At 41.0% G+C, this 72,089-nt stretch overlaps 2 protein-coding genes and 1 long non-coding RNA gene across 6 annotated transcripts; 1 reads left to right on the forward strand and 2 right to left on the reverse strand.

Annotated features, from left to right (window-relative positions):
• Window positions 1–2,593: 2,593 nt before the first annotated feature.
• Window positions 2,594–28,974, reverse strand: LOC146680836 (desmoglein-2.1-like). The gene is made up of 12 exons (XM_085447459.1): window positions 28,841–28,974; window positions 27,288–27,413; window positions 26,674–26,820; window positions 25,152–25,293; window positions 16,844–17,007; window positions 16,353–16,487; window positions 14,789–14,974; window positions 14,335–14,612; window positions 14,103–14,245; window positions 13,776–13,997; window positions 10,740–10,976; window positions 2,594–4,247 (listed from the first exon to the last, which is right to left on the reverse strand). The coding sequence occupies exons 1-12, from the start codon at window positions 28,883–28,885 to the stop codon at window positions 4,063–4,065; spliced, it is 2,010 nt and encodes a 669-aa protein (XP_085303585.1). The 5' UTR covers window positions 28,886–28,974; the 3' UTR covers window positions 2,594–4,062.
• A 4,592-nt stretch (window positions 28,975–33,566) lies between these two features.
• Window positions 33,567–34,348, forward strand: LOC146680837 (uncharacterized). The gene is made up of 3 exons (XR_014918058.1): window positions 33,567–33,830; window positions 33,906–33,976; window positions 34,148–34,348. It is a non-coding gene; the product is annotated as an uncharacterized LOC146680837 (long non-coding RNA).
• A 15,315-nt stretch (window positions 34,349–49,663) lies between these two features.
• Window positions 49,664–66,680, reverse strand: rpgrb (retinitis pigmentosa GTPase regulator b). 4 transcript variants are annotated; one of them, XM_085447787.1, is made up of 15 exons: window positions 66,561–66,680; window positions 64,456–64,581; window positions 63,728–63,820; window positions 62,965–63,027; window positions 62,726–62,884; window positions 61,767–61,916; window positions 61,158–61,316; window positions 60,811–60,966; window positions 60,573–60,697; window positions 59,779–59,970; window positions 59,478–59,664; window positions 58,878–58,972; window positions 58,724–58,783; window positions 56,622–58,608; window positions 49,664–49,749 (listed from the first exon to the last, which is right to left on the reverse strand). In XM_085447787.1, exons 1-15 carry the CDS (start codon window positions 66,589–66,591, stop codon window positions 49,727–49,729), a joined length of 3,606 nt encoding a protein of 1,201 aa, XP_085303913.1. In that variant the 5' UTR covers window positions 66,592–66,680; the 3' UTR covers window positions 49,664–49,726. The 4 variants fall into 4 exon arrangements, with proteins under 4 accessions (XP_085303913.1, XP_085303912.1, XP_085303911.1 ...); XM_085447786.1 differs by lacking the exon at window positions 49,664–49,749 and adding an exon at window positions 53,087–55,649; XM_085447785.1 differs by lacking the exon at window positions 49,664–49,749 and having other exon boundaries at window positions 55,656–58,608; window positions 60,573–60,694.
• Between the last annotated feature and the right edge of the window lie 5,409 nt (window positions 66,681–72,089).

The following is a 72,089-nucleotide window of genomic DNA, read 5'->3' on the forward strand; positions in this document are numbered from 1 at the left end:
GGTAAGAAGAGTAAGAAATAGAATTACTGATGACATCAGAGCTACAATAGTGGACCATGTAATCAACCGTGGAATGACCCTGAGGGTAGCTGGCCAACGGGTCCAGCCTAACTTGAGCCGCTACACTGTAGCAGGAATCATAAGGACATTTCGAAATGAGAATCGGTTAGTACAGTCACTTTGCACTAAGATTTGTAGCACTGCCATATGCTGATGACAAACACAACAATACCATAGATGTAAAAATACTGAAATTGTTACTTTACAGAATTGCTAGGCGACCAAATGCTGGGGGCAGAGGAAGAATGTTCACTGCAGACCAAGAAACCCATATAGTCAATATGGTGATTGCAAATAATTCCATTAGACTACGCGAAATTCAGCAGAACATAATTGAGGATGACACCACCTTCCAAAACATACAAAATGTGAGCATTTCTGTATTAGGTCGTGTACTTGCCCGCAACAGAATCTGAATGAAACAAATCTACAGAGTACCTTTTGAAAGAAACAGTGAACGTGTAAAACAGCTGCGATATCACAATGTGCAGGTAAGCTATAGTATCATTGGTACTGAATTTGGAAGTGCATACTGTAGTGCTGTGCATGTGCCTGCTGTGCTGAATTTGTTTTGTCTTGTCTAGAGAGTGATGGAGCTAGAGGCAGATGCCATGGGTCATGAGCAGATTTTTGTGGATGAGGCTGGTTTCCACCTCACAAAGACAAGGAGACGTGGCAGGAACATTATTGGACACCGTGCCATAATGAATGTCCCAGGACAATGTGGTGGTAACATAACTATGTGTGTTGTTCACCATCATGCAACCCTGGGCCCATATAACACTGCACACATTATTACATTCCTGGACACCTTACATGACATGCTCACCAATGTTCAGAGACCAGAGCAGACCAGATACGTCATCATATGGGACAATGTTAGTTTCCATAGGGCTGCTTCGGTCCGCAACTGGTTTACAGATCACCCACTCTTCACTGTACTCAACCTCCCCCATACTCTCCATTCTTGAACCCAATTGAAGAGTTCTTCTCTGCCTGGCGCTGGAAGGTCTATGACCGTCATCCCCATCAATGCATAGCCCTTTTACAGGCAATGGAGGAGGCATGTGGGGATATTGACCAGGCATCATGTCAGGCCTGGATACGCCATTCCAGGAGATATTTTCCCCGGTGCCTTGGACTCGAGGACATTGCATGTGATGTTGACGAAATTTTGTGGCCGGACCCAGAGAGACGACACAATGTCGACTGATTTCGTTTTTTTCCTCAGTGAAATTACTGTTTTGTTTGGACTTGGAAATAAACACTTGTGTTTGTTTTGATGTGTGTAAATAAACACCAGTACTTGAAGTTTGGATCCCTCCATGTTTACAGACCTATGACAAAAGTATGAGCTCAAACTGACATAGCCTATCTTGTGCACAGAGAAAGCAAAAGCCAGATGTGTTTTTTATTCATACCATCAGTGTTTAGTTGGTGCATTGTGTGCTTATTAATATGATGGCTTGTGTTAACTGTTGGATACGAAAATACCATTTTTACAAAGGTGTGGAGAGTTAAGCAAGGGTTATTCGCTTTTGCAAGAAAACTACAATGTTTTGCTGATTGGGTGACAGGTTTTCTTATTTGTGTGTAGAGTTTTGCAAAAATAGCCAATAGTTACAAAAAATGTGCTTAAGCCATCAGAAAAAATTGTAAATGAAAAATCACACCAACCTCTGTGGTGTGGGTTCTGTTACCGTGGAGGGACTAGTTTCATTGGTTTTGTTCCACTGGTTTCGCTCCTTAGAGTGAAGGATGCAAATCAGTAAGTTGATCTGAATGACTGCTTTAATCCTGTAATGAATGATTTCTATCCTGAAGAAAGTGGCCATCCATACGAAATTGGGAGAGACTAAATAGTTTCTGAGTACTCAAACAAAAGGTTCTCAGCTCACTTGAACACTTGAGACCTCTTGTTTTCAAGCTGTTGTGGCAGCATGTGTCCAAACCCCTACAGACTTACTATATTTAATGTCAAATTTATTAGTCATTATAATTTTAGACCTGTAGAGCGTAATCAGGCCTCGATCCCAAAAGCCTTATGGATTGTACCTCTCTGAACAAGGCATACTGACTATCCTTTAGTATTTTCAGTGAAACTGCAGGGATACCGATGGCTGGTGCTTTAACCAACTGTTGAGTGTTCTATACCTCCAGCTGGACAAAGCAGTGCATTTGCTGCATGGCAGTGCTGTAGATGACAGGCTTCTACTCCTTTACCAGGAGCATGTGGCCTAATTTGCCTATCTTGAATTCACAGTGGTCATCCCTTCCCTCATGGTTATGGGGAAGGGATGACCTTAGCTGCTTTACTGCAGCTAAGGTCTGATCATTGATAGAGGCATTACTATACTGTTTTGTGCACAGGAAAATGGAAGGCAGAGGATTAAATGGAAAAGCAAGCTTTAACTGTGTGGTCGCGAATTTTGAAGCCATCCTGATAACCTTCTCCTACCAACGATGTGGAGATCCAACCTCTTTAGATCCAATTAAAATCAAGACACTGAAAAAGATGCTCTGGACAAGAGTAGAATTCTTGGAACAGAGTTTAATACACTGAATCATATGAACAGCAGGAAAAATACATACAGACATTTAGCAAGAGAATTACATAGCAGAAAGCAAGCAAAGCAAAACCCTGGGGTATACAGCCTTAAGCACAGACAACAGAGCAACACAGAGACGGACAGAGAGTAACAGCAGAGGGGAAAAAAGTGCTGGGGGTGTCCTCTGGTCCTCTAATATACAGGGACCAGTATCCCCGCCCCCTGCTGCTGAGTAACTTTTCCACCCGTCCAAACACAGCTGCAGGGGTCAGATAGCTGCCAAGGTCTTGGCCAAAGGCCAGTCAGGACTCTAACTACCCCTTGCTCTGGCTTATCACAATAAGTCATGACACGGTCAAACATCGCACATTAATCCTAATTATTAAATCTTACACAGCAAGTGGCACAATCTTATAATATATAATCTTATAACTACATAGGTTACATGCTTAAGACACTTCAGTGTAGTTCAAAGTGTGTGTGTGTGTGTGTGTGATTATATCGTATGATATTTTATCATGTGTTCAGGATCTCTGTTACAATGTTACTGTTTTGGTTGTGATGCATGAACGACGTTGAGGGTGTATTAGGGAAGGTTAGTTACGGGAGAGTAAATTAATCAGGAGAACTCTCCCCTTACATTAACTGCCCTGTAACTGTACCACCTTAATAAACCTTGGTGAAGTACAATGTCTTGTGTTTAAGACTGTACATGAAAGTTAAAATATATATGTTCAGTGCACATAGATATATAGTGTATATAGTTACATAGTTATACATATCATACAAAAATCCACCACAACTGTCAATAATAAGTTCCAAAAAGTAAATAAGGTAACAGAAGTGCAAAATTATGAAAGGTTTACAGTACTGAAAAGGGAAACACAAGGAGCCAGACAGGTGGAAAGAATCAGGACAATCAGGGTGACACTAAATTAAAAGTTATAATTGGAACTCACCAAGTAAAATAATAAGCAACTGAATATTACCAAAACTAAGACTCATAATCTATAAGAATAATGAAACCATAAAATCAAGGATCCCAAAACACAATGGATAAAAACCAAAACTTTAACAGCATTAAACTTTAAAAATAACTTTTTAAACTGTAAAACAGCAAACCAGAAAAGTTTGTGAACAGGAATCTAGGCTAAAAATATTAAGGAAGAATTCATAACAGGAATCAAACACCAAAACAAGGGGTCATGACAGAATGTACCATTAATTTGCTATTAGAAGGGTTATTTATTTATTTATTTAATGTATTTGTAATTTTATTTATTTATTTATTTGCTTCTGTACAACCCTGCAAGAACCTTGAACTTTGGTCTGAGGTCTTTGAGAAACTAAAGGTAACGGTCTGACTCCAAAAGGCAAAGAGTCAGCAGAGTAACCTGAGTCCTCAATACAATAACTAACAAATTGTCCTTCGCGTATTTCTTTCCATTGGACATCAGTTGAGCCTTTGCCACTCACCTGAGTGTAATACTGTCCCAGAATTCAGACTTTCCGTAGCCACAGCAAGGGTGGTGTATTCTGGGGCTGTTGCTGAAGGATCTTTAAACCTGACCATATTTGCAGGGGACAAATCTCTCAGTGCCTTTTTATAGTGGCAGAAGATCAGAAACAGAAAAAAACCTGGAAAACAAATAAGTTTTAGACAGAGTTTAAGTTTCAAAATGTGGTTTATTGGAGATGCATTATTTCACAGTTTTTAAGACACCCCCCCCCCCCCAATCTTCCTGCAGGTCCACCACCCGCATGAGACATCATAGGGGTCAGGTGCATTGTGTGTCGAGCCAGGAGAGCAAGCCCTGGCGGACCAATTGCCGGCTACCAAGACTGGCATTTGGGGCATGCAATGGCACCTCTATGGCAGGGAAGGAGCCTGAGTTAGTGAGTTTGAGAGGTACCAGCGAGATATAGTCGGGCCCACCTCAACGCACGGCGTGGGCTCTGGAACCAGTCTCCTGGAGAGGGGCTGGACTCTGTCTCAGTCTAGAGTTGTCCCTGGTAAGAGGTGGCAGGCTGGGGTGGGTATTCTAACATCTACTCAGCTTGCTGCCTGCCTGTTAGGGTTTCTCCCAGTGGATAAAAGGGTTTGTTCCCTGAGCCTTTGGGTCGAGGAACAGGTCCTGTGCTTATGCGCCGAGTGGCAGTTCAGAGTACTCAGCCTTCTTGGATTCCCTGGGTGGGGTGCTGGAGGGTGCTCCGCCTGGGGACTATGTTGTCATATTGGGAGACTTCAATGCTCATGTGGGCAACGGCAGTGAGACCTGGAGGGGCGTGACTGGGAGGAACAGCCTCCCGGATCTGAACCCAAGCAGTGTTTTGTTCTTGAATTTCTGTACAAACCACTGTTTGGCTATAACGAACACCATGTTCGAAAATAAGAGTGTCCATAAGTGCAAATGGCACCAGGATGCTCTAGGCTGCAGGCCGATTTTGTAATCACATCACCAGACCTGCAGGGCTGAGCCGTCAAATGATCACCACCCGGCGGTGAGTTGGATCAGATGGCGGGGGAGAACACTGGACAGATGTGGCGCACCTAAAAGTATAGTGAGGGTGTGCTGGGAACACCTAGCAGAGGCCCCAGTCTGCGAGATCTTCAACGCACACCTCTGGCAGAGCTTCAACAGCATTCTGAGGGAGACTTGGGACATTGAATGCAAATGAACCATGTTCAGCACCTCCATTGCCGAAGCCGCTGCGCTGAGCTACGGCCACAGTGTGGTTGGTGCCTGTCATGGTAGTAACCCCCGAAAGTGATGGTGGACACCAGAGGTGAAGGGATCTACCAAGCTGAAGAAGGAGTCCTGTTGGGCTTGGTTAGCCTGTGGGACTTCTGAGATAGCCGATAAGTACCGACAGGCCAAGCAGAACGCGGCTCGAGCAGTGGCTGAAAAACTTGGGTTTGGAAAGAGTTTGGAGAGGCCAAAGAATTTCAGACTGCCTGGAAATTCTGGCAAACCATCAGGCGACTCAGGAAGGGAAAGCGGTGCTCTACCTGCACTGTGTATAAGGCGGGTGGAGCGCTGCTGACTTCGACTGAAAAAATTGTGGGGCAGGAAGGAATACTTTGAGGACGTCTGGCACTTCTTCCGTGAAGGAAGCAGAGTCTGGGGACAAAGGGGATGACCCGCCTATCTCTGGGGGCGAGGTCACAGAGGCAGTTAAACAACTCCTTGGTGGCAGAGCCCCTGGGGTAGATGAGGTCTGCACTGAGTTGATGAAGGCTCTGGATGTTGTAGGGGTGTCCTGTTTGACATGCCTCTACAATGTTGCATGGAAATCAGGGGTGGTATCTCGGGATTGGCAGACCGGGGTGGTGGTTCTCACCTTTAAGAAAGGGAACCGGAGGGTGTGTTCCAATTATAGGGAGATCACACTCCTCAGCCTCCCTGGGAAAGTCTATGCCAGGGTGCTGGAAAGGAGAGTCCGTCCGTTAATCGAACCTCGGATACAGGAGGAACAATGCAGTTTTCGTCCTGGTCGTGGAACACTGGACCAGCTCTTTACCCTCTCAAGGATACTTGAGGGTGCATGGGAGTTTGCCTTGAAGGTGCATGGGGTCTACATGTGTTTTGTGGACTTGGAGAAGTCATTCGACCGTGTCCCTCGGGGTGGGGGGTGCTCCAGGAGTATGGGGTGTGTGGCCCATTGCTACGGGCCATTTAATCCTTATACAACCGTTGCAAGAGCTTGGTCCGCATAGCAGACAATAAGTCGGACTAGTTCCTGGTGGGTGACGGGCTCTGCCAGGGCTGCTGTTTGTCACCAATTATGTTCATAATTTTTATGGATAGAATTTATAGGCACAGCCAAGTGACGGAAGGCTTTGACTTCGGTGGTTTCAGAATCTCATCTCTGCGTTTTCGCGAATGATGTGGTTCTTTTGGCTTCACCTGGTGATGGCCTCCAGCTCGCACTGGAACGGTTCGCAGCCGAGTGTGAAGCAGTGGGAATGAGAGTTAGCACCTTTAAATCTGAGGCCCTGGTCCTCAGCAGGAAAAGTGCCCACTCTGAGTCGGGGACAAGTTCCTGCCCCAAGTGGAGGAGTTCAAGTATCTTGGGCTACGTTCACACTTAGGGATGGGTACCGTTTATGTCAGAACCGGTGCCATCATGGCACCGGTTCTGTCATAAACGGTAGTAACCAGACCGAAAAGCAGCGCACATTTCGGTGCTTTATTTCGGTGCTTTTTTTTCCTGAGCTGTGATACACTTCTAGCCAATCATTTTACGTTTCCCAGGATAGTAGGCGGGGCCAGGTACGTACGTTCAGTTAGAGCAGAGCTACAGATTAAAAATGTCCAAGGCGAAGCGGTCAAAAGTCTGGCTGTACTTCACAGCAAAATATGCAAACTCAGCAGCCTGCAACAAGTGCTTTAAGCTGATACTGTGATACTGTCAAAGGAAGTAACACCTCAAATCCGATGAAACACCTGGCGACGCATAGCGTTTTTTTAAAAGCCGAGAAATGCGCCGTATTTGATAGCTTGCTGCGAGACCTCACACTGTGCACGTTGGGTGGGTTGCCAGTTATCGGACCCGGAGCAACATCCCCCAAAAACCCGAAGAATAGAGTCCTGGCCCCTAGCCCTGCCAGTGTAGCAGAAATGATGATGATGATGATGATGATGATGGCAGCAGCAGCCGTTCTTTTCTGCGTGAGTAGCTAAATGTTGTTCGAGTGTAATTTACGTTGAGTAGGCTAACCACGTTATTACATTAATGCATGTAAGGTGAACTAGCAAACATGATCATAGCTACATGCGGCTGTCCTCTTGTTTGATGGCAGATACTCCCTTCACCCTGGCCAAAAAGGCTAAAATGACCAAAGAAAAAGTGGGAAACAGCTGAACATGAGAGGTTTTTGGACAAAGTTTGTGGTTTTTTTCCATTGTTTAAGCACTGCTTCCAGCCAAGAGTGATACCATATATGCCCCATAGCTGCAGAAAAGGCTAACATTGTTATCTTTTTACAAAAAAAAAACAAAACAGCTGAACATGAGAGGTTTTTGGACAAAGTTTGTCTTCTCCATTCTTTAAGCACCGGTTCGAGCACCGTTTAAGCACCGGCACCGTTTCAAAAGTACCGATTTGGCACCGGTATCGGATAAAACCTAAACGATACCCATCCCTATTCACACTGCAGGCGTAAGTGCAGCAAATCCAACTTTTTTGACCCTGTGCGACCCATATCCGATCATGGTATGACAGTGTGAACGGCACAAATCCGATATTTTCAAATCATCCGATCTGGGTCACTTTCGTATGTGGTACTGAATCCGATACATACCTGATGTTTTAGAAAGCGACTGCTGTTTGAATGGTCATGTCGCATTAAATCTGTCTTTTATGTCACTGACATAAAACAGACGCCAATTATCAGTGCCGGAGAAGCGCCCGAGAAGACATCGCAAATGCTTCCTGGCCATCCCGTGTAGATGTTAGTGAAACAGTTGGGAAGACAGCGTTGGAGAAACGTGAAAATTTTATTTGTACTGTATAATCTGCAGATTCTGACAGAAATCAGCAACTATCATTTGAAGCACCGCTCCTCTCTAAAACAGCAATAAGAATAATTATTGGGCCATATGTAAATAACAAAATAACTTTATAACTTAAAGCAAAACTGGGAAACGTAAAGTCCGAAACCAGTCTTTATATTAAGGGCCAACAGTCAAACAATATTTTTTGGTCTGGATCTAAACAGAGCGCGTTGTGTGTGACATCTTCTTTTGCGCATGCGGGCCGCTTTGAGGGTTCACACTAGAGCGCGTTTGCGGTCACATTTTATTTGTAGTGTGAACAAGCAGACAAAAAAATCGGATTTGATCAAAAAAATCGGAATTGAGCATTAAGACCTGCAGTGTGAACGTAGCCTTGGAGTCTTATTCATGAGTGACGGGAGAAGGGACGAATTGGTGCTCCAACTCCAGTGATGCGGACCTGTTTGTTGTTTGTTGTGGTTCTTGTTGAGAACCGGTTCCCACTGTTTCAATTCCTTGGAATTGTTTGCCATTTTTGCAAACGATTCCCTTATCAATTCCAGTCGCCCCGAATGACATCACCACGTTGCGGAGCATCATTTACCTGGCAGGAAACATGGCGCCTTTAAGCGGCTCAAACGCTAAAAAGTTTGGTTATACTTTATGAGAATGGATGACAACAGGGCAACTTGCAATACTTGCAAAGTAGATATTTCATTTAAAGGAGGAAACACTACAAATATGCAAAAGCATTTGCTCACAAAACACACGATAACCTTAAATGAATGTCGTGTTTTTAATTCCGCTCCAGACTCGTGAATCTCAACCCAGCAGCAGCGGTAACGTTTGCACGTCCTCTCCTGTTAATGCGGCAGGTAAATAATCAACTAACAGTGCATATTATGTCTGCCTTACTACAAAACCTGCCATTACTGTGCGCTGCATTTAGGTGACCATGATGAGAAAGACAGAGTCTGGCTGGCGCTCGCTGGCAGTTCTCACTGCAGTCTACTGGTAGCATCTCCTTTCAGGCCAGGATAGACTAATGTCACAGAGCAGTGGCAAACATCTATTTGCCACAGCAGATGCCCTGATTTTCGGTAAGTGAATGTGTTTAATTGTAGGCAGGGACATTACTGCATATTCTTGTGTAATTGCTACAGAATAATTTATGTTATACTTTGTTATTGCTACAGAAGAATATTTATTTTATTATTTTACATTTACAATTTTTTTCCCCGTGGACCCTGTGACACCACATTGCAGAGCCATAGGCTGCATCTCTTAAGATCTCACTGTTGGGTTTGTAAGGCCATGCTACTCCTAAATTTCTATCTTGTTCAAAGAGAAGATATAAAACAAAATTCTAAGCTAATCGACCTTAGTGTTCTCCTTTTTAAAAAAAAGAATCGATAAGAGAATCAATAAAGAACCGAATTGTTAAACAGAATCGAAAATGGAATTGGAATCGTGAAAATCTTATCAATACCCATCCCTACTCAGAATACAGCCGCTTCTCCTCCACATCGAAAGGAGCCAGTTGAGGTGGTTCAGGCATCTGACAGAAGGAATCGATGGATGGATCAATGGGCTTCTTACAACAAGGAAAGGGTGGAACCTAAAAATTTCTTTACCAGTAATTAAGATGTTGTAGAATAAGGAGGGGATGTTTTTCTCATTATCATTTAATATTTTAATATGGCATTATTAGTTCATTAGAAGTATATAACCAGCTTTGCATTAAGCATAAATTGAAGTTTTTGACCTTACATTATTCTTTGCATTACAGTGATGGTGATAACTTTAGTTTGATCTTTTCTTACAGGTACCAGAATAATAACATGATTTTCCATTGCAGATGTAACCATGATCATTCCATACACATTGCAGTTTGTTGCTTATTCTAGAGTTGTGCTCAAGGTAATTAAAGGTTAAAAGCTACAGCCAGCGCGAGTCTGGCTGATCTATGGAGGGCAAAGGCTTTGAGCTTGGAAGGCCGCACGCGCTTACACAGCACTTATAAGATGTTATTCTTGGTGATTTTGTGCTTAGTCATGTTTTAATATGTTTTAAGTAGAAGTAGCTGATCCAGCAATATTCATTTAATATTATATACTTGATTTAGAGCAATACACACTGATGGTCTTAACAAATGAAAGAGTCCTTGTAGCTGCCATGTTGTGTCTTAGCAGGGTACAGACGGTTCCAGGAGACGGGGGCAGTCAGCGTCTGCCCTCGGGAAGGAGACAATGTTATTCTTTGTGTTAAATAAAATTGTCAACATTGATTGTATTACACCTGTCACTACGCATGAGGGGGCGTTCTAATACCCTGATTTCATAAAACTATGGTGATGTGTTTTTTGAGATGAGATCTGAGACTGTCTGCATACAGTGTCCATCTCCCACGTGTGTGATCATTAAATCATCGTTTGACTCAACCCGACCGGACCAGTGTTGTTATTGTGGGTTTTTCCTCTGGTGTCCATCCCCAATATTTTGAACCTTAACAATGTGCTAACACATTTGGTATTTACTATCAAAAGTGTAGCATCACATTGGTCAGTGGATCTGAGGTTTAACAAAAACTCAATTGTTTCTTTTGTGAAATAGAATAATCATGTAACACTTACACAGCAGTGGCAGCACCACCATTATCCCAATACTTGCAGGTCCTAATTGCACTCTTTTGACTGGCTGATTATTGCCATCCCATTTTCCACACACAACTCCATCCTCACACGTGCATACTCGAACCCAGACTCTCTGTGGTTCTGGGCAGGCCTTTCCCTGCTGATCTTTAATCACCAGTTCCACCTCATAGATACCCGGCCACATGAAGTTTTGAGCCCGCAAGATAGCCGCAGTATCTGTCAGAAACCACACAGAGATGTTACACATGTACAGAATGAATACATATTATTCCTGAAATGACAATCTAACAGATTAAATTAAATAGAATTAAATTCATTTGAAATCAGTTTTATTTACATAACACAGCGTGTTTGAAATTCTACAGCAAAGAGCCTACAGTATTAGAGAGAACGCCAGCAATCGGATGATCGCCTATGAGCAGCACATGGTGATGGTGGGGTGGAAGAAAACACAAAAGTTATCATCCCGCTCGTTGGGGGCACATGGGAAGTGAAAAGAGAGTGTAAGGAAGAAATGCTCATCATGGGAAGACCCCCACCCTTTAACAGCACAACATTAGCAATGGTTCAGGGGGACATGATGTAGTCCTAACTATAAACTTTATCAAAAAGAAAAGTTTGAAGGCTAAAAAGTCTAGAAGATCTCTGCTTCCCCAAGCCAAACAGTTAGGTGGTTAGACAACAGAAAGCTGAAAGTTGTCTCACCATTCTACTTTAAGAAATTCTAGTAACAACAAGTAAACTTGCAGTCTGAGAGTAAAGTCATCTGTTAGGTTAATATGATGCTGTTAGGTGATAGGGTCTAAATAGACCCTATCACCTAATAGCGAAATATTCAAGACCTATGTGAGAAAGATTTGAAAAAAAAATCTGGATTTAACAGGGAGCTGATGAAAAGAAGCTAATACAGGAGAAACATTATCTCTCTTTCCAATATTGCTAGTGTTCTTACTGCAGTTTTTCACTGACTGAAGGCTTTTCAGCAAGCTTTTAGACCAACCTGATAATAAGGAATTATTATCTGAGCAAGCAAGGTAAACAGTGCTTACCAAGTGAAATCTAAAAACAGACACCAACTAACACCAGCCAAAGTAAAGATAATCTCTCCTTATATATCAATAGGCATTCTTTGTGATAAAGCTTCTATCATCATTCTATCATCAGCAGGAGGATAGCTAATCAGGGCTAAGTTACTCTGGCCCACATCAGCTACATGGATTTCTTCTTTTTTTTGCAACTATTTTCAACAGGACTCTAAGGTAGAGAATGCTACGCATACAATTTGCAGGTCATTGAGCAAAATGGGGATTTGAGAAGGCACATGTACTGTAGTTCATGATAGGAAATATGTCACTCTGTAAAATAGTGTACGCTTAACAAGACCAACTAGTGGGACACCATTGTGCATTAAATCAGAACAGGACAAAACACAAAGAGGAAGTGCAGAATACCACAACTTTTTGGTAGTCCACTGGAGATCGACAAGTTTACTGGTAGTATAACCTCTTATTTGTAAAATAAAAAAAACTGAAGTAAATTTGCTTTACAAAATGTGGAAAACAGAAATATAAGTTGATAAACTAAATTCCAACATATCATGCATTTATACTGAACAAAAATATAAACGCAACACTTTTGTTTTTGCTCCCATTCCCCATGGGATGGACGTAGAGACCTAAAATTCATTCCAGATACACAATATAACCATCCCTCCCAAACAGTGGTCACAAATCAGTCCAAATGTGTGGTAGTGGGCACATCTGCTATATTGAGATAATCCATCCCACCTCACAGGTGTGCCACATCAGGATGCTGATCTGACATCATGAGTAGTGCACAGGTGTACCTCAGACTGCCCACAACAAAAGGCCACCCTGGAATGTGCAGTTTTTTGCACTATTGGGGGTCTGGGGACCCAGAACCGGTCAGTATCTGGTGTGACCACCATTTGCCTCATGCAGTGCAACACATCGTCGCATGGAGTCTATCAGATTGTCAATTGTGGCCTGTGGAATGTTGGTCCACTCCACTTCAATGGCTGTGCGAGGTTGTTGGATATTCGTGGGAACTGGTAACATGCTCAATGGGTGACATGTCCGGTGAGTATGCTGGCCATGCAAGAACTGGGACATTCTCAGCTGCCATCTGCCCTGAACAATGTGAACCATGATTCATCCGTGAAGCGCACACCTCTCCAACGTGCCAGACGCCATCGAATGTGAGCATTTGCCCACACAAGTCTGTTACGGCGACGAGCTGGAGTCAGGTCAAGACCCCGATGAGGACGACGGGCATGCAGTTGAGTGTCCCTGAGACTGTTTCTGACAGTTTGTGCAGAAATTGTTTGGTTGTGCAAACCAATTGTTCCAGCAGCTGTCTGGGTGGCTGGTCTCAGACGATCTTGGAGGTGAACTTGCTGGATGTGGAGGTCCTGGGCTGGTGTGGTTACACGAGGTCTGCGGTTGTGAGGCCGGTTGGATGTGCTGCCATATTCTCTGAAACGCCTGTGGAGACGGCTTATGGTTGAGAAATGAACATTCAATGCACGGGCGACAGATCTGGTTGACATTCCTGCTGTCAGCATGCCAATTGCACGCTCCCTCATTGCTTGTGGCATCTGTGGCATTTTGCTGTGAGACAAAACTGCACATTCCAGGGTGGCCTTTTGTTGTGGGCAGTCTGAGGTACACCTGTGCACTACTCATGATGTCAGATCAGCATCCTGATGTGGCACACCTGTGAGGTGGGATGGATTATCTCAATATAGCAGATGTGCCCACTACCACACATTTGGACTGATTTGTGACCACTGTTTGGGAGGGATGGTTATATTGTGTATCTGGAATGAATTTTAGGTCTCTACGTCCATCCCATGGGGAATGGGAGCAAAAACAAAAGTGTTGCGTTTATATTTTTGTTCAGTGTATGTATATATTTATTATATTTTTCTATTGTATTTATTCTATTGTATATTTAACTAGATACATTTGAAATGATTGGAAGTAATTTCCTCACCATTTAGATTCTCCATGTGCCATTTCCCTTTAGTATTTTCTGGGATAATCTCAAACTTAAAAGGAGGTCCATTAGGATATGCATCCTCATTGTTAGCATTCACAATAACAGAATTCTCAGTGGTGCACATAGTCTTGATGTCACTGGTCACGATAGGGCAGTGGTCATTAAAATTTTCCAACTGGATGGCTATGGTACCAGTAGCTGTTTTAGCAGGTGTTTCTGTGATGTAAAAACAGAAATAATAATATATAATTCATCACTTTTTTTTTCTTTTTTTTGGTTTTTCCTTTCTTCAGAGGGAGGCTAATGGCATTCATTCTGTACCTTTTGTAATGCAGAGTACTTTGGCAAAATATGTCCCATTGACCAGGTATGGAGACTCCCTGTCAGGTATCCTGTTGAGTTTGATCTCAGCTGTCTCTGGGTCAATAGTCAACCAGTTATCTGGGTCTGAGCCTTTGGCATACCTACATCAGAGATAGGCCACAAACCAGTTATTATTGTACTTAGGAAGAGAAGATAACATGTAATTCTTGTTTCATGTGTATGCACTGACCTGACATTCTCAGCCAGTTCTCCAGTATCTTGATCTATTGCAGGATTGCTAGCAACAACATCTGTAATGTTGAAGGAGGTGTCTTTCTTGGAGATGGCTATAGCTTTGACTTTGGGATCAAAATGTGGCCCCTCAGGCTGGTTCTTTACATTGATTTTGATGGGATAGATTTTATATTCTCCCCCCCATTGCCAAAATGATCCTCCAGAAAAAGGTGGGGCCTTGTTCCTTACAGTTAACCCCAATACAAAGTTCTTCACATTCTCATAATCCACAGGCTGTGAAATGGCAGACATAAAGAATAAAACTGAAATAGTGGATCGTGTAAATAAAAGTATGTCATGTATTATGAGTGTATATGTCCTCATGTAAGGGGCATCCTGCCAGCATTTAATAAATGCATCTCACAATAGACTGCATAACATAAATTTCTTTGAAATTTTGTCTGCTGTACCTTATCAAGCATTAAGATGCCCTTGTTGGTGTTGGGGTCTGTTTTAATGCTGAAATACCCGCCTTCATTGCCTCTGACAATATTAAAGACAGCTTTCCAGTTGTCTGTGGCCTTCAGATCTAGGTCCTCTGCTTGGATCCTCATCACCTCCACACCTTGTATGTTCCCCTCAATGCTTCCTTCATACTGCAGTGGAACACTTAAAAGTTATTTCAACATTTTTTATGACACTTAATGTGTTATTTCCTGAAATCATCTAAAAAGGCCTTTGGAAGCATATTCTAACACATTGAACACAAAGTATTCAATTCAATTCAATTTTATTTATATAGCGCCAAATCACAACATAAGTCGCCTCAAGGCGCTTCATAGATACAGAGAAAAACCCAACAATCATATGACCCCCTATGAGCAAGCACTTTGGCAACAGTGGGAAGGAAAAACTCCCTTTTAACAGGAAGAAGCTTCCGGCAGAACCAGGCTCAGGGAGGGGCGGCCATCTGCTGCGACCGGTTGGGGTGAGAGAAGGAAGACAGGATAAAAGACATGCTGTGGAAGAGAGACAGAGGTTAATAACAGATATGATTCAATGCAGAGAGGTCTGTTAATACATAGTGAGTGAGAAAGGTGACTAGAAAGGAAAAACTCAGTGCATCATGGGAATCCCCCGGCAGCCTATGTCTATTGCAGCATAACTAAGGGAGGATTCAGGGTCACCTGGTCCAGCCCTAACTATATGCTTTAGCAAAAAGGAAAGTTTCAAGCCTAATCTTAAAAGTAGAGATAGTGTCTGTCTCCCGAATCCAAACTGGAAGCTGGTTCCACAGAAGAGGGGCCTGAAAACTGAAGGCTCTGCCTCCCATTCTACTTTTAAATACTCTAGGAACAACAAGTAGGCCTGCAGAGCGAGAGCGAAGTGCTCTAATAGGGTGATATGGTACTACAAGGTCATTAAGATAAGATGGGGCCTGATTATTTAAGACCTTGTATGTGAGGAGCAGGATTTTGAATTCAATTCTGGATTTAACAGGAAGCCAATGAAGGGAAGCCAAAACAGGAGAAAGATGCTCTCTCTTTCTAGTCCCTGTCAGGACTCTTGCTGCAGCATCTTGGATTAGCTGAAGGCTTTTCAGGGAGTTTTTCGGACATCCTGATAATAATGAATTACAGTAGTCCAGCCTGGAAATAATAAATGCATGAACTAGTTTTTCAGCGTCACTCTGAGACAGGATATTTTTAACTTTAGAGATGTTGTGCCAATGGAAGAAAGCAGTCTTACATATTTGTTTAATATGTGCGTTGAAGGACATGTCCTGGTCAAAAATGACTCCAAGGTTCCTCACAGCATTACTGGATGCCAAGGTAATGCCAGCCAGAGTAAGAATCTGGTTAGATACCATATTTCTAAGCTTTTCAGGGCAGAGTACAATAACCTCAGTTTTATCTGAATTAAGAAGCAGAAAGTTAGCGGCCATCCAGGTCTTTATGTCTTTAAGACATTCCTGCAGTTTAACTCATTGGTGTATATCATGTTAATATAGAGGACTGTGAGGAAGAGAAGTACCTGCTCTTTTTCAAGAGTGGGAAGGTTGTTGTTCACATCACGGATGTTTATAGTAACATTGCCTGTTCCAGTGTTTCCTTCTGGTAAACCTTTTAGGTCTTGGCCTCTTACAGTCAGAATGTACTGACCACATTTCTGAAATCAGAAGATTGTATGCTGTATATTACAAGACCATAAGAGCAACTGAAGAAATGTGTGGGCTGTCCAAAGTTAGACTCTCAGACAAATTTGTAAAAGGGACACATTGGGGTGAATTCACTGTTATGGTTGTGGTTTGCTGATCAAAAGGTTAAGCATTAACGTTACAGTCCCATATACTGCTGCAGTTAAGCTCATTGTCTATCATCAACAGAGTTGCATATTATTGCTGACCCTGCACATTAACTTGAGTGGCTTGTGATACTTAATTTAGTTTTAGTTAGCTAGTTACTTTTGCTCTAACACCTTGTTGAATGAAAGAGATGCATTACATTTTTTTAATCTAATCATACCTCTCTCTCCAGAAGAGGCTTTTTAACAAAGATGGAACCATCATCTCTGTTAATGTAAAACATATCGTCAGGTGGATTCTGATTAATGATGGTGTAGGAAATCACAGAACGTAAAGACCATGGTTCATCAGCATCAGTTGCTGTTACTTTCATCACAAAACTACCTGAAAAACAGCATGAAATGAAACAGTCATAAAACCTAAAACAAGCAAAAAGAATGGCATTAAATGGCATTGTTTGTTTTCTTGTGATGTAAAACAATGACTTACTTTCCACTAGAGCTTTAACTTGTAAAAGTTTAAGTCATCTGTAACACTATTTACTCAATATACTGGCAAAACTTTTAGAGGCTTTTATAGATTCTTACAAATATAAACTTAACTATATAAGAATTCAGACACATTTGTTAACTACAGACTGCATTTAACCTTACATGATAACTCAATGTTTTTTATGCTATCACCTTTAGCAGGTCATTGTAAAAATTTGATCACCCTGCAAATACAAAGCCACAATGCTTTGTAACGTTGGGTTGTGTTGTGTGGTTGAGAAGAGGCGGCAAAACACCTAGCAGGCTAGGCGGAAGGATACACACCCACACTGGTATCAGTAATCCACGGTGGTTCTTTAATACGCATTCTTCAGCAACCGTATAAAAGCCCGGCTGAACGGCTGCGGCTCAACAACAAAATGCCCAGCGTTCATACAACCCATGCATACAACGGTCCTGTGACAACAGCAGACCACATGAAACACATCAGAAAGCAAACAAGGTCACTTTATGTTAAATCTGTCAGTATGAAAAGGGTTGGTCCACCTATTGACCGACCAGTCAGCGGTGACCCTAGGAACTCGTCTTGGTCTGAGGTCATAAGAACCTCTAACAGCACACCCATCGGCAGCAGGAGGTGAACTGTTAACCTCTGTCTCCAGAGCAACGTCAGCAGTCTCTTGGAAAGAGTTCTGGTCCACGACAAGCGGGGCAGCGTCAGCACAGTCAAAGCCAGTCTCAGCAGGGGCGTTGCTAAAGACCGTGGGAGTTGCGTCAACCGCGTCACAGTCAATGCGGCCCGGGACTGAAAGAGCAGGAGGCAAACTGCTGTCCGGGACACTGAGATCCAAAGCTGCTGTAGCATTTAGCTTCGCACGCTGGCTAGACAAAGCCGAGTCCCAGGTATGGAATGGTTGCATGTTCGCAACATGAAAAACTCCCACTCTCTCCCCAGTGTCCACTGTGGTGAGAGAGTAATTCACATCCGACATCCTCTTGGAGATGCGGTAGGGACCCGTGTAAAGCGGGGCCAACTTAGCAGAAAAGTTGGACGATGCGTCTGATTTTGGGTGTGACTTTACCCTGACGAGGTCCCCAACTTCATAAGAAACCGTGCGACGTCTCAGATCATAGTAGCGCTTTTGCCTTTCATGACTCTCTCCGAGCACCACGCGAGCATGTTCATGAGCATCCCGAAGCGAAGCTCTCAGGTTATCTGAGTGGGGCGTTTCCGGGTCGCTCAGTCCCTCCCAGGAGGGTTGAGTGACAAGGTCCAAGGGCGTGTCCAACTCTCGCCCATACAGCATCATGGATGGGCTCAAGCCTGTGCTCTCATGAGGCGCAGTGCGCAGTGCAAAACAGATCTGGGGAAGATACTTGTCCCAAGAGGTGTGTTTATCCCCAACATAGGCTCGAATGGCCGTTTTCAAAGTGCGATTTACACGCTCAGTTGCATTCGTTTGAGGATGGTATGCAGTTGTTAGTCTGTGTTCAGTCCCAAGAGTCAACAAAACATGCTCAAAGAGGTCACTGACGAAAGGCGTTCCCCTATCAGAAATAAGGTGGGAGGGAGAACCATGTCGGGCAAAAATGTCAGTAATGAACTTGTTCGCAGCAACTTGAGCAGTGGCTTCTCTCACAGCACTCACCTCGACCCATTTTGAGAAATAGTCCACAAAAACAAGGATATAAGCATTCCCCCTTTGTGTGCGGGGCAGTGGGCCAACATAGTCCACCCCTGCGTACTCCAATGGTCTTTGTGGCTGGATAGGGACCATAAGGCCTCCTGTTTTTCTTTGACTCGGCTTAGTGGTTTGACACGAACAACATGAGACCACATACTTTTTCACGTCAGAGTTCATGTGTGGCCAGAAGAATCTGAGACGCAAGCGTGCCAGCGTTTTTGCAATGCCCAGGTGTCCAGCTGTGGGATGATCGTGGTAATATTTGAGCAGATAACCACGGAGGGCAGTAGGAGCAAACAGTTTAAGCTGCTTGAGTGGGTGGAGACCACACTTTGTCTTTGGGTCGAGGAAATAGAGGAGACTGTCATGGACAACGTACTGTTCCAGATCTTGATTATTCTCCCCCGTTTGTTGGTCAGTTTCCAGTTGATTGAGCAACGGGCCTGTGACTGGGTCCTCAAGCTGCAGCTGACGAACATGCGGGCGGTCCGAAACAATCACAGAAGGTAGAGCACGAAGGTCCATGCTCCCAATCACGGCATAGGGAGGGAGAAGATCAATGGGGGCATCCACATCTGGTAGAGGATTACGGGAAAGGGCATCGGGCACCTTATTACGTTCTCCAGGTTTGTGGATGATGCTGAAGTCAAAGTCTTGAAGGCGCAGAGACCACCGAGCAAGCCTGCCAGAGGGATTCGGTCGAGACATCAACCACTTGAGGCTGCTGTGGTCGGTGTAAATGGTTACGTGCAAGCCTTCGACATAGGGTCGGAAATGTTCCAAGGCCCAGATCACGGCCAGACACTCCTTCTCTGGAGTTGAGTAGGGCTTTTCCGATTTGTGCATAGCCCGGCTAGCAAATGCTACAGCAACGTCTTTGTCATCCTCATCTTTTTGCATTAATGCTGCCCCAAGACCAGCATCGCATGCATCAGTGTGAATGAAGAATGGACGCGAAAAATCTGGGAACCTGAGGACCGGCGCTGAGGTTATTGAATGTTTCAGAAAGTCCACAGCTGCCTGGCACTTGTCATCCCAGTGAAACTGCACGTCCTTTTTAGTGAGGGCGAAGAGTGGCTCTGCATGGTGGGCATAGTCCTGCACAAAGCGGCGATAGTAGCCAGTCAGGCCAAGGAACTGTCGCACCTGCTTTGTTGTGGTCGGCACTCTGAAGTCAGTCACAGCTCTCACCTTGTCAGGGTCAGGATGAATGCCAGCCGGCGTAACCCGATAACCAAGGAAGGTGAGTTCTGAAAGGCAGAATTGGCATTTGCTCAGCTTTAAAGAGAGGCCAGCAGACTGAAGCCTACCAAGGACCTCTTTTAAGTCAAGCAGGTGTTGCTCAAAGGTCGGTGATGCGACAACAATGTCATCTAGATACACCGCGCAGGACTTATAAATCAGGCCAGCTAGAACATTGTTCATAAGCCGCTGAAAAGTCGCAGGGGCGTTACACAGGCCGAAAGGAAGGACTCTGAACTGAAACAGGCCACAGTGCGTGATAAAAGCAGTCTTTGGTTTAGCTTCTTCAGCAATGGGGACCTGCCAGTAACCTCGAGCAAGGTCTAGTGTTGTGAGAAATTTCCCTCTCGACAGAAAGTCAAGTGATTCATCCACCCGCGGGGGTGGGTAAGAATCCTTCACGGTCAGCTGATTCAGACCACGGAAGTCAACACAGAACCGTGGTTCGCGGGGGGGTTTGTTCACAATGACCACGGGGGCTGCCCATGGTCCTGATGCAGGTTCGATGATGTTATCCTGTAGCATTTTTTTCACTTGCTCTTCTATGATTTGCTTTTTAGCTGGTGAGGTGCGGTATGGTGGCAAGTTAACAGGCTTTGCATCCCCAGTTACGATGACATGTTCTGCCAGAGAAGTGCGACCAAGGTGGCCATCAAACAGGTCACCAAAACTATTTAACAACTCCAACAGTTCTTCCCGTTCCTCAGAATCCAAGTTAGCTTCTCCAGCCTTATCATGGAGCTGCGGGGTGTTCTGCAGGGTCATAGTTCCACACTCAAGATCAGCTTCCACAAAGCCATTTTCACAGAGTTCATCAAGACATGGGGGATTATCATCCATAATTACAGTTCTTGTTGGGACATGTATTGTCAGTGAAGTGCGAGTCATGAAGTCCATCCCAAGAACAAAGGGGGATGACAGGTCCTGCACTATCAGAAACCGCTGATAGACTCGCTTGCCCATAAATCCAATGGTCAGCCAGGTTATTCCTAATGGACTGCAGTTGGTGCCATTGGCCAGTCTTATTGGAGGAGAATCCCCCGAATTCTCTAATGACTGGTTTCGGTGTCTCTCAGATAATAGGTCTGCATTTACTGCTGAAAGAGATGCCCCTGTATCTAGTGTGGCATCCAGAGCCGCCCCATTAAAGTTCACTTTAACTCTGAGAGGGGTGTTCCACGATGCTTGCGAAGTTCCATCTTCAACGTGATTGAGCACTGGTGGCACACTTTGATTTGACAAAGACGATGAGGGCTGAGTTATTGGTTGGGGGGAGGGTTGCCCCTGTGAAACACTCTCCCCCCCCTCCTGAAGTTTCCCGGCCTCCTGCCCGTTGCTCTCGTCTCCCTGACCCCGCCAGTTTCATCTGGATCCGCAGGCTGAGTTACTGGATGTTGGTCAGGAGACAGCGTTTGGGGAAGCTCCGGAGCCATCCTGGGAGAGTGTCGAGCTCCCTGAAAATCAGTGGAACAGTTAGGGCACGTACGAGAGGTAACACCAGGCATGGCACATTTGAAACAGCGGGGTCCTCCCTCAGTTCTGTTTTTCGGCTGAGCTCGGGAGGGCCGTGAAAGGTTAGTGCCAAGAACAGAATGCAGCTCGTGGGCACGCAGCACTAGATCAATTACTGACTTTACAGGCGTTCCGTACAGTGCTACTCTGTACTTCTCCACTGCGTGGTTACAGATGAGCTCAATTTGCTCCAGTTCAGATGGTGGGTTCCTCAGTCTCCTAAATTCACTGAGCATGTGGGCAACAAACGTTGGCAGAGGTTCTTCGGGGTGCTGGAAACAGTCCAGGATGCCTCTCAAAATCTGCTCCTGGTTGTCAGCAGGCAAGAAGACGGTTCTGAAAAGTTCACAAAACTTAGCCCATGTAGATACGTGAGGAATGAGCACATTAGACCACTTTCTTGGTTCCTTAGCTAGGAAGTGTGGCAGCTCTCTGAGGATTTGGGCGTCTGTTAGGTCTAAGGAGGTTTTATAAGCAGCAACAGACTGCAGCCATTCTTCTGGGTGAAGGCTGCCATCATTAGCGAACACCTTGGGCTCCAATTTGGCTTGGTGCAATGCCGCAGCAAGGACTCTGGTTGTATTAATTAGCTCCAGTGAATCTGAGTGGGATTGGGACAAGGCTCTGGCGGGCTGCGTGGGGCCAGGTGTTGAGATAGATTGTTGCGTTTCCCTGGTTGGCAGGCCTGGCACATATGGGGTAGAGGAGGCCTGAGGAAAAGGGTGAGTAATCTGGGCAGCTGGCACTTTTGGGACTGGTCGTTTTTGTTGAGTCCACTGCTCCAGAATATTCCTCTGGAGGTCCAAAGAGTCATGAAGACACTGCTGAAGCATATCAACCTCTGCTTGCAGACTTTGCACTTTATGCCCAAGGTCAGCAGTACTATGTCTGGCAGTAAGTCGGTTGGGGTGTAACATAAAGTCTATATCATCACACATGTCATTCAAGTCAGGATGAGTAGCCATAATACACACTTATCAAAGACCCAAATCTATACAAGGTAGCAGTTAAGCAGAAATCAACTTCAGTTCTGGTCACACAAAAGTATATGAAACATGTGAATTCTGAAGTTTAGCTACACATGTCTTATCTGACTTTGAAACGTGGAGGTGGAAGGAGCAAACACCCTGGATCAAAAGCATTTAGGTGTAAAATAGATCCAAACTTACGAGTAACTGAGTATGAGCAACACCTTTTCAAGTCAGATGCACTTAAAACAGCATTTCAATAAGGACAGTTAAGCCAGTGAGAATCAATAGCAAATCAGTTTGAAATATAGACAGCGTTCTTTTTTTTTTAAAAATACACTCACTACATCAGTTCGGCGATTTTCCAGAGGACACCAGACTTGTCCAGTCCTGACGCGGTATAGAGGTTTGTCCCGTGGAAAAGTTCCCACTTGCAGAGACCGTACGAACGAAGCAAAGTCTGCAGCGTGAGCTCAGCTGGCGAGGAAGAAAAAAAAAATCCGGTGCGCTTTACTCCGCTTACATGTACGTCAGAAACTATGAAGAAACGGCATCCATCTCGCGTCCAAGTAGCGTGAATCCACGTTAATCCAAAAATGTCGCAGTAAAGGCGTTCGGCAGATGACGATAATACATCCCGAAAACAGCGCTGCGGCGGCTCCACTCGTTGCCGTAGAAACACACTTCCGTGATCCGGCGAATCGGACGTCCGCGTCGAGGCCAGCCTGGTCTGTCTCCGCGAAGTATGGCAGGCTACTACTAGCTCTACTTTGCCGCTATGTACCTTTCAGTGTATCAATCATCCGCTGCTCGAAGATACTGCATACTGAGGTCCAAGAGAAGATGTTCGGGCGCCATTTTGTAACGTTGGGTTGTGTTGTGTGGTTGAGAAGAGGCGGCAAAACACCTAGCAGGCTAGGCGGAAGGATACACACCCACACTGGTATCAGTAATCCACGGTGGTTCTTTAATACGCATTCTTCAGCAACCGTATAAAAGCCCGGCTGAACGGCTGCGGCTCAACAACAAAATGCCCAGCGTTCATACAACCCAAGCGCTGCAAACAAAACAAAAAAAAGGGTCTCGAAAAGAAAACATAAGTCCGTCCCTCGTTAAGCACGAGCGTGAAGGCACGTGTCCTCATAATCACAGATGTCGTGTCCAAATTCATGGGCTACATTCTCCCGAGGACCCGGCCTTCGCGGTCTACGTGGGCCGGGTCCTCAGAAGATCGGGTAGGCCGGAAGTAAACGGCCGTGAAATTGGACGGTCTAGCCTTCTGATTAGCGTCACCGCTGTCTCGGTGGAGTTTAATAAACTCAGCCGTCTGCTCCTTGCTGTCTAAAATATAACAGGACACTGGAGTAAACTCTCGGCCATCTCACACTTCTGTTTAATCAGTTTTCTGTTTGACGTTTAGTCAGCTGTGTAAAAACCAAGGAGGAACCCACCCGGGGGATTAATAAAGTTATATTTTATCTAATCTAATAACTTTAATCTCAGCCAAACCGATTTACTCACGAACAAACAAAACACTGAAAAAAAGCCCAACAATAACATTTTTAGGTTGTCTAAGTGACTTATATATTACGTTTGTCACGGCCGGGCGGGTTACACACAGTAATTCGGCGTGCCCGTGTGGCGTGTTGGCTAGACCCAAGCGCGGCGAAGGCTAGCGGTGGGTTTGGAGCAGGCACGCAGTTATTCTAGTAACGATCAGTGCACGAAGCGTGGCTTCGGAACGGTCGTTACCGACAGAGAGCGAGCGGAGCCGGGAAGAGAAAAAGGATTGAAGGGATAATCACTCACGGTTGCTGAATCAGGCGGAGACTGACGTCGGCAGAGTTTCGGAGCTCCTGACACGAAGAGAATGATGTCTGGCGTCTCTCTTTTAACCCCGGCCCCGTGATCAGCTGATCACAGCTGATCACCGGCTGACAACGTTTAACCCGAGCAGCGAAAGTCCGCGGTGATCTGAAAATGATGTGCCGGGAGTTGTGCCATTCTCGGCCGCATCAGTAACCCTCGAGCTCCCGGCTAGCTATCGAGCTGGTGGGTAGCAGACGTCTCCGAAAACGTCGAAGCACTTTAGCAAAGATGCGATATCTTGATAAACCGAGCAGATATTTGATGTTTACACAGCTACTTTCTCGCCTGAAAATATGTTAAAAGTTTATTTTGTGACCAAGAAAGATTAATAAGAGTAATTTTAAAACTTAGTAGCGGCCGCCATTAGCCGGAAACTGGAGCTTGGCTGGGTCGCGCTATGAATTCTGGGATATGGTGGGCCACGAAGGACACACCCGACCCATCCTTCAAATTCGGAAAAAGGAGCACGCATTTGTCGGATGCATTCGGAGGGGTCTACGAATTTGGACAGCCTTCGGCGCGTCGCTGTGACGTAATCGGTCTACAAATGCGGCCTCAGGAGAATGCAGCCCATGAATTTGGACACGACAAGAGAGAGAAAACGAGAGAGCAGTGGCACACACTGATGACACCATCAACCCTCGACTTGGGTGTCTTAAAGGGACACCACACCATAACGGCTGTTACAGCTTTCTTTAATTCATTAAGAAATCATGTAGTATTACATCTCCATACATTTATTTGGGATTTATATCACTGACCTTCGGGACTGAGCTCATCAACTTCACCAGGCTTTATTTGCCCAAACACTGGAGCATTGTCATTCTCATCTGCAATCCGGTAACGGTACCAATCCCTTTCTTCTGCAATTGTGCCATTAGCGAACTTAATTACAAGCGTTAGCTGAAACGTGGAAGAAAACAACTTAAACTATCTTGTCTTTCTCATCTATCCTATCATAACCTAAAACAAAAAAGTGTCTGTAGTAGGGGTTTCTACCACCAGCGAAACTGCAGTTTATATCTAGTGTTGGGTGTAATGCGCTACTAAGTAACGCGTTACTGTAATTAAATTACTTTTCCACTGAAAAAGTAGAGTAACTAATTACTGTTCATTTTAAGGTATTTTAATTACAGTTACTTACAATGTACTTGCGTTACATTGTAAAATAATTAAACTCGCTGAATATCATTATTTAATTTCAATAATTTATCTTATAAACGTAGAAGTAAACTCTGCCGCTTTAACATTGCTGTAGTGCAGCTGCACGTCATTTCGCGCCAGTTTGCTGCATAGTCGTATTCTAAAGCGGAAGATGTCGGACTCGGCTGAAGCGTGTGGCTGTTTTATGAAATGGACATATTCCCGTCTCTTCACTTTTCTGAAACAAGCAGACAAGAACATTACAGTAATATGTAAGCTATGTCCTGGGGAGAAAAAACTATCGGCCGCTGTTAATAGCATGAGTAATCTACTGAAGCGCCTGACATGAGAGCATAGACGAACACTTCTGAGTGATCCTTGTTCATCATCCATGGATAACACCGCGGCAACTCCTGCTAAGCAGGCAAAACTTGATTTTACTTCAGCAGCACAGAAAGCGTCTGAAGGTGAGCTTAAAAAAATGATTGCAGGCTACATTGTGGAAGAGATGCTACCGCTGCGTACTGTAGAGTCACCGTCTTTAAAAAAATTATTTATTATTTAAAGAGTTTAGTTTCTATTGTTTGTCCACTCAAGGTTTATAGGGATTTTAAGAAGCATTTAGTTAAATTACTTATTTAATAATTAAGTTACTTCTCTGACACAGTAATTAGATAAGTATTTTAAATACAATATTGACTAAGTAATTAGTAATTAATTACTTTTTTAAAGTAACTTACCCAACACTGTTTATATCCATGTCTTTTCAGACTCATAGAACAAATGTAGTGTATGTAGACTTTGAAGGAGCTGCTTTGGTGAGCATCAAATATTAGTGAAACCAACTATGAGACTAAATGTGAGATATGGTCATATATGAGACACATGAGACAAGTTATGGAGTGGATCAATGGTCAGTTAAAAAATTGCAGAATATTGTGATGGCATAGTGAACTTTACCTTTTAACATTTCAATATAACTTGACCCTATCCTGTTTTGTTTTTTTATCGTGTCATCAGAATAAAAACAATGTATTGAATGTAATACATATTTAGGATTTCACACATTTAACACATGAAGGAAAAAGTGTTAAATCTTATGAATGCAATAACAAGGTACAATAGAAGAGAATCACTAACATAATAATAGGGGATGAATTCCCTGTCGAGAACTTGGGTCAAACGGATGTCTCCAGTATGAGGGTCGCTCACAAACACATTGAAGGGGTACTTGTCTGCCCCAACACCTGTCAGGGAGTATGTAACATTTTCATATTCTGAGTAAACCTGAAACACACAGAATAGCACATAGATAAATGCTTCAGGGTTGGTAGACCACCATCTATTTGTCCATCTAATGGCTATTAAACATTATTTGTTTTTGAAAATCAAAAAGTTAGTACAGTCAATCAGTTCATGGCAGCTAACTAGAAAAAAAAAGAAAAGAAAAAATGGCACACCACATTTTCCAATTATTATTGCAGTTTCACAAATCTCACCTATGGCCAGCTGAGCTCTGAAACCTGACACAAAGAAGGCACTTGTTGATACAAGGAACTGAAATGACCGTCCCCTATAGGGTATCTAGACTCTCTCTTAGATATAGAGCGAGGAGCTCGGTCATTTAGGAAGGGCGCAGAGAAGAAGAAGAACTTCAAAATGACTTTTTTCATATATAGTACAATATGGTAATTACTTACTACAATGAGCTGCTTAGTTAGTCAAAAAATTAAAGTTGGGAAACAGTAACTTACTTTGTCAATGTAGTCTAAATTAGTGTAATCTCTATTTTCCATCAGGATCTGAGGGAAAATGCACATTCTTCGCTTTTTAAGTGACCTGTCTTCAGAGTTGGCCATCAGCACAGCGACAGCCTGCAGCTGTAACAAAACAGATGTTTGTATGAAGAATTTCTTAACGGAATCTCAGCTACATACAGTTAACTGGTTTATTAATTATCTCTCATCATGGGAGAAATCTTTTTTTTTCTTTTCAGTTTTCTTATTCATTATTAGATGAATTCCTTTTAAATATGATGCCAGCAGCATTTTTCAAAAACGTCGTGACAGGAACATAATCACAATTCACTACCTTTAACGATCAGCAAGTGTTTTAATCAAAGACATTTGGTCAGGACAAGCAAGGCAAGCAGTGACTGCTTTATTTAAGTGTCACCTAAAATTTAATAACAGGTTAACAGTCATGTATGCTGACTGTAAGCAGAGCATGAAAAACTGGTTTTATTGATGATAGCTCAAAAGTCGGTTGCAGGTCTGCACATCAAAGATCAACATGAATGTTTGCATACAGCCTGTCCCCACTTCCTCTTTTGTAAGGAATTCATTCCTCACCTGCTTTTCTCCACATAATTTGAGACAGTCGGTCAATGTAATGGACATTCAAAGAAATAGAGCTGAATGTTGACGTCATGATGACTTCAAAGGGCAAGTTAGTGAAAAGCACTAAACACACAAAGTTAGTGTATTTTTAGTTAAATAATTTAGCTTCATGCTTGAATTTAAAACACTGCTTGAAAATTTGACTACAGCAGACCTTGAACAAACAGGTTCAGACATGCTGACCGCATTGTTCATTTATTCATTACCTGTAGTAGACATCCAGAAATATTAATATCTTCTATTCTATCCTAATCTATTAATTCTTTTTGTAATTAATACTATTTCAATTAAAACCTGACATAGTCCCACAATGTTAAAATACTGGCCTGAATTATTGTTTCAACCAGCTCGTGAACAATTTTATTTTTTCTCTAAAAGTTGCAGCGAGTGAGCTGTTGCAGCTTCAGTTACTGCAGTCTTTAAAGTACTAGTACACATTCTCACAGAAACAGAAAAACAGCTTTTGTTCTGAGGTGTTAGTTAGTCTTAACTACACTGTTAACTACACCACTCAGTTCAGTGGCCTGTGAAAACCAACATACAGCTGTTATATGTGGATTAGAAAAAAGTAGTTTAAATAATATTATTGTTATGGAGTGCAGATCGAGCAGGGTTTGACCCCTGAGAGTCAGGAGCAGAGCAGGCCATCGAAACATAGCAAGTGAAAACTCGACCTAACTCGGTTTACTCAATGACGGAATTTTACAACGGCTCCACAAAATTAAAGTGTTAACAAAGAGTCATTTGTTAACTAAATATTAATAAGTTAAAAGGAGGTTACAGCAACTATGTTAAAGAAGCTATGTATACAGCTATGAGTGCTAAAAAAAAAAAAAAAAGAACCTCCACAAACGTGTTAAAACTCCACGCCAGTGTGCAGCAGCTCAGAAGAACATAAGAGGACTCACTACAAACAGCAGCAGCACAAACATCGGTGCAGAAACCCGAATCATGGCTGGAGGAAACAATCCGGATCAAAGAAACTGTAGCGTGACTTCTTGCATGGATGACTGAGCTGCTTGAAATGAGGATTAGTGCTAAACGAGGAGGAGACACACACACACACACACCCTTACAGGAGGGCACACTTAGTGAGATCCAGTAGCGTTTTTTTAAAGGGGCGACATGGGCGGTTGCCCAGGGCGGCATCGTGGTGGGGGCTGCATCATGGGCATCGGCAACAAAAAGTTGCTCGTACTCATGTGAGACATTTAAAATGACATTTAAAATGTCTCGCTTTTAATAAATAATTATATGAATCTTACAACCAGTTTTTATCTGATGTAAAATGTATAGACATCATACATATACCAACAAGACTGTACATCACTGTCACAACAGCGTTTGTTTTCATTCAAAGACTTTATGTTTTTTCCTGGGGGGCCGGTCTCTAGTCAAAATGGCCGGGCTGATTTTTTGTTTCTTTAAGCAAGTTCTGCATGACTGAGCCAAGTGTCCTCTTTTTTTGGAAATCAAAATATGGTCTGTTGTATTTTTGAGGAATAATTTTATTATTGAACAACAACCATGTTCTCAATGAACCCAAAAAACTCATTAATATCAAAGCTGAATGTTTTTGGAAGTAGTTTTTAGTTTGTTTTTAGTTTTAGCTATTTTAGGGGGATATCTGTGTGTGCAGGTGACTATTACTGTGCATAATTATTAGGCAACTGAACAAAAAACAAATATATACCCATTTCAATTATTTATTTTTACCAGTGACACCAATATAACATCTCCACATTCACAAATATACATTTCTGACATTCAAAAACAAAACAAAAACAAATCAGCGACCAATATAGCCACCTTTCTTTGCAAGGACACTCAAAAGCCTGCCATCCATGGATTCTGTCAGTGTTTTGATCTGTTCACCATCAACATTGCGTGCAGCAGCAACCACAGCCTCCCAGACACTGTTCAGAGAGGTGTACTGTTTTCCCTCCTTGTAAATCTCACATTTGATGATGGACCACAGGTTCTCAATGGGGTTCAGATCAGGTGAACAAGGTGGCCATGTCATTAGTTTTTCTTCTTTTATACCCTTTCTTGCCAGCCACGCTGTGGAGTACTTGGACGCGTGTGATGGAGCATTGTCCTGCATGAAAATCATGTTTTTCTTGAAGGATGCAGACTTCTTCCTGTACCACTGCTTGAAGAAGGTGTCTTCCAGAAACTGGCAGTAGGACTGGGAGTTGAGCTTGACTCCATCCTCAACCCGAAAATGCCCCACAAGCTCATCTTTGATGATACCAGCCCAAACCAGTACTCCATCTCCACCTTGCTGGCGTCTGAGTCGGACTGGAGCTCTCTGCCCTTTACCAATCCAGCCACGGGCCCATCCATCTGGCCCATCAAGACTCACTCTCATTTCATCAGTCCATAAACCTTAGAAAAACCAGTCTTGAGATATTTCTTGGCCCAGTCTTGACGTTTCAGCTTGTGTGTCTTGTTCAGTGGTGGTCGTCTTTCAGCCTTTCTTACCTTGGCCATGTCTCTGAGTATTGCACACCTTGTGCTTTTGGGCACTCCAGTGATGTTGCAGCTCTGAAATATGGCCAAACTGGTGGCAAGTGGCATCTTGGCAGCTGCACGCTTGACTTTTCTCAGTTCATGGGCAGTTATTTTGCGCCTTGGTTTTTCCACACGCTTCTTGCGACCCTGTTGACTATTTTGAATGAAACGCTTGATTGGTCGATGATCACGCTTCAGAAGCTTTGCAATTTTGAGACTGCTGCATCCCTCTGCAAGATATCTCACTATTTTTGACTTTTCTGAGCCTGTCAAGTCCTTCTTTTGACCCATTTTGCCAAAGGAAAGGAAGTTGCCTAATAATTATGCACACCTGATATAGGGTGTTGATGTCATTAGACCACACCCCTTCTCATTACAGAGATGCCCATCACCTAATATGCTTAATTGGTAGTAGGCTTTCGAGCCTATACAGCTTGGAGTAAGACAACATGCATGAAGAGGATGATGTGGACAAAATACTCATTTGCCTAATAATTCTGCACTCCCTGTATATGCGAAAAGTGAGCGCGAGAGCCCTCGGTGCGCCTGCTCACTGCTGAAGTCAAAGTAAACCTTATTGTCATCTCCGCTACATACAGTCCAGTATATAGACAGATGAAACGACGAGGCTCCAATTACAACAGTGCAAGTAAACAAACAATAAAAATAAGAAGAGTAAGAAAATAAATATATACTTTATGACTAGGGGTAAAGGGATCAATAACAATTTAAAATTTATAATTTAAAATTGGCTGCTTCCAAATAGAGCACATTTCATTCATTCATTTCATTCATTAATATTGTAAATCCAAGCCCATTATTAATTCATGATTTGAATCCTGGGTTATGTGAAATCCCAGAAATACACCTTAGACAAAGTGAATCTGTGAACTTTAGGTTATGTTGTGGTGATCCTCCGGTTGGGGGATGAGTGTTCATACTGTAGTGCAAAAAAACAAATGGAAGATGGACAAGAAAAGTTCAAAGCCATCAGGTGCTCAGTTTAGAAAAAAGAGAAAAGAAGAGGAGGAGAAAAGAGCAAAAGATACAGGTAAGCAGATGTCTCATAATGGAGGGTCATCCTGAAACAATCAGAATCAGAATACTTTATTAATCCCTAAGGAAATTATGTGGGTCACAGTTGCTCCAAGAAGAAATTGTAAAAATAACAGTAACAGACTAAACTCCAAACAATACAGTATGTTACAGATTTGACACATTTAAGAAATAGCACTAATGTATACAGATCACTCAGTTATGAATATCAAGGATTAACGGAGGTGATTATAAAGAAATATTGAGAAAATGGACAAGAATATTACAGAGTAGAAAAGAGCGTGTATAAAAAGGGTGTAACTATTACAGTGTGTTAGATGGAGTTGTACAGGGAGATGGCCACAGGCAGGAATGATTTCCTGTGTCGTTCAGTGGTGCTTTTTGGCAATCTCACTCTCGCCATCCCCACACCATTACTGGCCTTGTGGATCAGTTTATTTAGTCTGTTGGCATCTATGACCCTCAACCTGCTGCCCCAGCATGCAACAGCATAGAAGATAGCAGTGGACACAACAGATACAACAAGATAACATTCATTAATAGGGATAGTGAAAACTTCAGTTTATGTTTGTTAGAACGTTTGTTAAACAGTAGACACTGATGTAGCTTATTGAATCTTTTGGACTGTGTTCAGCACAATATTAATTAATCATTGTCAGTTGTTGATTTGTGCAGTTCTCATTGTGATGGCTGTTTGTTAGCCGTTTGCATACTATGAATACTCTCTCTCTTCATATATATATATGTGTGTGTGTGTGTGTGTGTGTGTTTGTTTCTCTTGTTAAATTCAGTATGGTTCAGTTCTTACAATAAAATATGTCAATGTACAATCCTTAATATGTTTTATGTGTGGGTGGGGGTGGGCTAGGACCGCTACAGGCTTGAAAATCTGTACATTTTGATCACATCGTCATCTGGCATTCCAAATAAACTGACAGGAGCGGAGAAATACCACGAATATCTCACTCTGATATCTTAAATATCTGCATTCTGCAATGCAGCAATAATGGCTACCATATGAAGCAAAAAAATAAAAAATAAAATAAGACCTGCCCCCCACCCCCCCTACCAACATTGAATAGCGCAATTGAGAGCAAATTGTGTGTCGCAAGTATTGGAGAAGCAGTTTGCGGCGCGAAGCATTAGCAAAGCAAACCTGACCCGAAGAGGCGAGACTGAGATGGTTTGTGCATGTGCAGATTTTAGAGGCTGGAAATGTGTGTTTAAGAGAAAAACATGGATTATAATCATAGTTAAAAACTCAAAAGGATAGAAAGACAACTTGTAGGTTGTGGGGACTTTTATGTTAAATAAGTTTAAAGAAATATTGAACATCTCAGTATTTTTTATATTACGTCTTTAATTACATTTTTTCAATTCAATTTCCATTAATTTTATTTATATAGAGCCAAATCACAACAGCAGTTGCCTCAAGGCGCTGTGTATTGTAAGAGAAAGACCATATAATAATACAAAGAAGAACCCCAACAATCATATTCCCACTTTGTGGGAAGTGGGAAGGAAAAGCTCCCTTTTAGCAGAAAGAAACCTCCAGCAGATAATGGCACTTATCTGCCAACCGGTTTTTCATCACTGATACAGTGGTTATTTATATGTACTATTCCATGCCACTAACTGGCTCATAGTGCTCAGGAGCAATGCAAACCGCTGTAGAGGCAAGTGCTGCAGAATAAATCCTACTAATAAACAGCTCATGATGTTGCCAGTGGGTAAAGTGAGTTTCAATTATAATAGCTATGCTCATGAAGCCTAAACCATGTTTGTGACAGTATGTTAATCAGGTTTATGGACACTTTCAGTCTGTCTTTGGTTCAGTAATGGGCTTTGTTGTGTTGGTTCTTGAATGAAGACTCCTGCTCAAGCGAGCAACATATTTTTAACAACGCTCTTCGTGTTTTCCATGCCAAACCATTTTCTATTTTGTGGGCAAGTACTGCCACCTAGTGACGCATGCATATACAATCAATATAGATTACGCCACAGGCTTTATATGAATGGTTAATTTACAGTACATTGTATTTTATGATTCAAGTGATATGTTTGTAGAACTGGAAGAAATGCTGATTCACCACAGCCAAAGTGAATAAATGTTCTGATATTGTTGTAATAGTGGTTGTGTAGTTAAAGTATAACTGAAGAAGAGCTTACTGATCTGGGTGAGTCTGAGTAATTTTCCACAGCATCGGCTCTCCTCCCCTGGGTGGAGTCCTCCTCACTCCTCCCTGCTCCTCACCTGTGGCAAATACTCCAGCAGTATTTATGACCAGCGCTCAAAATGAACCTTCACCAGATTGTCTGCTTACAATAGTCAGTTCCCTGCCTCACATTTTTGTCTTGTGTTCCTCAGTGTGTTTTGCTTAACCCTCTCTTCCTTTTCTCTAGTCGGCACCTGGATAGATCTTCCAATTCTCGTTGTAGTCACACCTCAGGATTCTGGTCTGCTGCTGCTGCTGGTAAAACTCTGCCTGCCTCGTTGCGCACCCACACTCTGTACTCACCCAGATCTAGTTCACTTCCTTCTCCAGTTAATCTCCACCTGCGCCATGTAAAACCTCTTAGCTTTGAAATCTTGGATTCATTCACTACACCGCAGACCACTCTGATTATTATCTCCTTTGTTTCAGTGTTGCTGTCCGCTATAGCTTTCATCGCCCCATTCCTGACCCTGCTATTCCTGTGACCTGACTCAGCTTGTGTTCTGGCCTTTCTCATGTTACCTTGTCATTGCTCGCTGTTGCATTTACTTTTAGCTTAGCTTTCTTTGTCAAAGACTCTAATAAAATAAATTTCTGTTAAAAGGCACTCAGCCTCTGCTTTTTGTTCTGCGCGCAAGTCCGATCCTTTTTCACGGGCCATTGAGCCCTGACATAATTGGATAATAAGACTTTACAAAAAAAAGCATATTCATGATGATATTCATTGGTTTGATCACATTTTATTTATTTATTTATTTTTGCGCAGTAAATAGGAGTTTTATTTCATGGATTTGTTTTTCACCTTTTTCTTTAGTTACATCAGCTTTACCTACATGCACAGCTTTACTTAATGATTATCAACAAATACCAACAATCAGTCTTGATTTTTGCCTTGACATTAAAGCAGAGTGTGTTTGTTTGATAATCTGGATGAAACTCAGGCTGCACTAACAATAGTTTAGGAGTTAAAAGATTTGCTTTTATGAGATATTGACTATTGAGTAGTAGGCCAATTGCTGTCGTAGTCTAAGAATAAATCCATGAATAGTCATGGAAGTTAATATAAGAAAACAAAACCAGTGATGACCAGTATTGCAGGGGAATGCAATAGATGAAAGTAGAAGAAATTAACTGTGCTGAACATCATGTTGTGTATATATGAGAACTGTGAATACCAAGTTAATAAACTGAATAATGAGTCACATTGTGTGGCCGTTGTACTGAGGGCATCTGCTGGTTCTGATATACTGTTGTATAGCCTTGTTTTGTGTCTTCTTAAGTGTAGTTTATATTCCATTTGACCGTTTGTGTGAAGGGGACAACATGTTGGAAACTCACTAAACTTGATGCTGAGGGTGTCAGGGTGATACATGAAAGAAAACAGATCCCTTCAAAGTAAAATGGAAATAACCAAAGAAGACAGTTACAGAAAACTTAACATGATATGCAAGACAAGGAAACACAAAAGGACCAAGATCCAAACACACAAACGAGACACATGGAAGCACAAACAGAAACATGGTGAAGACAGTCACTACTACTACTCTTTTCAAACATAAACTTTAAACTAGAAACAATGAACCATGAACAACAGGAAACTAAATATTATCAGAATAATAAGAGAAATCAAAACAGGAATAAAAAATACAGAAATAAAGCACAATAAACATTAAAACATTGGAAGAGGAAAAACCTCAACAGAAACACAAACTTGAATATAATAGGTAAAAATTAAAAACAGGAATCAAGGGCTAAAACTGAAAAAGAGGAGTCAGCTCATTGTTGTTCTAAAGGATTTTCTTGCCTCCACTAACATCGTCAGCAGAAAATCCCCAGACTCATAGTCATATCGAAACAAGTCTTCTAAAGTCTTCTAAAAAAATCACAAACAGAGTCATGTTTTTAAAGATACCTTTAAAAACTGAAAAACTCAAACTGGATTTCAATTTTATATTAAACTGTAAAAAATTCAGCATCACAAGGTTAGCTTCAGATTACTGACCTGAGTTTAACAGTGTATAAGAAAATTGTCAGGCAGACTTATTCCAGCGTCAATTCCTCTTGTTGAGCCTCAGCTCGATTTTTAACCTTGACAGTATTCGTTGTGGGCAAATCTCTTGCAGCACGTCTACAGTGACAGGATATCAGCAGCAGAGGACCAACTGCAAAGAAAAAGGTTTTAGTCAAACTTAAGCCTTCAAAAATTTGGAGACGACTGCAGTGATGCTTCAAACAAGACTTTGATTAACACTGACTCCATTAAGATTTTTAGAGTTAGAGTGAAATGACACCAGTGTTTATATTTTAGCTATTACTGAAAAATAATTATTTTATTATTATTTTTTATATTCTGGTCTCAGAATGGTTCTTTATAAATTTGAAAGGAATGCCAGGATTGCTTTTAATTACTTAAAAGCAAGCATGGACTCTCACGTTTACATTTAAATGTATAATCCAATCAGTGGATCTGAAATTTCAAAAACTCACTTAAAATTTTTGCTTCATCAAAATTATCCACTAAAGTTATCTTACTTACATAGCAGCACCAGCAATGGGCCCTGTACTAGTGTCCCAATCCCTCCAGATCCTAATCGTGCTCCTTTGATTGGCTGATTGTTTCCACATATGACTCCATCCTCACAGCTGCAAATTTGAACTGTCATTTTTTTGTGGTTCTGGACAGAAATGTCCCTGCTGATCTTTTACCACTAATTCCACCATGTAGATACCAGGCCCCACGGACTCCTGAGCCCGCAAAATAGCTGCAGTGTCTGTCAGAAATCAAACAGAAATGTGGAACATGTACAGAATTATTAATGTGCACCACTCTTAAAGTACAGCTCAAAACATACAAGTAAAATGCTGATAAAAAAAACAAAACAAAAATGCAAATGGATTTTATCCTTGTGTATGTATAGTGCACAATACAAGTTCTCCCCCTCAGTGTTTGTCCCAGTACCTGTTAACCTTTCCTGCATGTTTCTAGCAAGTTTGTGATTTTGTTTAATTACTCAAGTGACTTTGGACTTTTCATCAGCCAGAATGAAGATCTGTTTTCAGTTTACTTTGCCTATTTTCATGTGTCTGCAACTGAGTGCAAATTTGAAATTTCTCTGATTTATGACAGATTCTGAACTTTCTCAAGTTTGACTAGCTTGCTGCTAGTTTAAAAACATGACCTATTACTCGGTAATAAAATGAATTCTGAAAGATGAAAACAAAGTTGACACAACTAGCTCAAGGTTCATTTTCTATGCTTTTTTTTTCGTATTTATTTATTAAATTGTATTTTTTAACTAGATATATTTTAAATGATTGGAAGTCATCTCCTCACCATTGAGATGCTCCACTTTCCATTGTCCTTTGGTGCCTTCTGGGATGATCTCAAATTTAAAAGGAGGTCCATTAGGATATGCATCCTCATCATTGGCATTCAGAATAACAGTATTCTCTCTGGTGCATATAATATAGGTATTACTGGTCAGGATGGGGCAGTGGTCATTCAAATCTTCAACCTAGATGGCTATGGTACCAGTGCTGTTTTACTAGGCATGTCTGTGATGTGAAAACAGAGATGTTAATATATTAGTCACCAGTTTAACTTCATTTCCACTGATCTTTCCTTTCTTCAGAGACAAGTTCCAGGACTTTCTATCATGACTATGTGCAGGCAGGCAAGAAGAAGGGACCCAAAATGCAGAACTCACGGAGGCAAACTTAACTCAAAATACTCAGCTTTATTGCTGGAAAGATACGGAACAAAAAACTAACTAAACTGGGAATACGGAACAAACTTAACAGGCAGGCAGGCTGGCAAGCAGAACACACAGTGAAAGTGAGGGTACGACGCAATAACGAGCAGGGGAAGACGCAGACACTAAATACCAGAGATGAACAGAGCTAAGAGGAAACAGCTGGGCGACACAGCTGACGCAGATTACACTGACGTGACAGGGAGAGGACAAAGCTGAACGCACTGACATAAGGTACAGACCTACAAAGTAAAACAGGAAGTACATGACAGACACAGAGATCCAGACGAGACACAGAACTTAACAGACGCAGACTCATGAGCAGACATAATAACATAATGGACAGACAGAGGGAACACAGAAAAGTGGGACCAGGGCAGACAGAACAGAAACCTAGCAGATGGCAAATCTTAATGGAAAACACAATTAGAATAAACAAGATCATAATAAAGAAACACAAAACACTGAGTCACCAGACTCAGGACCACGACACTTTCATTCTGTACCTTCTGTAATGCAGAGTACTTTGGCAAAATATGTCCCATTGATCAGGTATGGAGACTCCCTATCAGGTCTCTTGTTGAGTTTGATCTCAGCTGTCTTTGAGTCAATAGTCAGCCAGTTTTCAGGGTCTGAGACTTTGGCATACCTACATCAGAAAGAGCCCACAAGCCAGTTATCATTTTACATAGGAAGAGAAGATGACAATATAGTTCATGTTTCTTATCTAAGCACTGACCTGACATTCTCAGCTACTTTTCCAGTGTCTTCATCTATTGCAGGATAGCTACTAATAACCTCGGCATTGTTGTAGAAGGTTCCTCCCTCTGAGATGGGAATAGCTTTGACCTTGGGATCAAAACGTGGCCCCTCAAGCTGATTCTTTACACTGATTTTGATGGGATAGATTTTAATTTTTACTCTAGAACCAGGTCCTGCATCTCTTGACCCCCTGGCACCACTTGCTCCACTTCTAAAACTTCCATCAAACGGTGGGTTCTAGTTTTTTACAGCTAACTCTAGTTCACCGTTTTGCAGATTCTCACAATTCACAGCCTGTGACACGGCAGACAAGAAGAACATAAGTGAAATGCATATGAGGGACTAGAGGTTACGATCCCTGATAATGCATTATCAGGGAAAATCTTATTATGTTTGATATCTGTCCATAGTTAAATTATTAAAGTGGTTTATTAATTATTAAGTGGTTTGTAAACCGTGTGGAGCCACTCGCATCGGTAATACAAACAAACTTTTACGCTTTATGTTTTAGTCACTGAATCAGCTTCAGATTTAGTCTACTATATTCATGTGATATGTAGTTGACCAAAACTAAAATTATTTAGATGCCTAAATAGTAAAAAAAAAAAAATGTTTTAGTCAAGACTAAAACTAAATCAAAATTTGCTGTCAAATTTAACATCTTCAGGATTCATGTTGTGTTACATGTGTAAGGAAAAAACGTGGATGTAAACTTGTCCACCTTTACTACCACCACTCTTTGTATCTTCACTCTTGCAACCTTCCCCTCTCATTCACACTCGCATTGTTATGTTTCTAAAAAACATGCTCATGAACATGTCGCATCACTTTTTCTTTAGCAAAAAAGCTGAACTGACACTGAAAAAACTTTGTGCCACTGGACTGCACTTGAAGTTGGTTAGTACCCTTAGCACTTTTATAAATTAAAGCTGCATAAATGTGAAATATACAAGTCTTCTAATAAGATGGTGTTCTTTACAATGATGTCAAGTATTTTAGTAACAATTTTGGTCTCTGAAAGCATAATCATCCAAGAATAATTGCCAGCTTTCAAACTAACCATCAAACTAATTTATTGCCAAAGCTGACAGCAAAAATTAGCAGTGAACCAGCGCCTAAGTCTTTATCAGGATTTCCTCAAACTCTGTTACTTCCTGATTAAAACCAATGATTATCTGAGCATGTCACAGCTTTCACAAACACTATACATCAGAAGCTGTCATTTCTGAAAGCCACATTTTCTAAATATCTTAGAAAACAATCAGAGCATTGTTACACTCACAGGCAAAGCAAAAGCACCAAATTGGGGTCCTATGATTGTTGGTGTTTATAAATAAAAGAGCATAAATCAAAGCTGAGACATAATTCATGTTTCTCTTTCACCATTTTTGGTGCAGGAAGCAGAGACACAACAAAACCTTAAGTTTTGTTGTTGCTGATGCACTAACAGTACATGATCAATTGTATTGGCTTGGCTTCTTTTGGTGCGTTCCTAAGGGCCATTGTTCCTTTCAACCTTTCTACTGGTTTCATTTTTTTTAAATACTGAGTTCTTACTACTTTCTTTTTATTTAGGTTCAAGCTGCTGCTTAGTTTATTGAGTTTGTATTTCTAGTTAGTTCCCTTACTCATTCGCATTATTCCTGCCCTGGACAACAGTTTGTTTTTCTGTTTTCATGTGTTTTGGTTTCTGTATTGAGGTTTTTTTTATTTTTTATTCCTTTAGTCTTAAAGGAGACTAATTTTTTAAGTGGTTTTTAATAAATATCACAGTATGTTTCACAATGACAAATTATAGAAGCTTAATCTTAACTTTAAGAGAGCCATAAAACATAAGAAGCTTGGTTTGCTTGTGCGACTGGCAGAGATGGGCAGTAACGCGGTAATCTGATTACTTTTTTCAAGTAACGAGTAAAGTAAGGGATTACTATTGCAAAAACGGTAATTAGATTACCGTTACTTTCCCGTAGGAACACTGCGTTACTGCGTTACTAAAACCGTGATTTTTTTCAAGAATGTCTCACGACAGTGACGTAAGCGAGTGCGCCGTTAGCAGTGTTGAGTAAGTTACTTTAAAATAGTAACTTAGTTACATTACTAGTTACTTCTCTCAAAAGTAACTCAGTTACTTCAAGTTACTCGTTACTTTCAAAGTAACTAGTTACTAGGGAAAGTAACTTTGGTTTTACTCAGAATTCTCTTGTTAATGTGTTGCTTCCATAACTTTGCCAGTCTTCTAGCTTGCTTACTTGCCACAGTGCACTGTGCCACCTACCAATAGAAAGGAAAAGATAATGTGCATATTTCCACGAAAGAAATCCCACGCCTGGACCGTCATTGACTGCTGCCATGATTCTAGCCTACGTCACAGCGGCACGTGCGCCTTTTACATCCAACACAAAAACTGCAGTCGTGGTGCTTTCGATTGTACTCAGAACTCGAAATTCTGCCTTCTGAATAGGAAGATGTAGGAAACACCAGACTGCAGATGAGCTGCATACAGGGCTGGACTGGGACAAATAAATCGTCCCGGGCATTTTGACTAGAGACCGGCCCACCATTATAGGAAAAATCATAAAGCCTTTGAATGAAAATAAACACTGTTGTGACAGTGATGTACACTGTTTTGATGGTATATATGCATCAATCTATCAATTGTTTGTTGTAAGATTCAGATAATTATTTTTTAAAAGCTAGACATTTTAAATGAGAATAAGAAAGAAAAGTATTTCTTTGTGCCCCCCATTCCCTGTTAATGCCCTACATGCCCCCCTGGCAACACTTTGCTAGATCCGCCCCTGCACAGTTACCAGCTGTCAGCTACATAAAAAAGGATCCTGGTTTTATTTGTCTCTCAGAAACAGTTCATAACTTCCCTTCAACTCATTCATGTCACCTAAAAGGTAAACCTGTTTCTCCATCACAGCTCTGATGATCCAGTAAGGACATCTCCTGGTTTCATCTTCATGTTTCCCTCTCACCAGATAACCAAACCATATCATGACCAGCAGCTTTTTTTTTACAGCTGTGGCTCCAGCAAACATCAGCTGATACTAGAAATTAATATTAAGTAAATTCTAACAACAGCTGATCAAGCTTAAACGTGCTGCTGTTGTTTAGCGCGACATCCGCTGGTTTCCTCTTTCGGCGCAAAGTGAGCAATAAACAAACAAGAGAGACGATCAGCTGATCATTGATCAGTTTCATGATTGAAGTAGAAACGGGAGAGGGAGGGGGGAGAATGAAAGAAGAGGCAGCTGTGCAGCAAAGACACAGAATAACTCCAGCTTGGTGTCTTTTTCATTGTAGCTGAATTACGGGACAAACTGTTCCTTTTCACCTCAATAAGAAACGCGTAATATTTTCTCTGAATACCAGACGGGACGGTTGGCAACTCTAATAACTTATGAACAAAATAAAGTTCAGCATCATTAACTTCATAGCACCCACCCAGCTGTATAGAAACTCCGTCATGCTAGCTAGCACGCAGTATGGAAAAAGTCAGAATAACGAAAATAAACTCCACCTAAACTTGGTTCATATCTGACCCAGAGAGACTGCAGGTCATAACTTCTTACCTGAAGTTCAGTTCACACTTGGACCGGCGGCCGCCTCGGGTCTCTTTTCCTTCTGCGTCCCCTTTCCTTCATCCACCTGCTGGCCTCCACCACTTGCTAATGTTACTGAATCTGTCGAAACTCCGCGATAGCCACCACACGAAGTAACGAGTAACGACCCTATCTAAATCCCAGTAACGAGTAACGCGTTCCTGGTTTTGGCATAATAACTAGTTACCGTGCTCGTTACCACAATAATAACGTAGTTACTGTAACGCGTTACTTAATAACGCGTTAGTCCCAACACTGGCCGTTAGTGACAACAGCTGTGTTGCAGATCAACAATGGATAACATATCGATTGTGGGAGAGAGTATGAGCATGCAGCGATTAAAGCGTGGAAGTACTGACCTTACTTTGAGTTTGATTCCATAAAAAGTGACAAAAACATTAGCGTCCATCGTGCATGGGAAGAAAACTTCTTTTTACAGCAAAAAAAACCTAAACTTCCAAGCAAGCACCGAGTGTGCTATGACGTAATGGGAAACTCACAGAGAAACTCGCGGATTCTTCAACTGACCGCGGCATACCTGCACCAGGGTAAACCTCCGCCTACCGCAGTCCTGCTTTACAGGTGAAAATAGAGCAACAGGACCGCTGAGTCTTTGACTTTATTTATTTTCTGCTGTGTTTTACTTGCATCTATTTGAAAGAGTGAGTGTAAACACAAAAAATATTTTATTTTATGTGCTGGAATGTGCAGAAAATAGGTTTAAATGTTAAACTAATTTATTCAAGTCAAGAGAATGTTGCATATAATTAAATTTTTGCTTGATGCATGAAGTTAAAAGATTAAAACTAATAAAACAAGTTTTAAAAAGAGACTTTTCCATTTGATTATAATTTGTATGATGGATTATGTAGAAAAAGTAGAATTGGGCTGAAAGCTCTATCGCTTTATCACCTATTCAGGTTGTAAATCGTGTTTTTAAAAAGTAACTAAGTAACTAAGTAATTAATTACTTTTGAAAAAGTAATCAGTAAAGTAACGGGATTACTTTTTTGGGGAAGTAATCAGTAATTAGTTACTGATTACTTTTTTCAAGTAACTTGACCAACACTGGCGACTGGAGACAAACAGGATGCAGTGGATTAAGCAAACTCAACATTTGGGTTCGAGGTAATACTGGGAAATACTGGGTAATACTTGCCTGAAGAGGATCCACCATGTTCAGTGAGGACTTTTGACCTCAACAGTCTTCCACTCCAGCTTATTAATTAACCAAACCCAGCCAACGTTTTAATTCGTTTGAAAGCCTGGCTCTTAGTAAATTAGAAAAGTCAACAAGCAGTTTTAGTTGTTATCTTTTGTCCTCTTGTCTCTTACTCAGTTTCTACTGTCTGATTTCTCAGACTTTTTATCTGCTCAGTTCTGGTAAAATAATTATTGTGATTTTAACATACATACAGATATAGAAAATGACAGCCTCAAAAATGCATTTAATCGATTATTTGACTCAGTAAATGTGAGGCTTCTCTCATTGTTTTTTATCACTCTCTGGATCTCTTCCTGACACATGACATAAAAACATTTTTCCCTGAAAGTCGTCTTGGGTTTTACTTTTTCCATCTGAGGAGTTTCAGTCAAATTTAATTTTAGTGAAATTCACATTCCAATTGGCTTTTCTTGGTGTTGTTGCAATAGGATACTTGAAGTGAAGGGAAAAGACTTTGAAGTCTGTTTTACGGCTTTTTCTAGAATTTCTGATCTCACAGAGGTGTTTTGTTTTCTTCTAATATAGTATTCACCATCCTAGGCATAATTACAGCTAAATAAAGACAGTCACGAGAATAAATACTAATCGAGGCCACCTGTTTTCTTCCAAAAGGAGTATTAAAGTTTCGTTTATGTTTGAAGTGATTCTGGTGCTGCTAAAACTGCTAAACCACATGTTATTAAATAGCCCCATTTATCTTCTTTCTTCAGTCTGGGAGAAATTTAGCTGAAAAAGCCGATCAAGCCCATTAAAAAATAAATAAGTAATAAGTAAATAACAAAGTTCAGTTTGTAAAGACATAAAATTCTTTGTTGACTCACCACAAACAAAAGAAGCACAAAACCCATCATAGAAACCTCAGTCATGTCTGGAGAAAAGTCCTGGTCCAGATCAAATGAAGGTTATTGAGTCCCTGTAGCGTGTCTGCTAAATGAGGAGACACACACACACAATCCACAGGTAATGTCTTTCTTCTAGTGAAATCAAACTAGTAGTGGGTCCTTTTCAGAGCAGCCAGCGTGACATGCTTGTTATCTGATCATTGCTGGTTTGAATCAGGAAATAAAAAAGTTTGATGAAGAGTGAGGCGTAAGTGCAGTACACTGTCGATTTTGATAGCAAATCAGTGTAGATCTGTGGTTTTATCGTTATCTTTTACTGCATGAAACATGTTCCCAATGCTAACGCTATATAATAATGAATAAATAAACAAGTTTAAAATTTGTTTGGAATTTTGTCTCACCCTTTTTTTACTACCAGATATCAGCCTTAAAAAAAACACCTCACTCCGAGTTCAACCCTGTCCTCACTCCTCATAACTCCTTGTCATGATATTACCTCTTTAAATGACGCAGATCGACTATCCGTACACTTTATCGTAACTCGCCAGCCACGTTGTTATGTACACCTGCTCAGATGCTTTTTACCATTTAACCTCTTTTGCAAACTTCACATTTTCATCCATTTTCTTTTCATCGAGTTTCAAAAGTATTTCAGTGCTGCTTAATAAATAATAATAAATGAAAAACAGTGCTTGTAAACAACAAATGTTCCCACTGAAACAAAAACAAAAGGAGGGAAACTGAGACTGTTTTGTCGCTTTATATAAAATTCTTTATTATCACAAAAATCCAAACTTAAAAAAAAAAATCAACATAAGCAAGAGATTAAATGAGATTATTGGATCAGAATGTAAAAGTAATGCATCTCTAAGAAACCTTTATATTAAAAGTGCAAATGTGCTCCAGGATGAGCAATAAATAATCTTATTTACACACACACACACACACACACACACACACACACACACACACACACACACACACACACACACACACACACACAGGCTCAGGAGAGGAAAACAAAAACATTCACTGGGACGTCCAGCTGCTGACTCCAAAGCATGGGACAGAAAGTAAAACACAAGAACGTAAAGGAATACTCCAGGTAAACTCTTCAGTGCGGAAAGAGTTAGATTGACAGGAAATAAAGTGGAATCAAAGGGTTGGAAAACCTTTAAAACTTTTACAGAAACATTTGATAACTAGCAAAAAAAACACAAAATATGATAAAGAGATTAGTCAGTCAGTTGTGTTTTTTTCTTCTGTTTTTTAGGAAAAGAGAAAAAAAATACATCACTCAGAAGCTGCCTTCTGCTCCATCTATGAAGCATTACTCTCAGGTCCGTTTGAAGGTTTTTAGTGGTTTTAATTCATTTTAAAGTTGACCTTTTTCTATTACTTGAACCTCCAAACTTTTATTCTTCGACTCTGTTAGAGCAGCTTTATATGATTCACAGTTCAAAATAATCCTTATTTATCAGATACTAGGGGTTGCTTTTCTCCCCTCCCAAACAGTTTTCACCACAGGTAGGTGGAGTTTCTTTGCTCACAGATGACCATATTAAGGATATCCACTCCGTATGACATCACACAGAGCCAAGAACAGAAAAATCTGAAAAAAGGTCCACTTTAAGAGTCTTTGAGGAGCCACCAAGTGGTCCCATACTCCATTAGAGGAGGTCTAACCCCAGTCATACAGACATTTAGACTAATTAGTGACACCCTGGCAACCACTGATCACTAGAGAACCATGAGTATTCCTTGACCAGTTGTCAAAAGGTTGATGGATATGAAAGCGATCACAAAGACGTATACAGTGTTGCACCAAAAATCTCTTTGCAATTGTTTGGCTGCAAGCAGCTTGCCACAGTCACCCATAGGTTAGCATTTTCCATGCAAACTACAGGCGACCACGGCAATATGCTAGCAACCTAAGACATCAGGATGAAGTTTTTAGTGCAGCACCTTCTTTGCAATTGATTTCTCCAAGTGGCTAGCAGGAACCTCCAGCAACCACTCACTCATTTTTCCCTAGCAACCAGAGATTACCAGGGGATCAACAATCAATCTTCAGACCTGTGTGACTGAGGCTGGACAAACATTCAGATGTGTTTTTTTCCTAACATGGATCATATCAAAATTTCTACTTTTTCTTTCCACTGCTGTTTGGAGTCAGCGCGGTGTCAGGGTTTTCAGGTGTGACAGGATAATTTACAGAAAAATAAAAACCTTTCCTAGCCATATTATAGTCTCTGACAGTTGAGTAATCCTTTAACAAATGCAAAGTTTTTGTGTGTTTTCTTGGCTGAACAATGTGCTTCCTTGAGGTTTCGAAGGATGTTTGATGTTGTATTACCCTCTGTGTGCCCAGGATTAATGAGCAGCCACAATCTTTTGCTTAGAACCTTCCAGAATAGAAGACTTCAGTCAAAATGAGTTTGTGGTAAGTTTGTACTGTTTATAAGAAGGAAGGATTCAGTTTCTCTGTTTGTGTCTGTTCTGATTAGTGTATTTGCTGATGATGCTGTGCATCACTGAGGGAATCTGCAGCTAATTAGCTTGTTCACACTCTGCTCTTCTTCTGATTACTGAGGCCATCTGAGAGTTTTTTTCATGGAATTATAGCACAGTGCAGGCTCCAGAGCGAGGTCCTCTGGAGCCAGACTGCTGCGGAGCTCGACCTTGGTGAGTCACAGCACTGATGGCAGCAGCCGGAGATGGAGGTTCTCCCTGGATAGCTTGGTCTCCGCTGGCAAGGCCCTGCACTGAGGTTTGATCTCTGTCATTTGTCTGCTTGGGCCTGGAGGACGAAAGTCGTCTAAAGAGCGAGAGCTGCGAGGGCAAAGATGAGATAATTAACTCTAATTACCTTTCTGTTTATCACATGTAAAGTAGGTTAAGGATTATGCAAAGACTAAAATTAAAAGAATTTGAATGTCTATATTATGATTGAAACTAAACTACGTTTTAGTGAAAAGACTAAAAATAAAACTAAATCAAAATTTGCTGTCAAAGTTAACACTGGTCAACATACTGAGGTTTTTAAAAATGGGATTCAGAACTCTAACCCGGCGTTTTCATACTACTTTCATCTGCACATCTGTTCAGCTGATAGTTTAAACATTTCACATTTGATTTTTTGTCTTTTCTTTCCTTGTGTGTTTACTTTCTTCTATAATTTTTAAAACTATACAGTGAGACACAGGTACAATTTACACTAATGTATGCTCTAAGGCTGATTAGACCTTAAGGTAATGCCATAAAACTTTTCAAGGACTAGAAAGATATATATGTTTTATGTTCCCAACCACTAAAAAATGATATTTGTGCAGTGTCTTCTAGGTTTCAATGGCAGGAGACAGTTTAATGACTGTCTCCTCACAACAACATGGTTTTGGACTGAACCTATGTGGAACCTTTGCTTTCCTGCCCTGTGTGGATTTTTTCTGGCTTTCTCACACAGTCCTTAGTGCTTTGAAAAGGTGTGTTTTTTACACAAAGGTTATACAGTGGGGCAAAAAAGTATTTAGTCAGCCACCGATTGTGCAAGTTCCCCCACTTAAAATGATGACAGAGGTCAGTAATTTGCACCAGAGGTACACTTCAACTGTGAGAGACAGAATGTGAAAAAAAAATCCATGAATCCACATCGTAGGATTTGTAAAGAATTTATTCGTAAATCAGGGTGGAAAATAAGTATTTGGTCACCTCAAACAAGGAAAATCTCTGGCTCTCACAGACCTGTAACGTCTCCTGTAAGAAGCTTTTCTGTCCCCCACTCGTTACCTGTATGAATGGCACGTGTTTGAACTCATCATCTGTATAAAAGACACCTGTCCACAGCCTCAAACAGTCAGACTCCAAACTCCGCCATGGCCAAGACCAAAGAGCTTTCGAAGGACACCAGGAAAAGTATTGTAGACCTGCACCAGACTGGGAAGAGTGAATCTACAATAGGCAAGCAGCTTGGTGTGAAAAAATCAACTGTGGGAGCAATCATCAGAAAATGGAAGACATACAAGACCACTGATAATCTCCCTCGATCTGGGGCTCCACGCAAGATCTCATCCCGTGGGGTCAAAATGATCATGAGAACGGTGAGCAAAGATCCCAGAACCACACGGGGGGACCTGGTGAATGACCTGCAGAGAGCTGGGACCAAAGTAACAAAGGTCACCATCAGTAACACACTACAACGGCAGGGAATCAAATCCCGCAGTGCCAGACGTGTTCCGCTGCTGAAGCCAGTGCATGTCCAGGCCCGTCTGAAGTTTGCCAGAGAGCACATGGATGATACAGCAGAGGATTGGGAGAATGTCATGTGGTCAGATGAAACCAAAGTAGAACTTTTTGGTATAAACTCAACTCGTCGTGTTTGGAGGAAGAAGAATACTGAGTTGCATCCCAAGAACACCATACCTACTGTGAAGCATGGGGGTGGAAACATCATGCTATGGGGCTGTTTTTCTGCCAAGGGGACAGGACGACTGATCCGTGTTAAGGACAGAATGAATGGGGCCATGTATCGTGAGATTTTGAGCCAAAACCTCCTTCCATCAGTGAGAACTTTGAAGATGAAACGAGGCTGGGTCTTCCAACATGACAATGATCCAAAACACACCGCCCGGGCAACAAAGGAGTGGCTCCGTAAGAAGCATTTGAAAGTCCTGGAGTGGCCTAGCCAGTCTCCAGACCTCAACCCCATAGAAAATCTGTGGCGGGAGTTGAAAGTCCGTGTTGTTCGGCGACAGCCCCAAAACATCACTGCTCTCGAGAAGATCTGCATGGAGGAATGAGCCAAAATACCAGCTACTGTGTGTGCAAACCTGGTAAAGACCTATAGTAAACGTTTGACCTCTGTTATTGCCAACAAAGGTTATGTTACAAAGTATTGAGTTGTATTTTTGTTACTGACCAAATACTTATTTTCCACCCTGATTTACGAATAAATTCTTTACAAATCCTACCATGTGGATTCATGGATTTTTTTTTTCACATTCTGTCTCTCACAGTTGAAGTGTACCTCTGGTGCAAATTACTGACCTCTGTCATCATTTTAGGTGGGGGAACTTGCACAATCGGTGGCCGACTAAATACTTTTTTGCCCCACTATAACTGTCGCTTGAAATTCAAACAATGAATGTTAAAAACACATAAAAAAACAGCACCATAGAGGTAATCCCATAGTGAGGAGTGTTGTGCCCATACAGGCAAAATAAAGTTTATTTTCTGAGAGTGTTTTGAAGGCACAGTACAAAGAATATATCCAATGTTCACAGTTATTGTACCTTTTTGTTGGAGCCCGGCTGGTTTTTGGAGTTTCCATCTACCTCCCCGTTGGCTGATGTGGTATATTCATGTGTCTTTTCTTCTTTGATATTGGGCTGCTCACTGATTTCAGCTGCTGGTAATACCAGACATTATTGTTATCTGTCTTGTCTTTTTAATTTCTTTTTAACCGTCTTTACTTAGATTTTTCATCAAACATGCAGCTGACTAAGGATAAAATCAGTCACCTCTTTGCTGTCCATCAGGCACATGCTCTTCTTTCACCTCTTTGGGCTTCAGGGAAGATCACATTTCACATGTTAATCCATCTTAATCACAAATAACCAACAAAAACCAAAGATGCCCGATATTCAACTTAGTGCTACTTATTTACACAACTCTGGGTCTCTTCTACTGGTTTCTCTGTCGAGGACAACAGTGTGTCATTCTCCTCCTCGTCTTCCTCCAACTCGTCATCATCATCAACCTTATCATCTTCCTCCTCTCCTTCTTCTTCCTCTTGACCTTGTTCCTCGCCTTTGGTCCATGTCTCAGCAAACCCTTTTGTCAAGTCCTGCAAAAACAGGAGCATTAAGGACATGAAAAATATTTAGTCATAAGCAGTTTTAAGCCTCAGCCACATAGGCCTAGAGATTTGTCTGTGATTCTCTCACAACTTCTGGTTGCTACGGAAAAGTCAGTATGTGCTACCATGAAAACACCCTTGTCATTGTTTTAGCTGCTAGCAGATCACCTGCAGATTGCAAGGAAGACACTAAAGAAGACATTAATTGGTCACTCACCAACTATTTGATGAGTGGTAGTGAAACTGTCAAGTGTGTGACACAAACCAGAAATGCAGACCATTCACCTTCAAAGGAAAAAAGTTGTGCTTTACCATGGCAACGGTCTCGCTATCTGGTTTATGTAATACTTTTTTTTTTTTTTACAGTTTTACTATTGCTTTGGGACTGGTTTGCAAGTGTTTGCACACAACTTGGCATCTTCCCTGGAAATTACTGGTGATCACCATAACTCACAAGTGACAAAAGCAATCACAAGGTTTTTGATCCAACACTGCCAGCAACCTCTAGATACCACTCACCACCTAGTAGTGGAATTCACCTTTTTTCAGGACCTGTGGCTACAAATCCAGTCTCTAGGTCTGTGTGACTGAGGCCTTGCTTGGTTAATATTAGCAGATTCCAATAACAACAAGACAAAGGCATGAGTTTATTTAAGTTGAAGAAAAAAAAACTGCTTTCGATTTGCAATGAATGGAAAGCATTTTTTTCAGTTCTTGTCCTTTCCTTTGTTCTTTAAAATAAAGAACAAGTAAAGGACATGAAAAATATGCACTTTCTAGTTTGATGCTAATGTTTTTACTATACAGAATAAAATATAAGCTCTGCCAGCTGAATTAACTGACAAGCAAGGAATGATTGGAAAAGACTATAGTGATGCTAGAATTAGACGTATTACTCTACACTAAAACAGCATCATCACTAGACGAAACAGGTCAAACCTTATCTTATCCCGAACACACCAGACACTGAAACAGAGGAACAGATTTTCCTCACATCATCATTTTCTGAAATATGCTAGTCTGGCACCTTACTGACAAAGTGAGTTTGTCAGTGTCCACTGTGATATTTTTGACAGTTGAGGCTGAAAAAGGCAGATTTTCTTATAATTCAGTTAAATATTTGCATCATAAAGTCAAATGTTTCCTCTTCATTAGCTCAGCTCTTGGTCTCAGCTACCTCCCAAAGAAAAAAAAAAATCTTCCTCTTCGGGGCTTGCAAAATCGCTAGCCCGACGTCCCGGAGCTACAGATATCTCTGGTCGGGCGACCAAAATCTATCTCAGCCTCGCCTGTCGGGTTATCATATAGCCCGATGGGCTTTTGTGCCCTGCAGAGTCATGACAGTTGTTTTTCAATTTTTGTCTATTTAATGATATACTGCTTGAATCCCCCCAAAATTTGAAAAAATAATAAAGTAGTGAGAGATTAAATAAAATAAATTAAATATTCGATGTGTATTCAAAGTACTTGAGTGACTTTCTTCTAAACTAATTTTATTTATTTATTATCTTTCAAAGATTATACTATAAAACTCCCACTGACCCTGCTAATCAGGTATTATCTGCATACGTGATTGTCCTTAACCTAACTTGCATGTAATGAACATGGTGTCCCACAAAGAACCTGTTTATAACCACTACTATTTCCACCGAAAATCTTATAAAATGTGTTTCAGTAGAAAGACGTCCTTCAAAAAAATTAATTAATTTTAAAAAATGTTTGAGTGTTATTTAAAATAGATTTTAAATAACACTCAAACACAATATACTTAATAGTATATCGTAGTATCAATTAAGGTTCACGATACCATCCTATTTATCAGCTGTGTCAGCTGGAGAGCTGTGTAGTGCCTTAAAAACAAGAGAAAGAGAAAGACAAAAGCCACATGATTCGCTGTAGTCTTTTCCAGGCATTATATGGCATTATATGGCCCTGACTTATCGAAGAATTAAGGAAGCGGAACCGGCTGTTCAAACCCCCACAAGGCTGCCCGCTGGGATTGGAACGATGGGAGAGGCGTGAGTTTCTCAAAATGGGCTCATTGAGTGCAGCACGGATAAGATCTTGGAGAGGCTACGGCTGCTGTGAATACTCAGGATAAGATCTCTGACTGCAGACTGGATACATCTCGGAAGGGCTAGCTTGGAATAACATCTCTGGGCGCAAATTGGATGACATCTCGGGGAGGCACACTGCCGCGAGTTCTCAGAATCGGCTCGTGGAGCACAAGAAATGACAACATCACAGAACGCAAGTATGACGAAGCTCGCGGCTCTCCAACAGGAGATTGAGAGACCAGTGTTGGACTGTAGAACTGCTTTGAAATTCATATGACCTGTTCGCACTAAAGTAAAAACCACCATCACTTCATGCGGATACCCCTTTGGTGCCAGCTGCGGTCTCAAGGCTGGAGCCGATCAAAAACACCCTGATAACGACTGTGTTTAGTCTGTTCCTTCCCATTCCATGCAAGACCACCTGGGTTGGCTGGAAGACTGTTTACTTAGCCTAGCAGGGCAAAGGACACTGTCTCAGCTGAACTGTGGACACGCACACACATACATATACACTGATATGCACACACTCATCCCCCACTCCCTTTCCAAACGCCTTCGACGCTTATTCCCTTCCGATGCTGACAGTGGATCAGGGAGGCCAGTGCACAGGCTGCAGGCCCGGATGTACTGTCTAAATCGGCTGTCTCTCACCCCTTTACCCACCCCTGTTGCTTGTCATGTGTTTCTTTGGTGTATTAAGAGTTTTTTCATGTGCTATGTGCAGAGGTGTTAGTCTGGGGGGAGTTATTTTTCTCTCCTTATCTTTCCTCGTGTGGTGCATTTTCCATTGTTATACCTCTCTGACCTGTCTTCCCCATGTGATGTTTTGTGTAATGTATGTATGGTCGGAGGGTAAGATGGCCCCGCCATTGCGTGCAATAGGTCGGCAGCCTTATGAAATTTCCCCTTGTGGGACTAATAAAGGTATATCAAAATATAACAGGGCAAGACATACTGGATACAATAAATACAACAGTCTAATGGTTAACATTCATTGAATTTTGCCTTTTTTCCACTGAGATTGTTTTTTTGAGAGTTTTTTTTTTAATTTCTCAGAAGAAACTTACATTTACAAAAATGAAAGATTTTGGCATGCAATTACGTATGAGATGGAAGCAGAAGCAGATGTCAGCCTGGTCTAAATAACTAATACAATCTTGTTTAGTAGTGAATGTACACAAACAATTGTGACTATTAAGTATCATTAAGACCTACTTTAACAAATGTCCTATGTCATAATACATTAAAAAAAAAAAAACACATTGTAATGCAACACAAATATTTATTACAAATACAAATTAATAGAAATAGCAACATAAATAATTCCAGATAAAATATTTAAATTTGAGCAAGACAAAGATTAAGGCTGAAGGTTTGAAGAATATTTGGGTACTCTATTAGTCATAATACTGGAAATTCAGAGAGTTCTGGTTGCAAGAGCCATGCATAACTGAGCAGAAGCAGAAGCAAAAAGAAAAGGCTTCCAAGGAAATATAAGTAAACCAAAAAGCATTTAAATCAATACTTAAGACAAACATGAGTAAGCATTGCTGTAAACCAAAAGCAAAAGGCTGGATGGAAATACAAAAGCAGCCCAAAACAACACAACGTTATGAGAGAAAGGGTTCAGAAAGCTATAAAGAAACACATTCATAATATATGAAATCAAAAAGATGGTGTGGTTAACATGTAAGAGGGAAAGGCACAGTACATGCAAATGTTCCAGCTGTTTCAGAATGAAAACATAAAATTCAGATAAACACAAAGAAGCTTGTGTATTCCAGAGGTGGAAAAAGGACAAACATTCTGTACTTAAGTACTGATTTAACTTCTTTACTGAAGTAAAAGTGAAAAAGTACTGGCTATGAATGTATTCAAAGTAAGAAAGTAAAAAGTACCTCTTTGAAGGACGTTTCTACTAGCGATTTTTGTGCAAAGCTAACTGAAGCTTGTGCTGTATTAATGTAATAATAAAATATTAATAAATGAGAATGCAAACTTTAGTTTAAATCTTAATTGAAAATGAGAAAATAAGCAGAGAAAAAGAAGGAAACAAAAATAGCTCTATTTTCTTTTGCTTCCATTGTACAAAATGACTTTGCCTCTAAGCAGAAAATGAGTACACTCAGGGGTGAAAGTGGGATTCAGTAGGTAGTGAAACCCTAAAATAGGTTGCATTGGCTCTAGGGCTGCTCAATTAATCGAATTGTAATCACGATTACGATCTGGGCTTTCAACGATCATTAAAAATGACTGAGCCGATTATTAGCCCCTCCCTCGTGCTTTACTCTCGCGCTGCTCCGTGTGGCAAATCGAGCGCACGTCTCTGCATTTCGAACACGTGTCACAACAATTAAGAGCAGCGGTCCCCAACCTTTTTTGCGCCACGGGCCGGTTTATGCCCAGCAATATTTTCACAGACCGGCCTTTAAGGTGTCGCGGATAAATACAACAAAATAAAACTAGTACCGGTACCAAAAAAAAGAAGATTTATTCATAACACATGTGAAAAGACCAAGGAAAACCGAGTAAACGATAAAAACAATAACAAAATAACGCTGAAAACCGATAAAAACCCTGAAAACTATACATTTCACACCTGAGCCTCAACTCTCTCATACCAAACGACTCACGGACCGGTACCGGTCCGAGGCCCGGGGGTTGGGGACCGCTGATTAAGAGGACCCGAGGGAAGCTCGGAAAGCTAAGCAGAAGTTATTTGGAGAGGAGAGTGACTGCCGTTGGTTGAAAAGAGAGGTAAAAAAAACTTCAGTGGTGTGGAAACATTATGGGTTCGCGGAGTCAGAACTCATTTTTCATTAATTTTTTATATTGCAAACATTTGCACTGTTATCAGTATTTGCACACTATTTTATATTATTTTTTGACAATCTTTAAAGTCATTATTCAATACATTGTTATTGTTAAATAAATATCGTCAAATAATCGAGATCTTAATTTCAGTGAAAATAATCGTGATTATCATTTTTGCCATAATCGAGCAGCCCTAATTGGCTCAGTGTGGGGAAAAGAATCACAATTTCTATTGTGGGCTCCAGTATATTTTCTGAGTGTACAGGCTGTGATCAACTGATCTGGGCTACTGCTCTGAGGTTTACTGCTCTCTGTGGAGAACTGAATTCAACAAATGTAAGAAGATATTTTATGAGTTGCCCTGCTGTTCTCTGCTGTCAGCACTGTTTATGCTGTCTCTATACTAAACAATATAGAGGTGGAATTCAGTGAATGAATCTAAACTTCATCAACTTAACTTCAAATTCATAACATCACCTTACTGAACGCTAACCAGCTTATCCTGCACTAGATTATTTTAATGCAACCTTTAACTAACACAGATAATCTAGCTTAGTTTGCTTTGCAGCATGCTTCACAATATGAAAAAAAATTATCAAATACCACTGAGCAGTCCGTACTTATAAATATAACCTCCTGTCTTCCTTATCTATTTCCATCATTTAGTGAAGTTAGCTCTTTCTTTTCTCTCCCTGTGAAATACAGTGTCTGGACCTTTGGCTAACAACACACTGTGACAAACTGTAGACACAAACAGTTTGTGTTTGCTGATGTTTACTGGTAGAAATGCTGCATTTGAAATTACCCCTCCTTTATAGCACTACCTAGATGCAGAAATAATGCAACCACAACTCATGGACACCTGCACTCGTCCTGGTGTTGCTCCAAATAAACCACAGGCCCGAACTTAAACCCCTCACTATGGCGCATGCTCTGGTGATTACAAATTGGATTTCCTCTCATGTGTTATTGTTTAGCCTCAAATCGGTTTGATGTTTGAAGGCGCACAGTGACGTTCTGAAAATGTAAGGAATAGAAAGTACAGATATTTGTTTAAAAATGTAGGGAGTAAAGATAAAAAGTTATCTGAAAAAAAAACAACAACTTGATTCAAGTACAGATACCTGAAAATTCTACTTAAGTAGTTTTGGCAAACACAAAAGATAGATGATAAACACATGGAAATTTGTGTAGAACATGAAAGCTCAGATAGTCTCCAGGTGCAAAAAGAGAAAGAATAATATCTTACTAGGAAAAAATAAGGTCAATAAAAAATTAAATACTGAAAAACAAAAATAATTATGTGAAATCCACATCTGTTGTGCTTTTGCATTTAAGTACTGCCTGCAAGGCAATTTTAACCAAGACATTGAATCCTTATTTCACCAGCATTAGCATGGATACTTGATCTTTTAAGCTACCTGCCTTCTATTGTTCAGTCACATCCACACTGCTTGTCGTGCATTTCGAAAGGGTCAATATTACATGCTAATTCACTAATGTAAACTATGTGATATTGACTTTAAATGTCTAATGTTTCATACATCTACAAAGATCTATTACTGGACATTTTAAAAATATAACTGGCTTAACTGTCTGGCTAATCCACTTTGTCTTCCCTTCTCTTACATAAATGTATTTTAGTGATTTTCTTTGCAGATGACAAAACTTTATATAAAAATATACAATTTATTCTCCTGACATTGTTTTGGTTATGTTAATTAATTAACTGAGTAATCTCATACAAAACTGAATACAATGTAGTTTTAACTATTTATACAGAAAAAGTAATGTGACCTGTATCAAGCTTTTCTAGTATGGCCATTTTTATAACAATATTTATTTATTTTTTTTACTTTTCAGACTTTGATCGTGTCCATTTCCTGTTATTCAATAAATCAATAAATCAATAATATTGATATAAGGGCCCTTATTATTTCAGATTGAGGTATTGAGGTAAAACATCATCCCAGAACTCCTCTGACTCACCTGCCGCCTGACCTTTGACCCCTAACCTTAGTTTGCTTCTAGTTGCTGATTTAGCACTTTGTCTTTTCACTTCAGCAGACCTTTTCTTTTTGACAACCTTCTCCTCTTCTTCTTCTTCATCTTCCTTCTCTTCCTCGTCTTCTTCTTCCTCACTCTGGTCCTCCTCATCTTCCGCTTCAGCCTCCTTTTCCTCACTTTCTTCCTCCTCTTCTCCTTCTTCTTCCTCCTCCTCATCCTCTGTCTCTTCCTCCTTTTCCTCACTTTCTTCCTCTTCTTTTTCTTCTGCCTCCTCTTCATCCTCTGTCTCTTCCTCCTTCTCCTCACTTTGTTCATCCTCTTCTTTTTCTTCTTCCTCCTCCTCATCCTCTGTCTCTTCCTCCTTTTCCTCACTTTGTTCCTCCGCCTCCTCTTCTTCCTCAATTTCTTCCTCTTCACTACTCTCTTCTACTTCTTCAGCACTACTTTTTTCTTCCTCCTCTTTTTCATCTTCTCCTTCTTCGGTCTCCCTCTCTTCCTCACTTTCTTCTCTCTCTGAAGACCTCACAGACTCACTTTCAACCTCATCTTCTTCACCCTCACTCTCCAAACTCCCTTCTTCTTCCTCGTCCCCTTCTTCCAAGTCACTTTCAGTATCTCCACGTTTGCTCTCTGTTTCGTGACTTGACCCTTCCTCACTTTCCTCTTCCTCCGACTCCTCTTCTTCTACATCACCTCCGTTTCTGTCTTTCTCTTCAGTCTCTGTTTTGCTTTCACTTTCTGTTACTCCACTCTTTTCCTCCTCCTCTTCTTCATCTTCTACCACAACATTGCTCTCATCCTCCTCCTCATCTACATCGCTGTCTGACTTCTCTCCAGAGTGAAGAGTGTCACTCTCTTTTTCATCCTCAGTGTTCTCTGCCACTTTCTTAATAATGTGACTAACATCCTCCTCTTCCTCGCTTACTTTTGCATCTGTCTGCCCTTCTTCCTCTTCACCCTCTTCGTCATTATCCTCCTCTTCCTCTTTGATTGCGGCAGAGTCCATCTGCTGTTCACTTTGATCTGAGATTGTCCTCATTTCAGGACTTTCAGGTGCGGGTATGATGTTGATGCTGACAGCAGATCTGTGGCTAAAATTGGCAGCGTAAGATTCAGATTCCTCACTCAGTGATTTAGTCACACCCTCTTTAAGTACAGCACAACTGTTCTCAGAAAGGGATGTGGAGCTTAATCGTCTTCCAGCTTGGATCAAAGCTGCTCCTGCAGCGAGCGAAGCAGCTCCAACAAGCAGGCTGAGATCTGTTGACTTTTCCTGAACCTCTGACCCTTTTTTGATTTGAGCTTCTTTCATGTTTTTTTCATTCTTGTTTTTCTTAGACAAATCTGTTTTCTTCTCTTTAGATTTGGGGATTTTTTTCACCTCAGAAACTTGCTGAGAGCCCACTATGCTCTCTTCATCCAAAGTGTCACTCAGGTGAAAGCTTGCTGAGTCTGTATGACTGAGTTTACCTGGTGAACTGATTCCTGTGGGTTTGCTTTTAACCCTCACAGGCTTAGACTTCACTTTCTCAACTTTAGCAGATTTAGAGTTGAAATCTAAACTTTTCTTCATAGTTTCTGGACTTTGTTTTGAGTCTGCTGCCAGCTTCCTGTGAACCCCTATCACCTGGCTTTTACTGTGAACTTGCATTTGTTGCTCTTTGGATGCTGCCTTATTTATGTCCCTGATGCTTGTAGGTTTGTTTTTACTGGGCCTCTCCTGCAACTCCTCTACAGCCAAGATCAGATTCACCTTGTTCTGGTTGCTTTTCTGATGTCTCTGGGGGCTCTGCGGGCCCTGAGTACGAGTGCTACGACTCCTCAGGAGTTCAGTGGGTAACGCCCGGAGGGGAGAGGCAGCCTCACTCTTACAAGACAGCGAAGTGGAAGAGAAACTGCTCTGCTTTGAGAGCTTTCTCTGCTTTCTTTGACTCTGTTCTTTTATAGCCTTACCATTCTTACCCTTCCTCTATCCTCGGTGCAAGAAAGCAAGAAAAGGATGGAAAAAAGAGGCATGCATTAGAGAGGAAGAGACATGCAGAAACATCAAAGGACATAGCACACAAAGTAAGAGTTTGAGTTACCTTTTGAACTGGAGACAGCGTGAGGGTTTTATCACTGGGGTCTATCTTCATCACATGAGTCTGTCAGGAAGGAGCAGAGATGAAATCAGCAGCAAAATGTTATATTTGTCTTTTTTTCTGAGCAACATTTAAGATGATGTCATTGATCTCTTACCATGTTGAGGAAGTCTCTGGTTTCTCCAAGACCTCTCACGCTGTCAGTGTCTGTCAGACTTTCCACAACACTGTCTGTCTCCCCACCTGCCAGCTCTGAAAACAGGACAGCATTATCTTCAGCAGCAGCTTTCCAGATACAGGTAATATCACATAGTGACAAAGATGAACAAATACGTAAGATGTTTTTAAAAAAAATCAAGATTTTGAGAATCTGACCTCTTTATTTACAGATTTCAAATCTGCAGAAAACCCTGAGATCAAGAGAAACTCATTTAACTTTCAGGGAAAGGGCATGAACGACATGAACACCAATTGTCAAATGTCAAAAATACAGAGCTCACATTCTCATTTTTCCCAACTTCATCTTAGTGCTTCCAGGTCTTAGAAACATATACCGTACAGGTGTCTGTTTTCATAAAAATGAATAAGGGATCTTGAGGAAGCCAAAGGGATAGGATTTATCAGAGATGTGACTCAAGGAGACAAAAAAAAAGACAACAACCTCCCCAAAGTCTAACAAAAATGCAAATAATATTGTCCAAAACTTTGATGTAACAGAAAGAGGATGAGGCAATGGCGGTGCAGATGAAGTAGGTACCCTGGTGGGTCGACTCCTCGTTCCTGTGCTGGTAAGTGCCATTGAGCACCTTTCCGTGGATCACCTCAGGCGGAGCCAGTCGTGGTGGTATGGTCTGGCTGGAGGCTGTCAGTGGCGGGAGGAGGTTACCTGGTGTCATGGCAGGCAGCGTGCGGAACATGGTGCCAAACTGGTCTGGAGATCGCTCCTGAATCAGAGGGTTTAGCCAATGAGCGATATTAACCCATGAACTTCTTTAGAAACGAACTGTTATCTGCAGATAAACTATAAAAAGTGTCACGTTCATTGTCCTCATACCCACCCTCTCCCTCCTGCGAACCCGGGCTGAGAGGCTCCTCTGCAGCGTAGATGAGTCAACTGTGTTACCCAGCAGTTCCACGTATGGTTTCTCCAGGAAATTTTCCGTCACATCGTCATCCTCCAGCGTGACCTCACCGGTTCCCCGGGCCCTCGGCCGAGCCAGCACCACCATGTGACATCCGCCGCACATCGCCTGGACACGTCAGCAACCAAATTAAAGTATTTGCATGCATGAAAGTCACCCAGAAATGCACAAAAATAGAAAATATATATGATTATAAATAAATAAATGTTTTTAAAATATAAAATGAATTTTATATTTTTATATATGTATGTATTTAGGATTTTTGTAATTAAAAAAATAATAACACATTTTAAAAATTGACACAAAACTGACACAAATATACATAATTTTTTAAATTATGTATTTAAAGAGTATAAAAGGTAAAAAAAAAAAAAAGACAAATGGAATGGTTATTATATTGCACTTTCTACTCTGAGCACTCAAAGTGCTTTACAAAAAAATAAAAAAATTTTAATAGGTAAAACTCATTTAAAATTTTATATATTTTATGTTATATATGCAATTATGAATAAAAATTGAAAAACGAACATAATTTTTTTTTAATGTAAAAAGTGAAGACAAAAAATTAAAAAGATATAAGAAATGCGACAATAAAATTACATTGTCTTTAAACTTATGAAGTATCTCCAAGCCTAATTAAATAATTCCTATACATTATTTTAAGTTCTACTGCATGAACAAATGTAAACCTGTCTGTATGAAACACTTACTCCCTGAACATTATACTTCAGGAATCGCAGGCACAGCGTTGGTTTAAACTGGTTAGTGAAGTTTTCTTCCCCCAGACCAAGTTTTCCATGTCTGCCATCTCCAAACGTGTATAGCAATCCGTCTTCTAAAAAAAAAAAAAAGATTAAAATTTCTGACATCAGATCCGTGAAGAACCTCTTCTGTTCAACTCTGTTGTCAATGAGAAGCTCGGCATTAATGAACCGAGCTGAGATTTACCTGTAATGACAGCGGTGTGGTTTTCTCCACAGGCCACCTGACAGGCTCGTCCCTTCTTGAAGTGCTCAACCAAACGCGGCACCCGGGACTCAAAGATGAATGTCCCATGGCCGAGCTGTCCGAACTGACCGAGGCCGAACGTGTACACACTTCCCTCTGAAAGAAACCAACACAATCAGAGGCGTTTGCAGCATGCTGCAGTATTTTATTCCCCTGTTTGAGAGCATTCTGTAACTTTTTAGTAAGATTGAAGGAAGGGGGAAACCAACTGAGAATATTATTCTCAGTTAGTTATTTAAAGGAAATAAATAAATAACATGTCTTATTTGCTGTCATCAGACATTTACCTGCGAGTGCCACTGTATGTCCACCCCCACAGGCCACCTGCGTCACTGGCTCCTTGATGCTCTTCACCAGCTGAGGCACTCGGTGCCCTGGAAGCTGGTGGGTGCCCAAACCCAGTTTTCCGCTGTCCCGCTCGCCAAATGTGTACAGAGCGCCATCCACTTGGAAAACAAAAATAGGAAATACTCAGAGCTATCCACTGGTTTTAGGTCCAGAACGAATAGGGGAAACAAAATTCTGGTTAAACTTAAAAAAACTTTTTAAAAAAGTGTCACTTGATTTTAAAATATGTTAAATTCTATAATAATATTTATATGCAAAAATCAAAACACCTAAATTTAAATGAACAATGGAGTTTTGATTTTTTAAATTATAAAATAATATGGTGAATGAAAATCTATGGAAATAAGATACTTTTGCCAATTAACTTGCATTAAAAAAAAACTTTTATTGTTCTGATTTTTACATTAGTATAAATACACACGTGTGAGAATTATTCTTTTATATTTTAGCCACTGTCACCCATGTTCCTTATGCTATCTGTAACCATGTGCGATTTGCAGGCTCACTGCAAAGTGATGAATGGTTATTTGGGACCTATCTCTACTCACCTGTCACTAAAGCTGAATGGTAGTACCCGCAGGAGACCCAGCTGATTGGTCGGCCTACACTGACTTCCTGGGGTGATGACACCTGACTCTCCTTACCCAAACCAATCTGACCCTCTGTGTTATCACCCCACATAAAGAGTTTACCACTCGCTGGAAAAGAAATAAATAAAGAGATTACGTTTATTTTGGGAACACATTTATCTGTTAACGACACTTTGTTCTCTCTTCTACACTTCAGTTTTAAACTTGCAACATTTTCTAAAACATAAGGAATCTTTTTACTTCAATTTTGTTAACCAAATTTTTCATTTGATAACAGAATAACTATAATTTAATTACAAATGAATTTCATGAAATTATCTTTTTTTTTTTTTTTAGATGCTGCAGAAAATACAGAATATACAGATGAAATACAAATTTAAACAAAATACAAAAAATATAAAAACATGAATGTTTAAAAAAATAATTTTAAATCAATAATGTTTTTAGATATTTTTTTACTTTAAATCTAATTTATGAGCAAAGTCTAAAAAATAAAATCGAACATCCAGTAGTACAATATGTATGATATATGTATATATTTAATTTTAATTTCATTTAATCTTCAATATATATTTATATAATTAAATTCCAAGGTAAAAAAAACATACATTAAAAATTTTAATGTTTTTAATCTCATTACACTAACAAAAAATAGCAAAAATATAATTTACAATTAAATAAAGTAAGATAAAATACATATACAATGAAAAAAACAATACAAAAACTGCATATCTTAGTGTAGATGTAGGCACAATTATGAAATATACATCAAAAATGATCAAAAACCTTAAAATGAAAATTAACTAACATTTAATTTACATTTATTATATGACTTCCCTTAATGTTTACTGGCAGTTAAGCTCTGATTAGCTGTGATCAGAGCTAACAGCTGAATTACAGTGTTGTGTGGATCTTACCGGTGAGAGCTGCTGAGGTGTTCGAACCCGCAGCAAGCATCTTGATTGGTCCTTGTGAATCAAAAAAATCAAGTCTCTTGAAGGAAGTCCTCTCATCACAGTCTCCAAGCCCCAGCTGACCCTCGCTGTTCCCACCTGAGGCATACACCTTCCCTTGGGCTACAGACACACATCAACACAAGCGTGTTTAATATTCATCAGCACTTGAAAGAAAACAGCTGTGAACACTAAACACTGACCTGTGCAGATAAGCGTGTGGTTTCTCCCGCAAGCCACCAGTTGAACTTTCTCAGACTTCAGGGCTGAAACATCACAAAGAAATTTAAAACTATGGGAACGGTAATCTGGAGAGCGCAGCTTACCTCATCATCTTTTGATAACTTTAGAAAAGATTCATGAAGAAAAACAAAGTGTTCTCAGTACAATTCAATGCAAAATACAATAATTCCAAACTGTTATAAAATTTATTAAAGACTTGTGGTCATTTTTAATATTATGTAGAACTTTTCCAACATAGACATTGCATAAATTTTGAGGCCCAGCTCCCTCCATCTACTAATGACCAAAAAACTAAAATCACCAGAAAATAGAATTAATCAGACTTGAGTTTAATTTCTAGGATTATTTATTACATTTAGATTTTCTGTATTGAACAACTATTTCCAGTAAGAATGATCCTTTCTTTTTAAAGTAATTTTCAGATTAAATTCACACTTAAACAAACCTCATACAGGACACATCCTTTTCTCTGTATCTGAGGAGTGGCACTTACTGTTTCTCAGCTAATGTCCCTCCAGATTTAAGCAGATTATTAGCCCTCTAGACTGAGATTATATTTACAACAAAGTCACACTTTATTTGAAGGCTTTGTCTCCTCCTCTTCAGGGACTCCCTCCTCACTGCCTGTTTAAACTGGCTGAAAGCAGCTTTCAGTGGCACTACTCATCCTCTATAACTTTTTTTTTAGAACTGAAACAGTGAGAAGGTGCCATAAAGACCAACCTTTGACACAGGTGGGTTTGTTGACAGTCACTTTGGAGCCAAGGCCGAGCTGGCCCCAGTTGTTGCTACCAAACAGGAAGAGCTTCCCATTTTCTGTGAAGACACAGAGAAAATCTCCTGAAAGGGACTCTGTGATGTTTCAGCAGGATTCATTTTAAAGTGACACGGGGCTGGATTCAGTTACAGTCACAAAACAAAATAATAAAAAAAGATAAGAGAAAAAAGCTGAAAATCTAATTTGGATAATAAAGAAAGCTTTTCCTCAAATTAAGTAATTGTACGTAATTGTAAAAATCCCCTCCAAAAGATAACCATGAAATTAAACTAAAATTTAAATTGAAGAAATGTATTGAAATTTTGACTTACTTGACTGATACAATATATATTTTTTGTAAACATGTAGATACAAACAAAAGTAAAGAGTAAAAATAATTTTGTATTTTAAAAATGACAGTAGGTTAATATTGTAAAGCACAACATTAAAAAATAATCCAAATCTTAAAATGGAGGTTAATGTATTTATCTTTTTTTTTTTTTTAATAAATCTAATTTTTGTACATCTAAACAAAACCGAGAAAACATATCAGTTCTGATATGTTAGAGCAGACATATTTTAAGAGGACAGCGCAAGTGAAACTAAATCAAAACAGTATTTCCAGCTTTCACGTTTGTCAGCAGTGTACAAACACGTAAATGAGTATTACCTGGAACATAGGAGGGGCTCTCACCTGTTATTAAGGCGGTGTGCTCATCGCCGCACGCTATTCTGAGTGGGATGTCATTTTTAAGCCAAAATTTACTTGGAATGTTGTCAGCGAACTTGCTCTTTCCAAAAGTGAAAACTGCCCCCGATTCTGTAAGAAGAGACCAAAAAAACCAATCACCAACTTGGATTAATTTTCAAGTTTAACCACACCAAATGTGATGTTTCAGCCCTTTATATAAAAGATGGATGGATGGAGCCACCTTGATGTCAGTCTAGTGTTAGTGAAACCTCAAGCTGAGTAATTTTTTTTTCCCATCCAGACGTAATTTGCTGTGGAACGATCTGACTGTGACACCAAAGGACACAGCGTGCTCATATGATTTCAACTTGTCAGTCAAAATTAAGGTCCTAACTTGCTTCATCCTCCTTTCTGATTCTGATAATGACCATAATTTACCAAATTAAGTAAGCATTGGAGCTCAGAGAATTCATCAGAAAAGTGTTTACTGAGGTAAGAAATCAAGGGAGGAGCAGGTTCATTTTCTCATAGACTCCTTTATAAGGAAGCTTTGATTTATAACTACAAGCATTACCGCCTAGATGGCCATTAAAAAGAAAGGAGGTTTGATGCACTCTACGTCTTGACTTCAATTTTCAGATCCTGAACATGTCCACACGTGTCCACGTGTGGACAGTCTATAGAGGCTTGTGTCCTCCACTAAAAAACAGAAACTGCTTTTGCTATGCATAATTCAAATTTTGAGGTTAGTATTTGAAAATTTTTAATTAATGACTCAAAATTGTGTTTTTCATACCTGACTCGAAATTTCAAGTTATTAAGCTAACATTTTGAGACAATCTTCTCATTTCAGTTCTCTTCTCATAGTAACTTACAGTATATATTTTTGTTTACGTGGTTTATGGCTATGTGCATACTTGTTGCTTGCATCTTGGATATTTTAAAGTTTTGCATAATCCCAACAAATAAACCAAAACTAAGACACTAAACTAACTCAAAATGTTTATTTAGTAGTTTTTACCATTTAACTAGCATCATTTTGGTTACATTTTTTTCACATTAATTAAAAATTAGCCAAAGAGTCAAGTTAACCCAATGTGAAGTCTTCAAATGTCTTGTCTTCTCAAACAAGAAGTCTACGCCAAAATATGTATTCAGGAATAACATATTTTTCCACTTGGAAAAGATCTAGTCTGCATAAAAAAGAAGAGGAGGAAAACGTTCAAATTTGAGTGCTGCAGATCTGAATACTTGGCATTATTTGTTAATGAAAAAAAATGACATAAACGTTTTTAAAGGGTTACAGATTTTGTAAAAATGTTCTTTGGATGGGGTCATTTATTACTTACTTACTTTATTCCTTCATCAAAGAAAACAGAGTAAAAGAAACACAATAATACAAAAAGGGGGGAGAAAACAAAATGTATTTTGTATCAAAATATAAAAAATTATGCATTGTTTGCTATTGCTTTATTGCTTTAGTGTTATTATAGACACGGATATGCATAAGAAGCACTTTCATGAAATTAAAACAATCTATGTCAGTGCGCCCCAGGGCAGCTGTGGCTACAATGTAGCTTACCATTACCAGTGTGTGAATGTGTGTGTGAATGGGTGAATGACTGAATGTAGTGTGAAGCGCTTTGGGGTCCTTAGGGACTAGAAAAGCGCTATACAAATGCAGGCCATTTACCATTTACCATAGTAAGACCGTTTTTATTTTTACCTCTCCTTTTACTGTTTGAGCGTAAATGCAACTGACTACAAAAAAAAAAACACCTTTGACATGTGGTAGAGTTGAACATTGGCATCGACAATAAAATATGAAAATATCAGGACAGGGGAAAAAAGATACTTGATAATTAATCACTATCAAAGTGATTCAAAGTGAGGAATGATGAGGAAAAAATTCATAAAAACTATTTGACCTTAATAGCTAAAGCACTCGTGTAGAGTAAAACAGAATAACGGGAGGAGAAATGCAATATCATGAGGTTAACTTTCCGTTAGCCTGAAGCTAGCCGAAGGTGAACATTACAGTTAAAGAATATTTTACAATACAAACGGTTCTCTGAGAGCCAGAAGAGGCGACAATGACTGATATTTACCCGGAATGTCATCTTCAGCTTCGCCTGCCATCTCTGCGGTACTTTAATCCGCTTTGATCCGCGCCTGTGGGCGTGTTGGTACCCTTCTGTTATTTTCGACTCGAACAACCCGGAAGTAAACAAAACTTCTCCTAGGCTACGAAGGAACACACGTGACTCTTAAAGAAACAGAGCCATTTCATGTGTCTCATTATTTATAGCAGGGGTCTCAAATAGGGTTGCCAACTCCCTGAAAAATAAATAAGGGACACCTCGTGGCCAGGACCGGGCGACCCAGTTGTCTTCACCCTTCCCAGTGTGGTGAATTTTCTAGCTCTTTTTTTGTGTGTGAAATTATTTTTTTAACCATTTGACTTGAAGTTGATTTAAGTAGATGCATATTCTATTCTTTGTGATATCAACACATGTGAAACAAATGATCATTTAGCTATTTATTTTTAGCTCAAAATGACAACATTAACACAGTAAAACAGGTCTCTTTCTTAAACAGAAGCCTGTCATGCTTAACTTTTGAGAATATAAGTAAATCTTTCTTTAAAAGAACTCTGTCCTGCTTAACTTAAAATAATAGAAAACAATAGAAAGAAAAATATTCTTGTAACAGTGCCAAGCTGGTCAAGAAGGCTCACCAGCGCCTCTTCTTCTTGAGGACTCTGAGGAAGAACCACCTGTCCTCAGACATCCTGGTGAACTTCTATCGCTGCACCATCGAGAGCATCCTGACCAACTGTATAACAGTCTGGTACGGGAACTGCTCTGCCTCGGACCGGAAGGCGTTGCAGAGGGTCGTGAAAACTGCCCAGCGCATCGCCGGAGCACCACTTCCTGCCATAAAAGACATCTACAGGAAGCGGTGTCTGAAAAGGGCTGGGAAAATCATCAAAGACCCCAGTCACCCATCACATGGACTCTTCACCCTCCTGCCCTCTGGGAGGCGCCACAGGAGCCTCCGGACTAAGACCACCAGGTACCGGAACAGCTTCTTCCCCACAGCTGTCAGACTCCTGAACTCTGCCTCCTGACATCTGACCCACGTTAAACTCATGGACTGAACTTACACACACCCACAATGGACAACTGTACCCTCAAACACACAATAATAACATGGACTGAACCACCACTCACAACCACTAGCACTTTATATAGCCTCTGTAGAAACTATCTACACCCTCACTTATCTTAACTGCACTACTGTATAGCTCTGTGTAAATAATCATTCTGTACATTCGATAATCTTTAATCCTACAACTGTTTACAACTTGCATAGTTCCCATTTCTGTATAGCTGTATATCTCAGATTTCTGTAAAGTTATTTATTTCATATTCTGTATAGTTTTTCATATTTATATCCTGTTCATAGCCTGTACATACTTATAGTTATAGAATATTCACAACATACTTCATACCGTGTACATTATAACATACCATAATAGACCCATTTCTGTAATATACTCACATATCTATATTATTACTAATATATATTGTAATATATCTATATCACTAAAGCACTTCTGGATGGATGCAAACTGCATTTCGTTGCCCTGTACCTGTGCATGTGCAATGACAATAAAGTTGAATTCTATTCTATTCTATTTAGTGCATTTAGTACAATTGGCTTCAGTTGAGGTATTATTTCAGCTTTTCTAATGCTAATCAGCTGCTCCTGTTTGTAAACCCACTTGTTCCCATGATTACGCATCATAACTCATCATCATTATTCACCTATGTATTACTTTTATGTATTAGTCATCTATTTGTTGTAATCATCTATCCTTGCAGTTGTTTATTACACAAAATAAATTATATTATCACACTTCTGGCCACATAGCGCTGATATTCACTGCACATGCCCATATTAACTTTTTCCAGCCAGGTGTTTTCCTTTTCCCATTCTTCCCTTTCTCTGAGGGAAACAAACATTGCTGCTCTAATGCTGGGCTTACACTGTGCGGTTTTAGGCCCATTTTGAGCCGATTTTTGAGTGATCGGACCGATTTTGGCCTTCATCGTGCGTCATGTAGTATACGTTGGGTAACGAGAAGTGATTAACACCTCACGACCAGTTCCCGATCATCAATCGCTCGTGAGGGTGTCACCGCAGCTGCTCGCGCGCAAACACGTAAACATCGGTGAAAAAGACGGAGCAGCACGGCAGTGCAGCGTGTGATCTGGACACAAGCGATGGAGGCACAACTTGTAGAACTTTGGAAAGCTCATCCGAGCCTTTTCGATGTGGCCTCACAAAATTATCACGACCACAACAACCGTGAAAATAGTTGGATTTACACTGCTGCTTAATCACAGCTGCCTGATCAATGTTTTTCATTAGCAATTTAGCAAAGTTGATGGTGGTGGTGTGTCTGTGTGAGTGAAAGACAGAGAGAGAGAGCGACAGATTTTCTGTTATAACCTTCATTTTATGGCGGGGGTAACTACTTTGGCACAACAGCGGCACAGTGTGAGCACTCAGGTCGCATCAGAGCATCGGGCGGTACAGTGTGAGAGTACATCGTGACCTATGAACTTCTAACCCCTGTGAGTCAATCGTGCAGTTTGAGCAGGAGCTGAATAACGTGACTGAAAAAATCACACAGTGTCTGCCCAGCTTTAGGTGTACTGTCGTCCGAGACTTGCACCGCAGTGTCGGCGTTTGTTTCCCTGTTGGCCATGCTTCTTGTTGTGGTCACCTGTTGTCTTCCGGTATTTTCTCCGAAAGCGACCTTTCCTCGACCAATGAGATGAGCGGTAATCTGAATTGTCATACTCGAATTGTCATAAGTGTGCTGTCAGCTCATTGGTCACAAAGCAGGAGAGGGGCTGGGAATTATGTTTTCAAACAAGGCGTTAATTCCATAAACATTTATAGGCTACTTTTGGTTCTCACTGTATTACGGGACAAAGTGCGTCCCTTATTAGCTCAATACGGGACGTGTACTTTTGTTTCGAAATACGGGACGATTCCGTATTTTAAGGGACGGTTGGCAACCCTAGTCTCAAACTTACATGAGCAAGTAGTAAAGCAAGTAGCAAGTAGTAAAAAACTACGGTGGCCCCTATAGACAAAGCATGTACAAACTCCAAAACACTTACAAACTCTATAACACTTACAAAATTCAAAACATATGCAAAAACCAAAACACAACGGAAGTGCTCCAGGACGCTAGGGGCAGTATTGAGCTCGATTTGCAAAATAAACGGCAAGTTTGTTGCAAACTCATGGGCTGTATGGGACGGTCTAGGTTCCGTCGTGCTGCCCAGGTTGCCTAGTAACCATTGATACTAACCGCTGGAAACGTGTCATGCAACTTTGTTTGACAGAAATGAAGGAGAAGATATTTTGTTCATTTGTTTGTTTGTTTCTTGATTTGATAAGTATCTGAGGCTGAGACCACAGGACTGTAAAACATGATTTTTGGCCTTCATTTCTGTACTGAACGGTCATTTTAAGATTAGCTAGTAAATAACAATTAGCTAATTTTGTTCATGAGACTAAGGTAATATCATTTTGGTAATGTAAATATAATATGGCCAATATTATAGTTACAACTGCCTACAACTGCAAAGCTCTCCAGCGAGTAGTGCGGTGCTCTGAACGGATAATTGGAGGTGAGCTTCCCTCCCTCCAAGACATCTACAGGAAGCGGTGCCTGAGGAAAGCGGGGAGGATCATCAAGGACTCCAGTCACCCCAGCCATAAACTGTTCAGACTACTTCCATCAGGAAGGAGGTTCTGCAGCATCCGGTCCCGTACCAGCAGACTGAGAGACAGCTTCTTCCACCAGGCCATCAGACTGCTGAACACGTCATAGACACCTCACCTTCACTACTGGAACTTCAACATTATGCACTCCATACTGTACAGTAATGCCACTGTTTTGCACATGTCTCAACTCTGTATATTTTTATATATTTATTTATTGTTTACTCTATTTAATTTGTAATATATGTGTACACACACACACACACACACACGTAGAAAAATATTTAGTATACACATTCAGAAATGCATATACTATTATATATTGTACATATTGTAACGATGGTTAAGTGTTACTGGACAGTGACATGTTGGTTTTCTCTGCACACTGTTGTTGTTCCTTTAAGATTCATGTTTGGTTGGGCTGCAGGAAGTAGTGAGGGTGGTGTACAGGAAGGGGTGGGGGGACCTGGTTGTTCTGTGTGTGTGCCAGGCTGAAGAGAGGTGTAGTTCGAGAGCGCTTCCCCCTGAGTTAACAACCCGCTGGCTTATGTGCCGAATAAACGGACAAACTGAGACCCCAACCGTCTGGTTCTTGTGAACATTACATTGGTGTCAGAAGTGAAGAAAGAAAAAAGAACCCCAGAACGCCCGAGACCCTGTTGCCGGCGACGCTTGCCGTTACGTGACGAGGATGTTGCCGGGCAGGATTAAGAAGGAGACGGAGGAGAGGGAGGTTCGTCCGCGCTCGCCCGCCCATGGAGTGAGGGAAACGGCACTGCGGCTGTCTGCCGAGGCTGGATTTTCTCCAGGTTTGACTAGGCTCGGGAACTGTTCGCACAGCGGCCGCGATTCCGGCGGGAAGGAGTCGACCTCGCTTGACGCGCCGTCACGTGATGTAAACAAACATGGCGGCGCCCAGCAAGCTGCAGCGAATATAAAAACGCCTAAGTTCAGCGGCAAGACGCCATGGGAAGTGTTTATCGCACAGTTCGAGCTGTTAGCTGTTGCAGCTGGCTGGTCTGAGGAACATAAAGCTCTCCAATTGGCTTTGTGCCTGTGTGAGGATGCAGCTGCATGCCTGCTGCTGCTGACCGAGGAGCAGAGGGGAGATTATAATGCTCTGGTCGGAGCACTTCAGAGCTGCTGGGGATGTGGACAAGTCGGACACCTCATCAGGCAGTGCCCCAAGCTTGCAGCGGTTCAGGGAAACGCCCACGGGCCCGTGTAGGCGGGAGTACACGGGCCTGGGAGAACGACATCCCCACACCACCGCCACCTCCACCCGGTGCGGCCATCACTGTGGGCTGGACCCAGGTTGGCGGCTTTTGCCATGTTCCAGTGACGATTGCGGGGGTGTCCTGTACGGCCCTGCTGGACACGGGATCCAATGCAACGCTGGTCCGACCCAATATTGTCCCAACCGGAGCTGCTGTACAACCGACTAACGTGCAACTTAAGACTGTGACCGGTGATCTGGCCCCAATGAGAGGGAAGGGAGTGTTCCAGTTCAAGGTGGGGGACCTCGGTGTGTCTTATGCTGCCTGGGTGGCTGACGTGCAGGACGCCTGCATCCTTGGGCTGGATTTTTTACGAGCCATTGGTGGTGTACTGGACTTAGGCAAAGGCCTCCTCGTACTCCCTGATGGGAAGAAGGTGCCGCTTATTCCTCCCCCGGTCTGCACAGCATCTGCCGCGGCGTCCACCTCCACCGCAGAGACCCCTGCAGACCCGCCAGCAGAACAGCGAGCGGAGGAGGAGGAGGAGGAGAGGCTCTCAGCAGTGAGGAGTATCTGGTCAAAGAACTGTGAGGGGCTGACTCCACAGCAGCA

Source organism: Copadichromis virginalis, linkage group LG23, assembly GCF_057382275.1.
Source record: "Copadichromis virginalis isolate Kocher_CV1m ecotype Utaka linkage group LG23, C_Virginalis_male_GT1.1, whole genome shotgun sequence".
NCBI lineage: Eukaryota > Metazoa > Chordata > Actinopteri > Cichliformes > Cichlidae > Copadichromis > Copadichromis virginalis.

What these genes read in the sequence shown, in the direction of transcription:
- LOC146680836 (XM_085447459.1), bottom strand. Translation starts at nt 28,885, where the DNA reads ATGATTCGGGTTTCTGCACCGATGTTTGTGCTGCTGCTGTTTGTA. An exon ending in AGCCTCTTCTGGAGAGAGAG is followed by an intron (nt 16,488 to 16,843) that starts GTATGATTAGAT and finishes TTCTGATTTCAG; the next exon opens with AAATGTGGTCAGTACATTCT. An exon ending in CCACTCTTGAAAAAGAGCAG is followed by an intron (nt 14,975 to 16,352) that starts GTACTTCTCTTC and finishes GTTCCACTGCAG; the next exon opens with TATGAAGGAAGCATTGAGGG.
- rpgrb (XM_085447784.1), bottom strand. Translation starts at nt 66,591, where the DNA reads ATGGCAGGCGAAGCTGAAGATGACATTCCGG. An exon ending in CAAACCCACCTGTGTCAAAG is followed by an intron (nt 63,028 to 63,727) that starts GTTGGTCTTTAT and finishes GTGATGTTTCAG; the next exon opens with CCCTGAAGTCTGAGAAAGTT. An exon ending in CCACACCGCTGTCATTACAG is followed by an intron (nt 60,698 to 60,810) that starts GTAAATCTCAGC and finishes TTTTTTTTTTAG; the next exon opens with AAGACGGATTGCTATACACG.